Here is a 72089-nt window from a genome sequence, read left to right as displayed (position 1 = left end):
GTGGGAGTGTCTTGATACGCTTGATAGACATTGAGCAGGTGGTTCTTCACTTGGATGTTGCATGTTTGATATGCGGTGGTCCTCACAAATGTACTTGGGCTGATTTGGGCTTTGCACTCCCTGAGCATACACCTCTTTGTGCCAGGTCTTGCTAGTGTTGTATGCACTTTGCCCTATTACACAAGGGGTGTGCCGAATTACTGATAGATTCATTTGACATGCTTGGGTGTTTTCTCAATGGTTGTATGACTGTCACATGCTAATTTATGGCTGCGATGCTGGTTATGCCTTGATAGCCAGTGGTTGACTTGGTGCATTCATTTTGCCTACAGTTTGCTCTCATTGTAGCTAGCTGTAATTTATTACAACAAGTAGTTATGCATGGAATGACGTGGAATTTTCATGCTAAATCATCTTGATTTTATGTACTTTTGATGGTACTTGGTGGGCATCATCATTAGCTATTAGTTCGTGGTCATTTTGCCTTGGTTTTGGTGATATTTAGATGTTTACAACAGAAAACAACAAGCAGTTTTGAACTATCTGCATCATTTTGGACTGCAGTATGGCATCTTCTTCCATTGCTGTACTATCTTCAATGTTATTAAGCTTGATGGTACGAATTATGCATATTGGAAGAATCAAGTTTGGTAGGTATTGGAGTAGAAATCTCAGATCAAGCCACTAAGGATGCATGGCGAGCAACCTGAAACTATGACTGATGACGAATGGGATGAGCTTGATGAGTTATGCAACTCCACCCTCATCTTGTCTCTCACTGAATAGGTACATTACAATGTGGTTGAGGAAGCATAGAGTGCATTGCAGTTTGGGATAAAATTAAGAACCTCTACAACAAGAAAAGTCCAGCAAGTCAAATGTATTGGCTGAAGTAGCTTATGGACTTGAACATGAAGGAGAATATGAAAATGTCTACTTATTTGAGCCAGTTCCATGCTATTCTCAAGAACTTGACTTCGTAGGGTATTGCCTTTAATGATGAGGTTACTCCATTGTTTTTGCTTGGGACTTTGAATAAGTCATGGGATGTATTCCGCACTGCCTTATGTGCTCCTGCTACTATTTTGAAAATTCCTAATGTAGAGAGTGCTCTTCTGCAGGAAGAGATCAACCGTAAGAACTTGGATGTCTCTCATGTGTTGCATATTTTGATTGTTAAAGGTAGAGATGGTAATGGAAAGAATGATCGCGGGTATGGACGTGGTAGATTCTCGCAGAAGTCTAGGTCTATGTTGCGTGGTAAGCCGCGCAACAAGTCTCTTGGGAGAAATGCTAATATGACATGTCATCATTGTGGCAAGAAGGGTGATATACACCCATAGTGTCATGAGTTGCGCAATGAGAAGTGCAAAGAGAAGGGGAAAGATAAGGTACAAGAAAAGTTATCTGATCACAGCATTATGCATGCAAAATCCAATGTGAAAATCGAGGAGATAAATGTCATGCAGACTGATGACTTCGATGGGGAGTACATACTTGCAGCCAGTTCTTGTGATGCTACGCTGTTGACAGGGTTCACTCTATGTATGCACAGTACTGGCTTTTGGATTCTAGTGCTTCATTTCATATTACACCATGTCGTGAGTGGTTCCATTCCTACTGCATTGTCTCTGGTTCAGTTCACTTGGGTGATGATAGGTCACTTGATATTATTGGCATTGGGGATGTACGGCTGTAATTCTCTACTGGCATTACTTTTCTATTATAGGATATATGTCATATACCTATGCTTATACGCAGTCTTATGTCTGCAGGGCAGCTTGATGGTGCTGGGTTTCATGTTTCATTTGGGGACCTGGAAGATCACATGTGGCAGACTTGTGCTTGCTAGAGGTGCCAAGGCTGGCAGCCTCTATCCTCTTGTAGTTGATGGGTCCTTTCTTGACCATGTTTTGTCATTCAGTTCCATCCCACATATATCTCTTTGGCATGCCCATTTGGTCCATATGTCCTTGAAGGGAATGAAAATGCTTTTTGGTTTGCAGTAAACACCATATTGGCGAATATGGAAATTTCCCATAAGTTAGGGACACATGGTCAAATCTTTGGATTTGTCATAACTTGAACACTATAACTTCAAAATCGAGCACTCTATAGCTCAATAGATTCCATTTTTCAAGTGCTTTCCAATGATAGGTCACATCATATGGCTTTGAGAAACTTATGGGCATGTTATCTGAGTGCCACCTTTTTAGTATTCAAAAAATGGGAATTGAGAGATTCCCAAACTCACTAATATTGTGTTAGTACTTACCGCTCCTTGACTATGCATGTTGTGATTCATGTGAGCATTGTCTTTATGGTAGACAGACTTGTAAAATATTACACGGCGCAGCGAACAGAATCTGAGAAAGAGATAGAGAGTACACAACAGATAAGAGGAGAATCAGTAAAATTCTTTAACTCCAAACAACTGATACAAAGATGGCTCTGTCCACCCGTGCGCTTCCACTGTGTGAAGCTTAGATGGCGATCTAGACAGAAGATAGGTGAAGAGCTTAAGGCTAGCTGGAACAACAACTCTGACTGGGTGAAAGATAAGTGTAAGATGGCTGCGAGGGGTTTAGCTTTTATAGCCTGCGAAGGTCGTTAGGTCGGCCTATTGACCGACCTACCATATGAGCCTCCACTAGTCGGCCAGGGAATATTCCAGGGAATATTCCCTTTACCATCGGGCCGGGGGCGCTGCCCCCGGACCCCCGCCAGGGGGGCCGCTGGCCCCCCTGGGACCCCCCAGCCAGGGGCCGCTTCCGCGGCCCCCGGACCCCACAATAGGGGCCCCTTTTAACTCCCTTACCACGCAACTCAATGCAATGTGCCTCGAGTTGCTACCAGCTTAACCACTCTGTCTAACCCAAAGATTAGACCCACAACAGTCACCTTTTTGCCATCCGGTCACATAGACCTCATCTGATATACAAGTCAGGACTCAACCAATGTCCGGGCTCACATTTGGCTTCTCCTCATAATGGGGGCCTTACAACTTTGAGCACCATGGATCATTGGTAGCACCTAATGAGGGTGGGGGCATTGATCATATCTAACACCCCCCCTCAATGTCCACCCATAGATGAACTATCTCCTCGGCCCAATGCCGAGTCTCTGAAGATGAACTTGAAGCAGATCCTTCGTAAGTGCTTTGGTGAAGATATCTGCTCCATTCTCCTCTGTTGGACAGTAGACCAATTCCACTATCCCATCCTCCATCAAATCACGCACATAGTGATACTGGATCTCTATATGTTTGGTGCGTGCATGAAACACTGGATTTTTGGCAATGGCGATGCAACTCTGATTGTCACATCTCAGCACAGTTGGTTCTTCATCCTGCACTCCCATATGCCATAGAATCCTTCTCAACCATACGGCCTCACATGCAGCAAAACAAGCTGCCTTGTACTCTGCTTCGGTAGAAGACAATGCCACTGTTGGTTGCTTCTTACTAATCCAAGAGAAAATTCCTGAACCCAAAGAGAAACAATAACCAGAAACTGACTTCCTGGAATCAATGTCTCCTGCCCAATCTGAGTCACAGTTCCCCACAAGAGAAGTTCCGAAACTGTATGTGATACCATAGTCAAGAGTTTTCTTCAAGTATCTGAGCACCCGCATCCCAGCCTTCCAATGACTCTCATGAGGTTTGTTTGAGAACCTGCTCAAAACACCAACAGCAAAACTGATATCTGGTCTGGTGTTACACAAGTAGATTAGACTACCGACCAACCTCCTATACCTCCCAATGTCTGCTAGTGCTGATGTATCCTCAACGGATAACTTTACATTCACCTCCATAGGTGTAGCTATCTCCTTGCACTCGGTCATGCCAAATGCCTTCAAGATCTCCCATGCATACTTCTTCTGAGAGATGAAGATCTTTCCTGGCTCTTGCCAGACTTCAATCCCCAAACAATAGTGCAGCAAGCCCAAGTCTGTCATTTCAAACTCAGAACTCAAAGCCTTTCGAGTTTGGTTGATCATATCTTCATCGTCACCTGTAATAAGAAGGTCGTCCACATATAGGACAATCACTACAGACTTTTTACCATCCCTGTAAACATACAAGTTAGCATCTGAGGCACATCTTTTGAAGTTTAGGTTTAAAAAGAACCTATCTATCCGCTGGTACCATGCTCTGGGGGCTTGTTTCAGCCCATACAATGCCTTCTTCAGTTTACACACTTTGTTCTCAGAATGGGGGGCCTCAAACCCTGGTGGCTGAGCCACGTACACCTCCTCCTTGAGGTCACCATTTAAGAACGCTGACTTAACATCCATTTGGTACACTGGCCACTTCTTGTGGGCAGCCACTGCAAGTACCGTGCGAATAGTGGTCATTCTGGCAGTTGGGGCAAATGACTCTTGAAAATCAAACCCTTCAACTTGTGAAAATCCTTGGGCAACCAGTCTAGCTTTGTACTTTTCTAAGGTACCATCAGCCTTGTACTTTACCTTCCAGATCCACTTGGTGCCAATAATCTTCCGCTTTGCTGGCCGATCCACTAGCTCCCAAGTGTCATTCTTCATTATGCTGTCATACTCCGCCTGCATAGCAGCCTTCCATGATGGATCTGCAAGTGCTTCTTCTAAGTCAGTTGGCTCCTTTACTTCTCTCATAATCTCAACCATCAAGGCCATGTTGACTATGTGAGCAGAAGCCCTCCTTTGCTCCTCTATTCTCTGAGACCTCCTTGGTCCGTCTGCCTTCTCCTCAACAGATGCAGGCCTAGGATTATTGTGGTCATAGAGCTGCTTCACCCAGCGCGGCAATGGCTTTTCCGGTGGGGTGATGTCAGGTTGGTGAACTTTTTCCTCATCATCTGAAGATGATGCTTCCTCCTCCTTAAGGATAGGGATAGCTCTCGGGACAGGTTCATAGTGGACTACTTCTTCGCTTGATGATAAAGTGGAAGACCTTGCCTTCTCCTCCTCCACTGTATGCGGCTCCTCCTTGAACACCACATCACGGCTCGCGATGATCTTCTTTGCCTCTTGGTCATATAACTTGTAAGCCTTCTGCTCATCACTATAACCCAAGAAGATACATTTTCTGCTTTTTGGTTGTAACTTGTTTCTCTTCTCATCTGGAACATGTGCATAACATTCACATCCAAAAATTCTGAAATGTGAGACAGATGGTTTCTTACCAGTGTAAGCCTCATGAGGTGTTTTTCCCTTGAGAGCCTTTGTATAGCTCCGATTTAGAATGTAGACTGCAGTATTAACAGCTTCAGCCCAAAAATGGTTAGGTAATCCCTTGCCCTTTAGCATGCATCTTGCCATCTCCACAATGGTGCGATTCCTGCGTTCCACAACACCGTTCTGCTGAGGTGTGTGAGGCGTCGTCAATTGACGCTTGATCCCTTTGCTCTTACAAAAGCCTTCAAACTCCTTTGAGTTGAACTCACCACCACCATCTGTTCTAAATTTCTTCACATTTTTCCCTGTTTCATTCTCAACAAGTATTAGCCATTCTTTAAACTTACCAAAAGCTTGAGCCTTATCACGAAGGAAGTACACCCACATCTTCCTACTGTAGTCATCGACAATCAACATAAAATAAGAAGATCCCCCCAAGGCCTGTGTAGGCATCTTACCACACAAGTCAGCATGCACCAACTCTAGAGGAGCATGTGCTCTATTCTTGCTTTCTTGTGGAAATGCCTTTCTCTGTTGCTTGCCCATCATACAAGCTTCACATGGTTCCTTCAATTCAGTTATTGTAGGTAGGTGAGCAACCATACCTTGCTTTTGCATCTCCTTCAATACTGCAAATCCGATGTGTCCAAACCTTTCATGCCAAAGCTTACTTGTGCCCACTCCAGCGGTGGCTGTAAGAGCACTTAGCTCATACAGGTTGTTCCTTCTTTCTCCTTTGCCAACAATTGTGCCAGCACTATCAATAATTTCTGCACCTGTCTTCTTGAACCTCACTTCATGACCAAGATCAGTTATGGCAGCAACTGATAAGAGATTTCTCCTGATTTCGGGAACATACAACACATTTGAAAGCTTTTTGACTTCACCATTTGCAGCAACAAAAGAAATAGTACCTGTGCCCGCAGCAGGGCATTTAGCATCATTTCCAACCGTCACAGTGATGGATTCTTGTAGAGGCTGCATAGAACTGTATAGACCTTTCTTGTTGGTCATGTGACGGGAGGCCCCACTATCCAACACCCAAGAGTCAGTGGTAGATTCTTCTTGCGCCGAGGAGCACACTTCCTCAATGGTCGCCATGAATAATTCCAACTCTGCTTCAGCCGTATTGGCTGTCTCTTTCCCTTTAGTTTTAAGGGTACCATTCTTTTCATCTGCCTTCTTGACACGACAATCTGCAATTGCATGTCCTTTCTTCTTACAGTAGAAGCACTCTCCTTGAAACTTCTTCTTGCCGCCCTTTTTCTTTTTGTCACCATCATTTTTGGTGGAGGAAACACCTTTGCCTTTTGCATTGGCAGAGAATGCAGCATCTCCATTGTTGCTTCCTTCTCGGGCTTTCAGCCTCAACTCCTCCTCCATTAATAATGCACAAAACTCCTCAAAAGTCAAAGCTTGAGGTCTCACCTGAGTATTAAGGGCAGTTACTAGTCCATCAAACTTTTGTGGACAAATTCGAAGACACCTCCGAGCTAGCTCTTCGCTAGTCTTTTGTATCCCAGCGCCAGCCATCTGGTCGCGCAGATTCTTAATCCGAGTGATGAATGCTTCAACCGTCTCTCCTTCAGCAAACTTCTCCGCTGCTAGTTGATTCTCCAAGTTTTGAATCCTTGTTTGGTTTCGTGTTTCATACTGACTCCTTAGTACATTCCAAGCCTCTGACGCTTTGGTTGTATGCTGAATCAGAGTCAAAACACTGTCAGAACAGCTTGTAACTAAGGCACACAATGCATCTGCATTCCTTCGTTTCCAAGCTCGTAGAAGATCTGCATTCGGAGGAATCATCACACTAGGATTTGATGGGTCGGGGATAGGCTGTGGTTCTGCGTCAGTCCCCAGCACAGTCTCCAGAAGCTCATAAGAATCAAGGATAGTTGTAATTTTGAACTTCCACAAGGTGTAGTTTGTACCATCTAACTTGCCTTCGCTGAAGGTTGGTGGACGAATCCTCAGTGTTTGAATAGCCGGTACAGCAGCACCACCTCCTGCACCGCTTCCGGATGCGCCAGAACTGCTTCCCGGAGTCGACATCGTTTCTCTTTGCTGTTGAAGCCTTTGCCTCTTGCACGCTCTCCGATCTCTAGAGCCCCCTGGGCTCTGATACCATGTAAAATATTACACGGCGCAGCGAACAGAATCTGAGAAAGAGATAGAGAGTACACAACAGATAAGAGGAGAATCAGTAAAATTCTTTAACTCCAAACAACTGATACAAAGATGGCTCTGTCCACCCGTGCGCTTCCACTGTGTGAAGCTTAGATGGCGATCTAGACAGAAGATAGGTGAAGAGCTTAAGGCTAGCTGGAACAACAACTCTGACTGGGTGAAAGATAAGTGTAAGATGGCTGCGAGGGGTTTAGCTTTTATAGCCTGCGAAGGTCGTTAGGTCGGCCTATTGACCGACCTACCATATGAGCCTCCACTAGTCGGCCAGGGAATATTCCAGGGAATATTCCCTTTACCATCGGGCCGGGGGCGCTGCCCCCGGACCCCCGCCAGGGGGGCCGCTGGCCCCCCTGGGACCCCCCAGCCAGGGGCCGCTTCCGCGGCCCCCGGACCCCACAATAGGGGCCCCTTTTAACTCCCTTACCACGCAACTCAATGCAATGTGCCTCGAGTTGCTACCAGCTTAACCACTCTGTCTAACCCAAAGATTAGACCCACAACAGTCACCTTTTTGCCATCCGGTCACATAGACCTCATCTGATATACAAGTCAGGACTCAACCAATGTCCGGGCTCACATTTGGCTTCTCCTCATAATGGGGGCCTTACAACTTTGAGCACCATGGATCATTGGTAGCACCTAATGAGGGTGGGGGCATTGATCATATCTAACAAGACTAGGAATACATATAAGAAGTTTGGTAGGACACGCATGAGTGAACCCTTGGCATTGGTACATTCGGATGTCTATGGGCCCATGCTCTCTCTGGTGCAAAGTATTTTGTGACGTTCATTGATGATTTTTCGCGTAAAGTTTGGGCTTACCCTATTAAGCTTAAGTCACATGCCTTGGTTGTGTTTCAGAGATGGCTTGTATTGGTTGAGAACCAAACTAGAAATGCCTTAGGACTGACAATGGGGGAGAATATGTGTCACGTGTCTTTGAGCAGCTATGTGACAAGAGGGATGTTAAGTGTTAGTTGACCATTCCCTATACCCCACCCCAGAATGGTTTGGCTGAGGAAATGGATAAAACCATCCAAGAACGTGTATGTAGTATGCTTAGCCATGCAGGCCTACCACATAGCTTTTAGGATGAGGCAGTCATTACATCTGTGCATGCCATCAATAGATCACCTTCCAGTGGTTTGGATTTCTGTGTTGCAGAGGATAAATGGACTGGGAAACCTTCGTCTCATGTGCATCTACATGTCTTTGGATGTGAGGCATTCTGCCATGTGCCAAAGGACAAGCGGACTAAGTTGGATCCTAAGAGTGTCAAATCCATTTTCCTTGGCTATGGAGATACATGCAAGATGGATTACTGCCTTTGGGATCCGCAAGCGTAGAAAGTCATCCGCAGCCATGATGTAGTCTTCCATGAAGACAAGATGCATAGGCAACCTGAGAAGGTGGTCGAGATACGGAGGGTTATATTCTAGGAGGAGCCACATGCTCCAGTATAGCTTGCACATCCAGATGGTCAGCATGTAGTAGTAGTTGGTACACATGTCCAGGGTGTTGGACAGAGGGTGTTGGATAGATAGCAGAGCCTACCGTAAGACAGTCTACTAGAGATAGACGTCCACCTGATACATTTGAGCCTTCGATGCAATATGTCTTGGTTACAGATGCAGGAGAGCCTCTCACCTATGATGAGGCTATGAACAGGGGTGACAATCACTCTTGCGAGAGGGCTATGCAGTCTGAGATAGACTCATTGCATTAGAATATAACTTGGGATTTGGTTTCCTTGCTTGCTAGCAAGAAGAATCTACCATGCAAATGGGTGTATAAGCTAAAAAGTACCCTTGGATACCCCAAGCCGGCTCATAAGGCAAGACTTGTTACTAAGGGCTTTAAACAGGAGCATGGAGTTGACTTTGATGAAGTCTTTTCTCATATAGTCAAGATGACCACCCTAAGCTTGGTTTTAGGTTTAGTTGTGCAGCTTGACTTGGACATGTATCAAATGGATGTCAAGACTGCATTCTTGCATGGGGATTTGCATAATGAGATTTACATGGAGTAGCCTAAGGGCTTTGCAAAACCTGGTAGGGAGCACCTAGTGTGCAAGTTGAAGAAAAGTCTTTATGGCTTAAAGCAGTCACCCAAGGAGTGGTATCATATGTTTGATGTCTTTATGTAGTCACAATGCTACAGCAGGAGCGTTATGGATCCGTGTCTTTACACTACGATAGCCTGTGATGGCTCATTGCTTATTTTGGTACTTTATGTGGATGATATGCTGATAGCAGGAAAAGCTCATGATGAGTTAGATGCTCTTAAATCTCAGCTGAAGAGGAGCTTTGAGATGAAGGATTTGGAACATGCCTCTCTCACATTCTTGGTATATGCATTAAGTGCGATAGGCATCAGGGACTACTCTACTCTCACCGAGGGAGTACATTCATAAAGTCTTTGAGGGTTTTTGCATGCAGGACATGAAGCCTATTGGCTGTCCATTACCTTCTTATGTGAAGGTTTCACAGGCTGATTGTCCGCAGACAGATGAGCAGAGGGCCAAGATGGCCGAGATCCCTTATGCATCAGCTGTGGGTAGTTTGATGTATGCCATGATAGCCATTGGACCAAATATTGCCTTTGCAATTGGTGTTGTGGCACACTATATGGCTACACCTGGCAAAGAAACATTGGGATCTTGTGAAGGGTATCATGAGGTACCTGAAAGGCACAGCAGATATGTGTATTTGCTATGGCAGCTAGGATACAGGAGTTGTGGGGTACACAAACTCCGATTATGCAAGACATGCAGATAGTAGAAAGTCCACTACTTGCTATATATTCACCTATGCTGGAGGAGATGTCTCTTAGATGTCTAGGGTTCAAAAGTGTATGGCTCTCTCTACCATTGAGACCAAGTATGTTGCAGCCCCACTAAGGCTTACAAGGAGGCCATATGGTTGGGCCGTTTGATTCATGACCTTGGGATTGATTCTATGTCTATGCTACATTTGGATTCTATGAGTCCTATTCAGCTAGCCAAGAATCCAGTCTTCCATGCGAAGACGAAACACATTGAAATGAGGTATCACTTTATACGTGGGGTTGTGGAGGATAGGTCTGTTGACCTTGTCAAGATCTCCACTGATGAAAATCTTGCAAATCTACTCACAAAAAGCCTCGCTACTGAGTGCTTTGCCTTCCTTAGGAGATTGGTGGGCATTGGATGAGATGACATTTTTCCTCATCCTGTTGTACATGTGTACATTGTACTATGTTTTCTTTTTTTCTTTTCCCTCCTCACTGAGGAAAATTTGCCTTTAAAAAGTGGGAGGTTGTTGGGGGTAAATACGCCTTCGCCTAGCCGCCTGTGTATTACTACACTAACAATACCTACCACTATACACTGTAGGGGGCAGGTGCCCGTCACTGTCACTTTATTCTTTATTCTTTTAGTGACAGTTTGAATAAAGGAAGGCCTGGTCACACATTGTGACTATTGGAGTTCCCATTTGCTCTCTCTCTCTCTCTTTCTTACTCTTGCTCTCCCACCATAGCTCTTTCAAGCAAGCTTCGATCCTTCTCATCTTTCATCTTTTGCATTCCATTATTTCCATGCCTTTAATTCTTCTATAGTTGCAAGATCACTTAGCTCTAGTTCCTTTTTTTCACTTAAAACAAACTTGTAAACGCCTTTTCCAATAAGGAATTTCGTCACATGGAACTTCCATGATGGGTGGTTGTTCTTATCTAGCTTCTTAATAATAAGATTTCTATTGTTCTTGGTTATTATGGTACAACTAAGTACCAAATAATAAGTAAGTTTTCTATAATCTTTCATAAGATGTGTATAGTAATAAACTAGACAGTTTTTTCATGATTGCTAAATATTATATATAGTTTGCAACTTGTTTGTAGATAAACCTTGTGTCTGATTTCTAACAAACATATCATGATTTACAGTTTGAACTCTACAACATACACTTCAGAACGGCCATTACATTCAAAATTACAGTGTGCCATGAAATTGTTGTTTATAACCTTGTGGAGGTAATACAGTTGAGGTCTGAAACATCCTTAGATTTCCAAAACATATTGGCAATCCCTAAAGGGTTTATTTGTAGAATATATATTATTTTGATTACACATAAGATCTCATAGTAATTTGTGATTTTTGCTATGCCTTATGTCTTGTACCTTCATGGGTGCACTATCCAAGGGCAAGAGGGAGAGATTGGGAGAGCTTCTAACTAGTTGCTTGCTTGCTTGAATCCTTGCTCCTTCTCCTTCAGTTTAGTCTTCAAAACTAACCTCTCTTAGTAATGACACTCTAATACCATGTCAAAATCGCATGGTGGGGGGAGGTACTTAAGCTACTACGCCAAACACATACAATGCATACAAGAAGAAGCTCATTCAAGAACACAAGAAGAGAGATGGAAACCAAAACATATTATTATTGGTTTTTCTTTTTTTCTTATTCACACAATATAAGGTACACAAAGTATAGCTAAGCAAAAGAAGAGAACAGTGGCCTTCTAAGTCATATAGTGTATAATTTACTATATTAATCAACTACTACTGTAACAATGCCATCTACTATAGATATGTGTAACTAACCAAATATACTAAGTGATAAGTTAGTCGCCATGTGAGGATCATAATGACCACTAATGTGTTAGGGATAAATGTGTGGACCATCTAACCAAGTGGTCCATCATCAATGTTTGTACATATTGAGCTTGCTATCTCAATAGTTAATGCCTAATCTATTGAGCAAAACATAATCAAAAACTAGGTCTAAATCCAACACAAAGTGGATGCTTAGGCAATTCAAAGTTGTGGAAATGTAATTTTCCTTATGTAGACAAGGTTATATGAGCCAACTTGGAAGGTAGTTTGTTTAGGGTACTATCACACCCAAAGTCTTGAATATACTAGAAAAAGTAAATACGGCTATTTGCTTAGTAAGTAAGGAGGAAAATCCACAATAGCAAACCACTTTCACTTTACTTTCATGACACCCAAAAAGTAAAGGTGTGGCACCACTCGTAGTGTTTTTTTATGATTCTTCCATAGATGATAGTCAAAATTGGATAAAGTGATGAGAGATATAAGAGAGAAATTTGAATCTAAATGTTGATACCAAAAGAAAAGAAAAAACTAGCTAGTAGTATGAAAGTATATATCATCTCAAAAAATTTCTCACCGATTGTTGAAGCATAGTCTCAATCCCCTCCCATGTAGAGAAGAACTTGAGTGGTCTATCTTTGGCCCAAGAAATGACCTTATTTATCCTCTTCTGCATATGTCATCAACATATCTATTAAGTTCTAGGATACCTAGATCAACTAAGCTAAAATAGTCAATCAATTAATGCCCCTTGGGTAGATGTATACTGGGGCTATGTAGGGGACTCCTTGATACTCTCTTAGGTTTAGACTGAGTCTAGTTTGAGGCTATCTAAGTGCTTCTCATGAAGAAACATGAAAGTTTCTTTGGATAGTTCCTCAATAGACTAGTGCTCTATCTCTAACAATGGTCTCTCTTAGTCTATAACATACCTGTCAAAGCGTAGCCTAGGGGTAACATTTAGTAGTTGCTCAAGGTTTGATTCCAATCATCACTATCCATGCTCTACTAAAATTCTCAATGTTTGCCAAGAAGGCATCCCTAGGTCTATCTCATAACTAACTGGTTGGGCTCGACCCATGAGGATCGAGCTAAGGAAACTCATTGATCTAATAGTCTCTAAAATTTTGGCATCTGGCTACCATGATAACATTGTATAAGTTAGAATAGACTAATCACCTTACTTGGTTCAAAGAGAGTTAGAGATAAGAGGGAGCCAAGCTTGACCCTCTACCCACCATAAGGAAAAATATTGGCTCTAGCCCCCTAAAATGATAGTTAGTTGAGATCTAAAACATGACACTAGGAAGTCTTCAAATCAACCCTGATCCTATTTTCCATTAGTTGGAAAGCACCCACTAATCAAGCCATTGACCAGTCCTACCAAGGAAGGCACTCACCTGTTTTCCATGGATACACCTGATGTATTTTAGTTTTCTAAGTAGAGCATGCTATGAACACTATATGACAATGAAAATTAGCTCATTAGTTAAACCTTTCATAGGGTTTGTTACACTTTCCATTAGTAGATACATGAAAGAAAATAATACAATTCTTTTCCAATTAGTAGTTTGATTATATTTAGGATAGATACAATCCCATTCCACCCATAAGAGCCATAATTATCAAAAGATCCACCTTACTAGAGGACCATCATCCTTGTACACATGGGATCCCAATTCTCACTGCATTGTACTCATATGTATGTTTGCACTATATTAGGACTAGCTAGTGAGCATTACTAGAATTGACCAACACTTATAGGTAGGTAAAAACCAACTTGGTATAAGATGCCCAATGAGGCCCTTGGGGAGGGGCAACATTAATTAATTCTATCATGCATCTACTCATTATTCAAGATGATTGCATGCACAACTATGAGATTGATGGTCAAAGATGGACCTATTGCATTTGAAGGACTTGCCACATTCAATTGATTGCATGGATGCATTATTGAAAGGGATGAAGGTATAGAAAATATAGAGAAAAGGTCTCCTTAATGCATGCTAGCTAGAAATAGCTTCACTTCATGTGATTTGCCTTCCCCCCCCCCCCTCTCTCTCTCTCTCTCTCTCTCTCTCTCTCTCTCTCTCTCTCTCTAACAAACTCTTGGCCTTTTCTTTTGATTTTTCTTGAGAGGGGGGATCTCTATTTAAATAATGGAAATGTAAAATTTTATTAATTATTATTATATTTTTAATTATATTAGGGGGAGTTTGTGCCATGTGATTATATCACAAGGGGATGGGGAGAGGGGGGATCATATTAAGATGAAGGAGAGGGGGAGAGGATGAATTCATGGTGGGGGAAGGGGTGCCATAATGGACCCCCAATGGTGCCAGCTCATCAAGTAGGCGGGAGGTGACATGCGATGATTGGAGGGGGGAGGGCACCATTTGATTGATGGTGGTCTTTATTGGCAGCCCCCTCCTCCCTTATACCCCTTCCTTTTAACCTTAGTACTATTTTTTTTTCTTTTTAAAAATGTATTTAAATTATCATCACTTTTGCAAGCACATCTCCAAGACTCACAGCTCTCTTATTGCTTCAAGCGTTTCAAGCCGAGAGCTATGGCTACCTCTCACATAGCCAAGTGCACTCACACACACACAAGTGTAGTGAGCTTACCTTTAAATTTGATCGAGTTGCCTCCTCCCACAAAATCCACTGGTAGCTTCACAATCCAAGATGCGCTTTCAAGCAAGCTCCATCTCTAAGCTTCAAGCTTCAAGCTCCATAGCCGTGAGAAAAGAGAAGAGAAGGTGCACAAGATGAAGAGAGCAGAAGAAGAGCTTCTCCATGGTCCCTCACACTCCCTCCCTCACACTCCCTCTCATACACAATAATGAAGCAAGAACAAGAAATAAAAAGGAAGCAAGTTTGGCCAAACACTAAGAATGAGCTTCTTCATTCACTTTTTGACTTTTATATATGCCCTATCTCCTCCTTGGGCAGCCATCCCCTTTTTGGTCTGTGACCTTTGTCCTCTTTGTCCATTCCCCCACTCTTTTCCCCCCTCCTTCCTATTAGCATTGGCCTTAACATGTATCTCTCATTCTTTATAACTTACATGGGAAAGAGCCAGATGCTCTTTTACAAAATAAATTACAATGTGCCTGGCACTCTTTTTGTAGAAATGTTAAGGTGCACTTATTCTTATTGCACCTCTCTATTACATTTAGAAATTTTCTCATGCACTTGGTGTCCTCAAAATTTCCATAGTGCGCATTTATCCTTCGTCTTCCTCTTGCCTTGGGACTGTCTTTTGCTTTTGATTTTTTGGATTTTCCAACTCAGTCTTCCAAGGGTTAACATTACCCCCTCCTAGTTGAGTGGTGCTAATCCCATGGCACTTGATGGTATGGGCTGAAAATGTTGAGGGTTGGTGTGGAATGGTTCCTGGAGCCTTCGGCAACATAGGTCATGTTGAAGATGCTCTATGAAGCACATTTTAAGGTTGCCAATGTCAAAGATAGATTAGTGGTCGAAGAAGGCCTCTACAGTTGTTGGCTTTCCATGCTGCTACACAATGTACCTAAAAAGGAGAAGAGTGTACTTCTTAGAGGGGTGTGTCTATCTTACTGTGCAATTCATTGTGCAAGTGATGGTGGAAGTGGGAGATGGGTCAAACCATAAGCAAAAACCATAGGCAAGCCTAAGGTGTTGTCCCACACTTAAGGACCTAGTTCGTGTAAAGGGAGGTGCTATGTGTGACTTAGGGAGATAGGTCTATCAAAATGTCCTACCCTTGATATGCCCTAACTTGTGAAGTGGGGGAGGGACTAGGGTATTCCCTAGGTGCAGTGGATGCTCATGAAACTCATAGAGTACAAATGGAGGGATTTAAATTTCTTTCCTTTTCTTTTTCTCTTCTTTTCTTTTTTTTCTTTTTTTTAAAAATTTACAAGGGAGTATGTGAAATGGCATCTCGCTCATGGGTAAGGTCCAAACTAAGAGAAGGCTTGAGGGATTTTCTTAGGAAAGCTTTGCTTTGCATATAGCCCTTTAAGTTATTTCTTACATTGAGGGGCATAGGGAAAAAAAGGGGGCGGTTGTACCCAATGAGCATATTATCGCTCATATCTTATAATAAGCTCATACAAAATGTTGGCAAGAAGGTGGCTCTCATCATGAGGTGAGCCATTGTGCAGCTATCTATCCCTGCATTAATGTCAAAAAAGAGGGGTGGTAACCACTCTTCCTCTGCATAGGCTTTTGTTTTAGTAATATTCGCAAGAGGTGGAGATAATTACAAGTGGTAATGAAGGCGAGATATTTGGGTAAGAAGAGAATTCTCTGAGGAAGCTTGCTATGGATGGGCAAAGATCTCTCTCTATGAAGGTAGTGGCAACTCCAGCAACCTCGGGCACTCCCATATCTTTGGCAATACCCATTCCTTGACTAGTTGTAGTGGTTCCTGTGGTCCTTCCACCTCGTCACTTTGGAGCCATCGTTCGCAAGTGGATTCGAGAGATAAAGAAGGAGGAATGAATTCAAGATAGGAGAGTGTAAGAGAAGATGGCTTAGTCAAAGACCGAGATGGGGAAAATTTGACCTAACTCTCTCCCTCGCGGCCTCTCGGGGTAACTCTCTCTCTCTCTCTCTCTCTCTCTCTCTCTCTCTCTCTCTCTCTCTCTCTCTCTCTCTCTCTCTCTCTCTCTCTCTCTCTCTCTCTCTCTCTCTCTCTCTCTCTCTCTCTCTCAAGTTCATTCTCACAGCCTCTTGGAGGGGTATCCTTCTACCTCCCTCTCTCTACCTCTCTCTCACAGCCTCTTAGGGTCTCCTTGTGCTTCCCTAACTGCTCCCATGCCTCATATTTATAGCTAAACAAGAGAAGAAGGGTTGTGGCTAAGAAGAAGAGCTCTTTGTGGAGGGGATCTTGGCAAAATTAGCGATAAGAAATTTTTTAAATGCAATCTGATGCTAAAATCATAAATATGATGGTTTTGTTGGCTTTGAAAGGGGGGTAAAACTCCAAGACACTTACTTACAAATTGTCCAGATCACTCCTTCTTCTCACAGTTCTTCGAAGTGATGTTTGCTGCATATAAACTACGATCGCGACGTGCACGATTTTTCCAATCTTGAAACCACTCTCTATAAAGGGTCCCATGAAAGGAAGTTTTTGAATCTATCAACCAACACCATATATATATCCTATCAAAGCATCAATCAATAGTGAACCATCTAAAGAAGAAGTTGCCATGATAATTTCATCAAATACATCAGACTGCACCACATTAATCTCCTCAATCTTGACACTAGACTTGATAGGCACAATGCTACAATCATCATTCTTGTCCTACACTTTACCCTTTCCATTTTCCTTGCATAATCTTTGTGCATTTTATGGCATTATGGCCAAATATAACATGCTTTCCCACAATAATGACAAGTAAGACCGAACTTATGACCATGGGACTTACTGGGAGATTGTCCACATGTCCTAGACTGAGATTTGTTAGAGTCTCTACCATGGCCATGTCCATCCTACTAGCCTCTCTTATTCAATGCATGGGACATATGAGAAATATCCACATTATTTTTGTTCACCTCTTTTATTAAGAGGCCACTCTCAACATCCTACAATTTCAGCCCATCGTTAGCACAAAGAGCCGTACGAAAAGTGTCCCATTACTCAAATAGAGTACCAAGCAGAAATAAAGGATGTAAAGTATCCTTGAACTCAATCTCCTACAAAACTAAATGGCTAATGATAAAGTGAAACTCATTCAAGTGTGCAAACATAGAAGTACCTTCCTTTATGCAAAGGTCCATCAACTATTTCAACCAATACATTTGAAATGTAGGACTCTGCTTGTCAGAAAGATTATTAATCTATGTCCAAAGCTCATATGCAGTCTGATTTCTATTTACAACATTGTAGTGAACCTGATTAGAGAGTGATAAAATGATCATCGACTTGCATAGCTCATCCATTTCATCCCAATCCTCAGTCCCAATGTTTTTGAGTTTGGCACCCCCATTTTTTAGTGGTCTAGCTTGCAATTTCTGCACTAAAACCTACTATATTTGGGTCTTCCAATAGTTGTAATTGGTCCTATCCACTTTCTCAATATTGAAGATAGTATTGTTATGAGGAAACACTAGCCATAATGAGACCAAGCAAGTACATAGAGGCAAGATGGGTTGTTGTAATGCCTTGCAAATCAATCCCAAAACCACTACTAAATCAGATGGGAGATTGGAGATACTGCCAAAGTAATGATCTATCCACAAGCTATAAGCAAAAAGCTATCAAGTCTAGGTGACTGCCCTCAAATAGAATGCATAAAACTAAAATGATAGGCTTCTCTAATAAACTACATCAATATGCCAACAACCAACTATGAGCAACCAACAAGGAAGAAGCTAGGAACAACCAATAGTATTGAAGACTGTCAAAACTGTGATGTGTCAGAAACCATACATGCAATAGGCATAGACATCATGCACTGGGTACATCTCAAGGGTAAATGAATAGAAATGCCAGATGTGTGATCCACTAAGAAAAAGCTCAATACATAACCTAGAAGCATATAAATACCAATGGCAATACCCTGACAGACATAAGTACCAAGTCCAAGCCAAGAGATCAAATCACCCTACAATAGGGTAACTGCATCTAATAAATATCAAGAGAGCATGTACATGTCACAATGAGTCCCACTATCTTACTGTAATAAGCTCAAGCTCAATTGCATAACCTAAATGCTTTGCAGTACATCTAAGTAGTACCAATATGGCTCAGTACATAAAGTCGAGTACCTGAATCCACTAAACCAAAAGTTGAACTCCAAACATTAAACCCAATATGTACTTCAATCATGTAACTGCATAAGCCACTGAAGCAACCAAGGCATGTAATCACAGCCAATATCAATGTAATGGAACTCAAGTCTCAACTCAAAAGCATGCCATAGCATATCAGGAAGTATACATAACAATTGAAGTAGTGGTACATCCATTGAGTATCCCATAAAGCATTAGTGAGCATTAGGCATAAGCTTTTCATTGATAAAATGACATTCAACCCTACTATTATAGCAATGAAATATTTGAGAAAATTGAGCCAAATGTGTGCTCAAATCAGCCCAAAAGCATAACCATGTCATTTGGGCACCAAAATAGCATCCCCCCTCCCCCCCCGGCGAAGCATTAAACACATATTATGGAATTCACTCTTTGCTGTCCAAACCAAAATAGTTTTGTTTTGTGTAAAATAGAGAATTTTTTTGGCACAAAATCAACTCTACGAGTGCCTAGATTTGTAGCTCTCGTCAGGTTTTTTGTTTCCAACTGTAGAACTCCTAAATCCGATATCGTATATGCAAAAGTTATGGCCAAAATATAGCAATGCTATCAAGTTGCTATAGTTGTTTGGGACTTCTACAAGATACTCTGTATCCACTAAAAATGGATCAAATAGCTACTCCTTAGCTCAATAAGCACTCAACAAGGCTTAGCTAAGCCTTGGGAAGCTCCTCAATGAGCATGACATAAGCTGGAACAAGCCAAATGAAGGAAAGACTCAATGCATATCTCAAGAGAAAGAAATAACGGCTGCCATAAAACCTTGAGTTGAAGCTTTAAATCTGCTAAAGAAGCTCCTTGAATAGTTGGCTCTGATACCAATTGAAGGGAGTGAGCTTGGAGTGGAAGCACACAGCAGAAGCTAGAGCTATGGTGGAAGGAGCAAGAGCAAGAGAGAGAGAGAGAGAGAGAGAGAGAGAGAAATGTCACTAAAAGAATAAAGAATGAAGTGACAATGATGGGTGCTTGCCACTTGTAGTGTACAGATGTGTGGGTATAGTCAGTGTAGTAATACATGGGCGGCTGGGCGGCATAGACACATTTACCCTCATGTAGAGGCGAGCTCACGCTCAACTGCCAAGACCCACGGATCGCTTATTGTTCAAGAATTTCAAGTGAACACCTATGGCTATCTCTCACCTAGCCGACACACCTTTGATCCTACCGGGGTGTAGTGAGCTTACCTCGATGCCCAAACGAGTTGCCTCCTCCCTCAAGCACACCAATGGCTCCACAATTCAAGATGAGAGCTCAAGCAACCTCAAGCCTCCACCTTCAAGCCCCATCATCCGTAGCCACGCATGAGAGAAGAAAAGAGAAGAAGAGAGGAGATGATGGAGAGCTTCATCTCCAAGATCCCTCACCCTCACACACTCACTCCCTCACACTCCCACACTCCCTCTCTCAAGCATACACAAGCAAGCAAGAAGAGAAGAGAAGAAGAGAAGAAGACGAGTCCACTTTGCCACAAACCAAAGAATGAGCTTCTCATTCACCTTTTGAGTTTATATACAAAAGCCTAAATCCCTTTTGGGTGGTCATTTCCTTATCCCCCTTTTTACATGGCTGGCTTGTCCTCCTATCTTCCTAGCTTCCTTTCTACTGCCCATCTACCTTTACAATTTGTACAGGAGGGATCATGGCACTCTTTTACAAAATAAATCATTGTGCACCTTGTGCTCTTTTACAAAAGTATTGACTTGCACTTTTTCTTATGCACCTTTCTTATTGATTTAGGACTTTTTTGCACTTCTTGTATTTCTAGATTTTTCCTGGCACGCCTTCATCTTCCGTTTCACTTTTGCCTTCGCCTTGTCTTCTACTTTAGATTTTTTGAATTTTCCACCTTGTTCTTCTGCCAGTCCCATGGCACTCTCCGTCATAGTAGGTAGTAGGCTTGGCATGCACCGAAGTTGTGGGTGGAAGGGACTGCTGTGGTTTGTCTTGGAGGATTTCAGTGGTGGTGCGGATGAGGGTCGTTGGTGGCACTTTGTTAGCCTAATTGGCTAGCGATAGGGTTGTTGCAGTTGGTGATAGGGCTATTCTTTTTTGGGAGTTGCACTCATGGCTGGCACAAGTGTTGATGTTTGGGGGATTTGGCTCACGACGATTCTTTGGTGGGCTTGCATGATGATAAAGGACAAGAGTTCAGAGTTGAGTGTTGATGAAGAGTTGTTGTAGCTGGTGATAGGGTTGTTCTTTGTTGGGAGTTGCACTCATGGCTGGCACAAGTGTTGATGTTCGGGGGATTTGGCTCACGACGATTCTTTGGTGGGCTTGCATGATGATAAAGGACAAGAGTTTAGAGTTGAGTGTTGATGAAGCGTTGATGGTCCTTTCATTAGAGTCTTCAATACCTACAATTGAAAACCTCTCATATGGTCTCTTCCTAGGGGTTAGTGCTAGTCTTCTTATCATGCACAAGATGTAGTTTGATTAGTTTGGAACTCTAAGCAAGTTGAGAGTATTGTCCTGTACTTGAGGACCTAAACTATGTATAGATTGTGGTGTAGATATTATGTGAGTGCACGTGCATACTTAGATATTATGTAGTTGGAAGACTACTAGTCTGGTTCCTCATAACAATGTGTGGATGAAGTGAGGGTTCAATGGGATGGAAAAATTTATTGATATTGAGGAGAAGTACACTTGAAGGCTTCTTGAGACATCATTTGTGATTTTGACAATACGATGTAGCATAATTGAGCTCATTGATGCCTTAGCTTTTAGTAGCTAGTGGCTACTTGTAGTGTTTGAAGAGTATGGTGTAATTTCCATGGTCTTTCATGTCTTGCTTACCATTGTTGATTGCGATGGCATTGAGATGGAGTGCAAAAAAGAATTGTGCAAACGGTTCAGGGTGACTAGTCTAACGATAAGCAAGATGAGCTCCCTAGGTATGTCCTGCCCTTGATGTGCCCTGAACAATTGTGGGGGATATATAAAGGGCTAGGGGACTAGGTCATTGGATGTACCTAATTTGAGGACCCCTAGGTGCTGTGCTACGATTATGTGTTTCTTTTTTTTTCCTTTTCTTTTTGTTTTCTCTCTCTCTCTCTCTTTTTAGATAGAATGAACATAATCAATGCAATACATTGAGGCTATCAGCCTTATATTTGGATTGAGAAATGTCGAGATCCAAAGGTTGTGAAAAATGGATATTACAAAGATGATTGTGTTACTAGCCTCGATGCTAGAGGAACAGTTGTTGAGATGAAGAGATACACTTGAGATTTTGCAAACCTCTTTGTAACATGTGAGACATCGAACCAATTGAGGTAGCAACTGGAGTGAGCTATGCATGGACAAGGGACAGAGCATCTGGCGAATTGAATCCTGGATGATGAAGAAATGTTTGTCATTGTTGAGAGCATGGCTCCTACCCGGATGTAGAGTTTGGCCAAGAAAGAGAGAGTAGCCAATGACTATGCTTCGGGCCATGCTCAAATGCAATGTGTGCTTTCTGCAGGGGTGATTTTCTCTTCCAGCGGGGGGCTTTTGTCATCATGGCTCTCTGTTTCTTGGTATTTCTGCCACTTTCTCCATAATGTTTCTTTGTAGAGTTGGTGGTCTTGTGGTGACTTGGACATTGAACGCTTTCATACAGAGACCTGTGTTGTCGTGCATTCACTTGGTAACTCATGAGAGTGTATGCAAGTCATATGCTTCAACCATAATGAACAAGTGTAGCTCAAAGAGACATCACTTATCTAAATCCCATAGTGTTGACTTCGATGCATATCACCTGGGCTTGATTATCATTGCTTGTGTGTGTGCTAGCTTTGCTTATTTTAGTATTATTTATATGCAGTCACAAAACACATTGTTTATTTATGTACATGAATCCATGTCACTTTGTGAGGATAAAAAATAATTCTAGAACTCAAGATTGTACTGGAGTGTGGCATACATATCCAGTAATCGTGGCAGGCTACTCAATAACAATATATATTTTGCAACATTGAGTAGTATGGTGCCTTGTCCGAGTCTGTTGAGAATCAGAGTTTGCAGCAGTAGAATGTCTGCACAAGAGGGAGAGAAGAGCTCAAAGTACAAGAATGAAATCTTGCTTACTAAGTTGCTTAGAGTACAACTTGGGTACACTCTCTCACAAATGATAGTGACCCATAGGCTGTTTATATAGCCCTTTGCCAGCTAGGGTTAGGGTTTCCCCTGCCCCTAGGGCTATTTACACCCATCTACCCTTATACTCCCTTGCTTATAGTGGGTTTCTATGCCCATCTTCTAACACCCCCCCTCAATGCCAGGGTGGCATTGGATTACAAGACATGTAAAAGATCCCCCCCTTTTTGGGATGCCTTTATAAATCAGGCTTACAAGGTTGTTTTGGGTAGATGATTTAAATAGTCAAAACAATCGATCTTCAGATGAATTGGAGATATAGTTGGCCACCAATTCTTTGGGTATTTCAGGAGTGTTGGGGCATTTACTTATTATATGCCTTGTCTTCTTGCATTTGTTACATTTCATCTTCTCGAGATACTTCTTCCAGCTGTTGTTTACAAGATGTCCTTTTTTCTTACAGAAATAACATTTAGTGAGAACTGTATGAACCAATACTTGTTCACGAGAATTTGAAGTTGCTTGACTGTTGCTGCTTTCTTTGTGGTTCCTCTTTTCTTCATCCAAACAGGATTGAATGGTACTTGCCAAAGTAGGATCTGGAATGTTGGTGAGAGTGGTTACAAGAGTAGGAAACACCTGTTTTACAGCTTTTAGGAGAATAGCAATAGCATCTTCTTCAAGTATTGGAGCTTGTACAGAAGCAAGCTGTGCCATAAGTCCCTTCATATGAGAAATGAATTTTCCCAAATCTTCTCCTGAGCGATATTCCAAGCTAAAGAATTCAATTTTAAGGAAGATTTTAGTATTCTTGCCAGTGGCTCCATAGAGCTTTTCAAGCTCATCCCATTTTTCTTTAGCAGTGTTTAGTTGATCAACATGATGAATCAGGGATTCATCTAAGTGTAGCATTATGATTGCTTGAGCACGTTGGTCATCCTCTATATCAATCATATTTGTAGAGTTTACAACTCTACTGCCTTGAATAAGAGGCCAATACCCTCTCTCCATCATTTTGTATTTTATAAGTACCTGCCATGGGTGGAAATCCTTACCATCAAACTTTCGAATTTGAGGACGGGTATCAGCATATGTTGTGGTCATTGGGAAGGTCTTACCACTTGTTAGGACAAGGGCAGTGTCTAGTCCCTTACAAACCTTTCACTGAATGCGGAAGTAAATTTAGATAAAGTGAAGTCAAAGTTGCAATGAAGAGAAGGGTTGAAAATCATATAAGTGTAATATTTCTTATGTGCAAGTTTCTTCTGTGGTTTAATAGTCTTTTTAGGTTTTAATGAAGTAAACCTAGACTGGACTTCAGGCTCCTCCTTGTGATACGGCTTAGTGGATGAAGATTGTGTTGGACAAGGTTTGTCTATGATCTCAATGCTTGTTGCTGATGATTCTAAGGCTTGGGCTTCTTTTGTGGTCTTCTATGATAATTGTAAGTCCAAAGCCTATCCTTGGCATTGTCTCCTAACCTTCTTGTTTCAAGCATGGCCTTGCTCACTGGTTCTCTCTGTTCAACATGCGCTTGTGTAAACTCTTTCAACAAGTCCTTGCTCTTGTTACTAGGCTTGTCTGGTATGTCAGAATATTCCTTGTCTTTCCCTCGAGGTTTAATGAGGTCACTCTTGCTAAATGTTGTGATTATCCTCACACTCGGTAGTGTCAAGGGTATCCTTTGTGCTACATAATCGGCCTCACACTTCATTGCCCTTTTGAAGGGTCTTCCTAGGAGGGTTTCCTTTCCATAATTTGCACTATTTGGAGGAACATGCAATAGGATATGCAAACTTTCCGTTTCAATAGTTACAAGGATTCTACACTTGCCTATAAGTGCTTGTGGGTGTCCCTCGTAAGGATTAAGAGTTGCTTTAGTCAGTGTGAGCTTTGGTTGGCCTAGTAGAGTCCATGCTTCATAAATCAAGACATTAAAATATGCTCCTTCATCGATGAGAGCATCGACACTGTGCTCTCTTTTTGTGGTGAGTTTGACCCTAAGATAAGCAGGCGGTACTATGTCTTCATCTTTTGGGTCTTAGCTTATAAGTTTAAGCCTTCTGATACATGCCTTTGAGTCCTCAACTGCACAATCAGGTGTGGATTCTCTAATGATATCTTGGGTTGTCTATGCAATGCCATTCAAGGTGCATCTATCTTCAGGACTATCATGTCTAGTCATCCTTGCAGTTGTAACTTGATGTTGTTGCATTTCTCTTTGACTAAATGCAGTCTGAATGCAACATATACATGTTTTTATGGTGTGGGATTTTTGCCCTTATTAGCTAGATTGGGCCATTGAGGTTCTAGGGTCTCTGTTTGTCTTTGTTCGGGGTATGGAATTTTGGTTGCTGTTTTGCAAGTGAGAATCTATGCTTGCGCAGAGCCATTACTACACTAGGATCTAATTTGGAGGACTTATCATAGTGCGTGTTTTCTCTGTAGCCTACTTGGGGGAGGTGCAGAGGGGGCAAAGCCCCCTGTGCAGGGGTCCGAGGGGGCAGTCCCTCTCAGCCTGTAGGGCTGTTACACTAAATACCATGTGCGATTTGAAGGACCGTTTGTAGCCAAGTTTTGAACTACTTGCTCTAGATTTCAGTCAAGTAATATATCTATGATGTGCTTTCGGCTCTATATGGTCTCTAGGTCGGTTTCAGGGGTTAGATGCGCTAAATTTGTATTTTGTTCACCTTTCCAATTTTGACAGTTTTCTGCCCAATTCTCCGAGGTCCGATTCTCAGGAGTTCGATTATCAGAATCGGATGTCCGATTTTGGGTTGGTCCGATCGCCCAATTGGATGGTCCGAGTTTGAGTGGTCTGATTTTAGGTTGGTTCGATTCAGGACATCCGATTATGTGGGTTGGCCCGATTTTTATGTGTCTGATTTTCGTGCATTTGATTCTGGGAATCCGATTCTTGGGGTGTCCAAGTCTAGCGTGTTCGAGTTCGATCGGACAGGTCAAGTTGGTTCGCCGTCCGAGTCTCAAAATCGGACAGGTGTAGAGTGTCCGAGCGTCTGAATCTGGGAATCGGATGCCTACGGATCATGTCCGATTCCACCGACACGCAAACATCGACAATGAAAATCACTTCATGCTAATGAATTTTGGCCACGCCCACAAGTAAGATTCTCCAACATCCAAGGGTAGATACACAGAAAGGTTTCTACACACTTGATCCAAGAAAAAAACTCCTATGGCCGCGCTGATCAATTTGCCGGAAGCACCAAGTCTCTCACAAGCTCTCTCTCTCTCTCTCTCTCTCTCCTGCTGCAGAAACTGAAAATGAGTTCTCCCTTTGTTTCCTAGGGTGGTCTTAACTCAACCTTAATCTACTCGGTCACTCCCCATGCGATTCTAACCCCTCTAAGCACTATTTTTTCCCATTTTTCTCCCTGTTTGTGCCTTGTTTGAATGAGCTTTTGGCTTTTTCTGGTGGTTGTTAAGCAAAAACCTTCTATCCCCCCTTTGGCTAGTGCAGAAAAAATCAAGTTTAATATAAAATGAGTTCTAAAATTTCACAAAAATCCGTAAGATTCAAAGAAAATGGGTTAAAGCCTATAATGAAAGAAGATGAGAGGAGAGAGAAGAAGAGCTGGAGAGAGAGAGAGTGAGCAAGAAGAAGAAGGAAGAAGATTAGAAGAAGAGAGAGAAAGAGAGAAAAGAGGAGAGAAGGAAGGAGGAAGCCATGAAAGCTGGAGATGAAGGTGAAGAGTATGTTCTTGATAATAATTGGTTGCCCTAATCTGGGGCTCTTACACCTTAAATACCCTGGTTAGTGTGACGGGGTGTCTAAACCTACTCGATGTGTATCCCACTTGTTACAATCCATCCCCACTCGGAAGATTTTTGCCCTAAAAAACAAGGAGAAATAGAGGGGGGTGATGGGTGGGGTAAGGGAGGGTTGCAGAGTACTACTCAGAGCCCTTTGACAATGAAGATTAGGTGTGGAGAGACTAGGGATAGCATGCAGTCTGGGACCGGTCTGCTAAAGTAAACTGGTCACAACTTTTGATAGGCTGCTCTGAATAGGGTGTTCCATATGTCAAACAGAGCTTCTGATGAGTACTTTCAGCCTATGTAGAATGCACATGCATGTGATTTGAATAAGTACAAAACTATTCTAAAACAATGTGCAGTCTGCAAGCAGAGAGTGGGCAATTTGGGGCATGACTGGCTAGTCTTCCAACTGTAGGGGTTCACGGAGGTAGGGAAATTCATTGAGGATGGTTGCTGGGTGCCAAGAGGCTTCTTCCAAGGGTAGGCCTTGCCATTTGATGAGGTATTCTTTGATGGATCGGGACCATAAGTGCTTATCTCGCTGCCCAATGATTGCTTCAGGGACATATTGCGTGATGCCCTCCTCATCTATGGGGGAAAGTTCTTCCACATAGTCCACTAAGGAGCTTGCAAAGGGTTTCAGCTAGCTGACATGAAACACATTGTGGATTTTGGTGGTAGGGGGGAGTTCTAAGCGATAGGCCAAGTCGCCAACTCTCTTCAGGATCTAGTATGGGCCATAGAAGTGACGGGCTAGCTTGTTATTGCTGCCCTCTTTGAGAGTTGAGTAGCAGAACTTAGGCACTTTCAAAAGGACCAATTCCTCCTCTTGGAATTCCAAATGCCTTCGTTTTTCATCAGCATAAAGTTTCATGTGTATTTGGGCCTTTTGAAGATTCATTTTGCATTGCTGAAGTAAAGCTTGCATGTGATTCAATTTAGCTTGACTCTGAGGGTTGATCTTATCAGTAAACAAGACTGTGGGAAGGGGAACCTTATACCCATATAAGGCCTCAAAAGGGGAAACTCCAATGCTAGAGTGTGTGGAGTTATTATATGTAAACTCAGCCAAGTAAAGCCACGTATCCCAACTGTGTTGTACATCATGGCAAAAGTGCCTCAAATATGACTCAACCCATTTGTTCACTCTCTCAGTTTGGCCATCAGTCTGAGGGTGGTATGCAGTGGATGGAGCAAGCTTGGTCCCCATGGAGGTGAAAACTGTCTGCCATAATTTGCTCATAAACTTTGCATCCCGATCATGTGCTATGTCTTGTGGTAAGCCATGCAGCTTGAAGACATTTTCCATAAACTAACTGGCCACTTGAGAGGTAGTATATTGGATCTTAGTGGGGATAAAGTGGGTAGCTTTGCTGAGGCAATCAACTACCACATAGATACTGTTCCACTCTTTCTTAGTCGCAAGAAGGCCAGTGATAAAGTCCATTATGATGTGAGTCCATTTCTCTTCAGGGATGGGGAGAGGCTGCAAGAGGCCAGCGGGCCTAAGTGTACTATCCTTGTTCTGTTGGCATGGAACACATTTGGTCACAAAGTCCTTGACATCCCTCCATAAGCCTTTCCAATGAAAGCTCTTGGCAATCATGCCATATGTTTTGAAAACACCCAAGTGACCAGTAGTGAGGCAAGAATGCATCTCTTCCATAATCTTCTGCGTGAAGGGGGAAGTGTGCAGGATAATAATCTTGCCATGGGACCAAATAAGGCCATGCTTGAGCTGATATTGGGAAGTTTTAACCATAACCCCACGCTGTAATTTCTGAAATGTGTGGCTAAAGTGATCATCTAACAAGTAAGCATCTTGGAGCTCTTCAACCTAATCACTGTGCAATTCTAAGATAGAGGACACTCTGCATGACTACATTCAAGAGAGTGAATCAGCCACAATATTATCCTTGCCCCGCGTGTGTGAAATATCAAAGTCATAGTTCTGTAAGGTTGCCATCCATCACCTTTGCTTAGGAGTCAAAGCAGACTGAGTCAAGAAGTACTGGAGGACTCGCTGGTCACTTTTTACTTGGAAGTGACTGCCATACAAATAGTGGTGCCATTTCTTGATGGCATGGAGGATGGCCAACATCTCTTGGTCATATACATTCATTTACATCTCCTTCTCATCAAGCGTGCAACTTTCAAATGCAATCACACCATGCTCTTACAATAATACTGCACCAATACCCCAGCCACTGGCATCACAATGAATGGTAAATAGCTTAGAGAAGTCAAGGCAAACAAGGATGGGGGTTGAAGTAAGCATGTCCTTTAACTATTTGAAGCTATGATCCGCAGTGGCATCCCAAAAGAATGACTCTTTTTTCAAGCGATCAGTCAAAGGTGCTGCAATGGTGGCATAGTGCTTAATGAAGCGTCTGTAGAATGAAGAGAGACCAAGGAAGCTATGCAAAGAAGTGGTGCTGGAAGGAGTGGGCCAATCTCTAATACATTGCACCTTCTTCAGGTTAGCTTGTATACCATTTTTGCTCACAAAGTGTCCCAAGTACTCCACAGATGTCTACATGAATATGCATTTGCTCTCCTTAGCAAAGAGTCGATGCTCTCTCAATATGTCAAACACCCTTCGAACGTGTGTCAAGTGCTCCATAGATGACTTGCTGTAAATGAGGATGTCATCAAAGAAAACAAGCATGAACTTGAACAGAAAGGGTTGTAGGATTTTGTTCATGAGGCTTTGAAAGGTGGTAGGGGCATTAGTCAACCCAAAAGGCATCCAAGAAATGGTAAAGTCCACGATCAGTCCTACAGGCTGTTTTGACCTCATCTCCTGTCCGCATACGAATCTGATGGTAGCTAGAGCGCAAGTCAATCTTAATGAAAAAGCATGCCCCTTTTAAGTCATCCAACAAATCATCAATCTGTGGGATGGGGTAGCGGTTCTTCATTGTAATTTTGTTCAAATCTCTGTAGTCAATGCACATGAGAAAGGAGCCATCTTTCTTTTTGACTAAGAGGATAGGGGATGCATAGGTGGAAGAACTTGGTTCAATGAAACCCATCTCCAACAACTCCTTGATTTGCTTTGCAACCTCTTCACGCTCACACTTGGAGAGTCTATAGGGGGGTTTATTCACTAGCTTGGAATGGGGTTCTAGGTCAAGTGGGTGGTCCACTTGTCTCTTGGGAGGGAGGGATGTACGCACCTGAAATAAGTCATTGTATTCCTTAAGTAAGGCTTGCAAGGCTGAATCATGAGATACTGCGGAGGGCTGATCAAAATTGTTCTTATTCAATTGCAAAACAAAGATTTGTGAGCATTTCTTAAACTCCCATTTAAGTTACTTTGCTGTAATGAGCTGAAAATCAGCATGATCTTGAACTCCCTCTAGGTGGATAGGCTATCCATGCCGTATAAACTCCATGTGAAGCTGAGAGAAGTCCATAGCAATTTTTCCCAATTGTTTCAGCCAATCACAATCTAAGACAACATCAATGGGGCCCATATCTAGGGCAATCAGATCAACCACTGCCACATAATTTTTAGCCAGGCATACTGCAGGACATACATGTGTGCTGATTTCTTCTTCTCCATTTGCTACTTGGACCTTCAAGTGGTAGTAAAATGCCATAGGGGTACATTTCAACCGATCAATGGTTGATTTATTGACAAAACTGTGAGTGCTTCCACTATCCACAAGGATAAAAACATGCTTTTCATTGATACTGCCTTGAATGCGAAGGGTACTAGGGCTGCGGGAACCTGTCCAAGCATCCAAGGAGATTGAGCAAAGGGAAGTGGGAGGTGGGTGGGATGTTAAATCAAGTATTTGTGATAGAGCACCACCCGGGTCAAAGGGAAACCCATCCTCGGGGTCATAGAACTGCTCGTGATCAACATCCTTTGTGGGCTCAGCCTGGTCAATGGGCAGGTCATCCTTCTCAGTGTGCCAATCTTCTATGACATACATGCTATGAACTTTGACCTTAGCTGTCTTGTATGGACATTTGGAGGCATGATCAGCAGTGTACTTATCTCCACACTTAAAGCATAGGCCCTTTTCTTTCCGTTCCTTCACAATATCTGGGGAAATGAACCGTTGACTATTGGATCCATGGGAAGGTGATGTAGTGGACTGTTTATTTTCAGCATTAGAGCCCGGTGCTGTCCCAAAAGTTCCCATTTTTCTTTCAGCATGGAAGGCAGGGTAAGTGGGTACTTTGGGGCTGTTATTAGGCATAGAAGTGCCTCGAAAACCACCTCTGTATAGGGCTGATCGTGAAGGAATACGGGGATGTCCAACACCTTGCTGAAAATGCTCATTCTTCCAGTACTTTCTTGCATATCTCTCAACCAATTCGATTGCATCAAACAGTGTGGTAGGTTTTTGGGCCATGACATCGGCTGATAGACTCGATTCCAATCCATAGATGTACTTGTGCAATTTAGCATCATCACTAATGCTCTCCACATACATGGTCAAGTTCATGAACTAATTTGTGTATTCACGTACGGTGAGGTTACGTAGGTCAAGAGTGTACCATCATCTTGCCAACCGTTCTTTTTCCACAGGAGACACAAAAACTTGGACCATATGTATTTTAAAATCTTCTCAGTCAATGAACCGTTGATTCTCTCGATTGATATAGCACCACCATGTGTGGGCAAACCCTTCCAAGTGGAGAGAGGCAAAAAGTATTTTTTGATCATCAGTGCGGGGGTAGATATTGAAGTAGAACTCCAACGTACGTCCATTTCTCCAAGTCAGATGGTGAGGGGGATTGCCCATTGTACTTTGTTAGGATGACATTGTCACGCAGATCATAGGGGTCATGCTGCTCATGAAATCCTTACTGTCCATGCAGCCCGTGGTGGCCATACATGCCACCTTGATGTCCATACATCCCTTGTGGTGCATTAAGCCCATTTTCTTCATTATAACCATGTTGTCCATGATTGCCAGGCTGGCCACTTGTACCATATTGTCCTTGATGGGGCTGATTCATATGGGGTGCATGGGGGCTCTTAGGTAGAGCGAGCGACCCAAGGTGGGAGAAGGCCTCAAATGGATGTCGCCGGCATGGTGGACGGTGGAATTCAATAGGGGCTCATCATGCATATGAGAGGGTTCTCCGATCTCATAGGTAGAAGGGGAAATTCCCTTAGTGCTAAGTATACATTATGGACCATGCAATGGTTCCTGATGTGGAGAACGTCTAGACTCATGCCTAGAGTCATTGGTCTTCTCTTGGGATGAAGCGGTTGCTAATTGAGCAACAAGAGTAGTGAGCTGCTCCAAGGTTTGTTGAGTCTTCGAGTTTGAGATAGCCATGTGCTCGATCGCTTCATCAAACTTGGACATCATTTGACAGTGGTTGGTGACTATATCATTGTGTCTTTCCATATGACGGAGCTTATGTTGGCAAGGATGTAATTTTGAAAAATATACAGGTCCGTTTCAGGCATTTCCTCCTGTATGTATTTGTCACCTAGTATGTTGGGCGTGAAAATTTAGGACACGGGAGATCCCCCACCCAAAAGTGTCCGAGATCCATGAATTTCGCGGCCTGTTATAACGCAACTCGCCATCGGGGCCGGACGCTTTGCGGTGTAACCGGCCTCACTGCTCAGCGTGGTCGGTCGTATTGGCATGGCCATCGTATAAGACGAGAAGATTGTGACCCCGTGAAACATTTAAGAAACCTGGTGCGTTCTGTGCAGCACCTCTTCGTCTCCGGCACCATGGTAAGAGGCTACATTCCTTCTTCTTCTGCCTTGAAGCGGACATGCTTTTGCTCCATGTGTGTGTGTGTGTTTTTTTTCTCACATTCGAGCTTTGTCTTGTTTACATCTGCGTAGTCTCTCGTTGCGAATGAGGACTTCCAGCACATTCTTCGTGTCCTCAACACGAACGTGGATGGCAGGCAGAAGATCATGTTCGCTTTGACCTCCATCAAGGGAATCGGAAGGAGGCTTGCAAACCTGATATGCAAGAAGGCAGATGTCGACATGAACAAGAGGTCAGAGGATGCGTCTATTTGTACATGCATCTTACAAATGAAGCGTCAATTGAATTGTGAAAGGAGGTTGCAGAATAAGGCACAAGTCATAGGCTTTGCGTTCTAGAGCTCCGATGAAGGCGAAGTTTTAAGAGTCTCTGTGCTGAAATGCCATGCGTTAGATCTTGCAACAGAGACCTGTTATTTCTTGCACAGAGAGCTACTATGTCTTGAGAATGACTGAAGAATAGAAGCTGATTTCTTGTTGATCCGTATTCTTTGTAGACAAGTGGCAACTACAAACAGTTTCATAGTTAGGATTTCAACTCACTGTTTGAGTGATGACTCTTACATAGAAAAAACCAGGGATGCCATGGGATGTCCCGAGAGAGAGTGGGACAAAACTGCTGGACTTTAAACAGAAAGCAGTTATTCACATTATAAGCCTTTGATGAGTTTCATTTGACAAAAGAACTGGGTTTGTGGTCTGTTATGATTATCATCCTGTCGATACAGAAAGAGAAAAAGTAGAGAAGAAACATAGAGAGTTTGGAATTGGAGAAACATATTGTGTTGATTGGACCCGTCTTTCTTTCTCATTACGTAACGAGTTTATTTGCTGTGATTCTGCTCAGGGCCGGGGAACTTACAGCTGGAGAACTGGACAATTTGATGTTCATTGTCGCAAACCCAAGGCAGTTCAAGATCCCTGACTGGTTTCTTAACAGAAAGAAGGATTACAAGGATGGTCGCTATTCTCAGGTTGTGTCCAATGCCCTTGACATGAAGCTTAGGGATGACCTTGAGCGTCTGAAGAAAATCAGGTATTCATTTGTTGGTGACATATTGGTATGAAATAATTTACTGGTATACTACCAACTGATAGCAGTGTTCAGCTCTGCTCTATTCAGGAGGTTGAAGTTTGGTTGACTAATTTATGTGTCAGTGAGGCTCTGGTTTTTGTCCTACCTTCAAGTCCTTGATGCATGTTCCATTGGGGTAGATTGACGTTATTGGTATTTAACACCTGGATTTCATAAAAGATTATGAGTACGAGGCAGGAGGTTCAGGCGACAGGTTTAGGTTTAGCTGACAATGTCATTCTTCCATGGGCTATTTTCATAGACCGTGTGCCTAGGGGAGTCTCCCATGCCCGACTCGTGGTCATTGTGTGATGTTTGATCAATCAGGCAAGTTAACCAGATATGCTTGCCATTTTGTGTAGCTCAACTTGTGTCTTATTCTCTATATGGACACAAGGTGTAGAAGACGCAAGGATTCAGTACAGGGTTAAAGAGTCTTAGCTCAAAGGTCTGTACCAAAGGTTTGACAGCCCTAGCGCAAAGTTGGTGGTCTCTATATCATGAGACTCTTGGACAGATGATGCTCTTGGACATTGAAGATTGCAGGCATGAGCTGGGATGCTTGTGTGGTGTGCATGTTATTGAACTTGATTGTTTATGTGGATTATGTGTCAGTGAACTTGCTAGTACTTTTGTTTTCTCGAGTCCTTATGTTTTCTCTATGCATGGTGTGTTCAATCATGTTAATATCTTATCAGATTTGCACTGTACTAACTATATCTTTTGCAAAAAGTTTTTAGTTGATCCTAGGAAGAGTTGGTATGATCACTCTGTGTCTGTATGTGCAAATTGGTTGGGATCTCTGGAAGAATTGTTAACCCACATGTGGCCTTCTTGCAATGTGTCTTATTTTGTGCTTTCTACAGGAATCATCGTGGCCTCCGTCACTACTGGGGTCTTCGTGTTCGTGGTCAGCATACAAAGACCACAGGACGACGAGGCAGGACTGTTGGTGTTTCCAAGAAGCGCTAGAATGAAGCTGTCTTCAGCGGTTATCAACCACTCTCTTGATTACTTCACATTTTTGTATTTTTGGAGCCCCAGTGCAATGTGCATCTTCAAATCTGAAAGATGTAATGAATTTGGGACACTCTGGTTTTAGATGCATCAAATATTGTGGACATTTGAGTACAATTGAACTTCGGCACTGAAATCATTAGCTTTCTTTGGTGTGTGGCAACAAGAGACTCTTCTTCTTCTCTTCTTCTCTTCTCTGCTTGCTTGTGTGTGCTTGAGATAAATATATCACTTTTCTGCTACATCAAGTCTGCAGGCTAAGATGCCATGCGTGAAGTGCTAAATGCCTTTTGCCTTTTGTTATCAACTCAGTAATGGTTTGTTTTATACTTTCTATCACACTGAAATTGAGACTCAAACTTTTCAGTATTAGTTTCTAGCCAGTCTTTGGCACTGTAACAGTTTTCCATTATCAATGATAGCTCTTTGTTACTTATTCAGGAAGCAGGAAATCCATCTTTGGATCGAACATGATTGCATTAGAAATGGCTTTTAAACACTGTGCTTTTTGAAGTGTATGAGCTCTTATGGGAATTCCATCCTTGGATTGTACATGTTTGCATTAGAAATGGCTTAGTACGTGTTTGTCTTTGAAGTGTATGGGTTCTTACAAGGACACCTTTTACTTTTCACTCATCCATATATTTTGTAAATGGACAATTTTTACCAATACTTGTTGAGATTGCTTGCAAAATATTTGGAACAAAGTTGTGCCTTGGTATTTAGAGGCCTTTCAGCAACTGAAAATGTGATAGACTGTTGTATAATGAAATCTATATTGCAAAGGAACAACTTTGTGGGGATGATGAGGGGAATTTGCACCTTGGTATATACAGGCCCTCACAAGCAAGGAGAAAAGTGATAACACTGTTTTATAATGAAATTTATATTTCAATCTCGTAAATGAAACCTCAAACCTGTATCTTCTCTCTCTATCTCATATGAGAGAGAGAGAGAGAGAGAGAGAGAGAGAGAGAGAGAGAGGGAGGGATTAATGTCTAGCCTAGAGTTCAAAATGGTTAATGAGCTGTAAGTATTGATACATCCAAAACATAGGGAAACTAGATGTCTTGGAAAGAATGTGTTCTCTGTCTCGTATATCAGAGAGGGAGGGAGGTAATGTCCGCTAGAGTTCAAAATGGTTAATGAGCTGAAAGTATTGATACATCCAAAACATAGGGAACCTAGGTGTCCTGAAAAGAATGTGTGGACTTGAAAGGGGAAGAAAAGTGACTTAATTGCAACTTGATAGTAAGCTAGACAGATATGATATTAATGTGGAATTGGGACATTTTGATGAAGGAATTAGTCCCATGATGTTTGTATGGGTCCAATCTAAACATGGACAAATTGAAGCATTGTGTGATGTTGCATGTTGCAGCAACAAAATCACTTGGGGTCTTTGGTTTTTCCACCCAAGCGTGTGTTGGTGATTCATGGGTGTTGTGCTTTGCATAGTGCTCTCCCTTTACTTATGTTGACCCTTGTAGGGTGATTGAGTGGATCTAGTCCCCCACCCATCTTGCGCTCCCACCATCTTTTCATTTAGTCGTGTTGTGGTTACTATTGTGCTAAAGAAGTTAGCAAGGGTTTAGAAGTAACTTGGATTGCATACCTTGTCTCAATCAAGAACGTGATATTGATATCTATGTAGCTCGAGGATGAAGATTCCAAGCAATGATGATGTGAAGGGTACCTCAATCTTCATCCTCGTGTATAGTTGGATCTCCATCTTGATGATCTTGTTGAGAGCTTACTTCGACTCAACCTTTGGAAATGTTAGTCTAGGTTGCATTGTAAGGGTGAGAGATGATCCATATGCATGCCATGTAATAGTTTTGGCACACTAGCAACAAAACCATCTAAAGATGGTTGGAAAATATCCTCGTGATAGGAAACCATCTTTAGACCGAGAGAACTGTGTGAGATGTTTCAGCTCACTTGTGAAGTCATGCTTTAATATGGAAATGTAAAGCTTGGCTCGCACATGGCCAACCATGATAAGTACTAAAGTTGCAACCATATAGTCACCTATTCTCAATATTTGGTATTATATAATTAGCTAATCACTTTGTTCATAAACCTTTGCAATGCGCTTTGTTGAATAGATGGGCTAGGCAGTGCGAGCACATTTTGTCCATGTGAGTGATGCTTTATCGTTCTTGATGGACTCTTACATCATGTTGGTAGTGAAGAACATGGAGTAAAATTGAGAGGGAGGGAGGGAGGGAACATAATGAAATCGATGACAAAAATTAGAAGAATTGATGACAAAAATTAGAAGGATGTGCCCAAAAAATTATGGAGAGTTTGAATCAAGAAACTTAAAATTTTCATTATTCAAGGCTCAATATCTAAATATGTGTTTTGAGTGCAATGCACACATTTTAAATATATGACACAGACGTGTGTGCGTATGCATGTGTATGTAATAACTAATTTTCTTTCACATGCTTGTAGTTACTAAGTTCTTTCATAGTGACCTAATTTTATCTAAATAATAAAGACACTAAGCTAATACAAAATTATAATATCAAATCGTGGCGTGCAAACATAGTTGAGCCATTAACTTGTAATAAAAAAGTAATAGAAAATTATAATATCTAAAGTACATGATTGAGCAATTAACGCATTCTCCACAACATAAATGAACCATACTCTTTTTGATACCTAAATGCAAAGTTCAAATTAGAGATTTTAGTTATTAATATATAATCCATTGTGAACAATAATTCAAAAAGTTGTGCTATCCATGTATAATATATTTTACATGCTAATTATTACAAAAACGTTTGCCTCATTGTTAGTAGACTATTGAGGGGGGTCCTTTGTGAGCTCTCCAAATAACTCTCCACTCGACTCCTAGTTGTTTTTCTTTTAGTTTTTTACCACTTGCCTCAAGTAGTCTCAAGCACAATAGTTTGCCAAGATTCATCTCTTTTTTTGCAAATATTAGCACTTATACTTGATCAAGTTATGGAGCTAAGATTGATGAGTGTGTCAAATACAAAGGTAATCCTAGCACACCAAACACCTTCTAAAAGAAAATAATTATAAAAAAATATCCTCAATTGTAAGTTATGTAGTCTACTCTACTAGAATACATATATTTCACCAACACCTCCCTAATAGCTTGTATTTTTGCTTGGGCATCATTCACCATGATTGTATTGGCTACCATGACTTTTGGGTACCAAAGACTCGATCCCCATAAGCAATCAACTAATATAATGTTGTCCACACAAGTTGAGGATATGAGAATCCATGCAATCAAAACTCCATTCCAATATCCATCAAATACCAATACAATATATAAGGGCATCAAGGGATCTATGAGAACGATAAAATGGATACTAATATTTTACATATTAGGAAGCCAAAAGTCAAAAGAGAAAATTCAAGAGTGTGAATCTAAGGGTCATAGAGCAAAGCAAAAGCTACTCAAGTAGGCCCCAATTGCTAAAAATAATTGTTGCTAAATATAAAAAATATTAAGAATAATAGGTTGTTATAAACAAAAAATAGCTACATAAAATAAGGGAGCTAAAAAATGCGAGGAAAGTTTTTGAGCTATTTTAGACTTTGGCATTGCCAACATAGTGCATTAATGAAAAATCTTAATTCTTGTAAAATTAAAGTTAAAATCCAGTGATGCATAAAGATATTAAATTCGAAATTCGGGCATTGGGCTTACCCCCATGCACATTATATGTATTTGCAAGCAAAAACTCTCATTTTGTGAGTAATTTTAACCTTGCATGTAAAAGTCCATGATATTTAGAGTTCAAACCAAGGTAAAAAGCTCATTCTTGTGTGTGTGATCTTGGAGCTCTTGTTTCTTATCTTCTTCACACACACACACACACACACACACACACACACACACACACACACACACACACACACACACACACACACAGAGTGTGTGTGTGTGTGTGTTAATGTCTTTGAAAGACTAATGTGGCATGTGAGATCAAACCAATACATGCAATAAACTATATATCTCATCTAATAAAGGTAAAAGACATGCAATGATATTCTATGTAAGAATGTATCTATGGTAATATGATTGCTACTACTAAAAGGGAAGAAAAAAGAAGTAAAAATGTGCTTTTCCTAGGTGAAGCAACTCCCTTAAGTAGAAGTGTAGCTCTCTGTGTGGTTGACCTATCTTGGCATTGATCTATTGTGATGCTCAATGATTGCACTAATATGTTTATGATAAGGGTGTCTATGTCTCCTTCCAGTGGATATGGATGTCTTGCTCAATTGAGTGCTAGTGCTCTATCCAATGAGATATCTTGAGAAGATGAAGCTCCTCTACGATATAACCTTATTGACCGCCTTTCAGGAATGGTTGCCAATCCCATGTTTGAATGTGTGGTTGTGAAAAGCCAGTAATAAATTTGTTTGGTAGACTTGATTATGGGGGGCTCCTATCCTAAAGAATAGGAGGAGCTTTATATCTTTGGACTTCCAAGAGGAAGAATTCCAAACACTTCTAATCCTCAAATTGTATCACTTGTCATTGGTAGTTCATCAAGGGATGTACCTAGGTGAGTCCATCCAGAACTCTCAAGGAATATTAGAACTTCATGGCCTAGGGTCGCTTGAGTTTACCCTTGCAAGAAAAGTTCCATATCAGTCCCACAAGGATTGACTTGTAGTGAGGGTAACTATTTGAGTCTAAGGTTTTATAGTGAGGTTTCTAGTATTGGTCATGTATAGCTACTTATACAAGACAACTTGAACTAAAGGAAATCCCCATTGCACTTGGTTCAAAGAGAGTGAGAAATGAGGGGGAGGTAACATGTCCATCCCCTTCTACCCATAGGGTAAAGTCTCACTTCGGTCCCCTAAAATGATATTAGGTGGCGATACTCTAAGTCAGTCAACATTTGTTCTTAGTCTAGCACTTCTTATGAGAAACTTCTTAGCCAACCAAGATTAGCTTGTAAGATGAATCTATGGGGGACTCACCCTCCCGCTTCCCATTTGAGATGGTTTTTTCTTAGTTTTCTAATTACCTATCACATTAGTTTAACATATACAAAAACATGAATAGAAAAGCAACATTAAAAAATCATTTTTGAAAAACATAATTGTTATTTCAAGTTGGACAATCACAGTATTATTATATCAATTCAAGCCCATATATAGGACTCTACTTGAAGGCAAGAACCACCAATCTAGCCCCAACTAGCATCAGGGCCTTTTGAGAGATCTATCTTGGGCTTTTAGGGGGTTAGACTAGTCCTAGCACACCAAAGAAATTATGGCTAGAGCCCAATGGTAGAAGAGGGCCTCTTATGTATGGTATTGGTCTTAACATTTTGGAGTGGACAATAGCTCCTTTCATAAAGAGCAAGCAGCCAACCTTAGGGGAGTCTAATGCACATATACAAAAGTTCAACTTGTGTTGATATAGACTTAACTTAGAATACCTAATTTGTTAGAAAATCAAGCTCCCGTTACTCTTCAATCAGTCTATCTTTATGTGTGTGACTGATATTAATTGGATACAGTTGTACACGTGTGTGACATTCAATAAGTCGGTCTAGTCATTGACTTAACCACAGTTAGACTTGGTTAGTCATACCTATGTATGTAAGTCTCTTTCAGTTAGTATGATGGGAGAATAATGGAAGAAGACCAACGATGAGCTGAGGCTCATCTTCCGCTCCACTCTGTCTCTCTCGCTCTCTTTCAACATGGTATCAGCTTGAACGATTGAAGCGAAGGCTTGCTAGTGGCCATTTGACATCAAGACATCAAATTCGAAGAAAACGTCATTAAAGGAGACTGTGCCCGTAGCCCGTTTTTTTTGTAGAAGCTATATCTTGCCTGCAGAAATGGTTTTTGGAGAAACAACCCACTTGTTCTGATCATTTCGACGTGGTCTACAACTTTGCAGAAGAAAGTTTTTTCAAATTCCTCATGGAATTTGAGATATTCAGTACAGACCTGTGCGTGCAGACTAGCTGTTTACTGCAGTAAACAACAGGTGATTCCAGGGCACTGGCGGCTTTCATCCTAATAATGTATATGCCCTTATTATCATAAATTTGAGCATGATATTGGAGTGTTGAATGCTCAATTTTGGAGCTTATTTGCAGGCTGGAAACAGTGAACTGGTTGCTGTCCTAAATTTGGAAACAATATACCTACAGGGTTGAAGTATATGTGATGCTTATTTGCTAGTGACAAATGCTTGGATCATACCACTTGAGTGGTAGATGCTTTTTGGGATATTATGAGTGCTGAAAGTCCAAAGTTTGACCTGATTTGTTGTTAGTTATACCAGGATATTGATTGGTTATTGTCTGCATGAAGGATACCTATCATCTTCACTTAACATACATGCAATATATTCTGATCGGTTGGACATGTATCAACTCTTGCATAGAGTTGCAACTGAATGAGATGTTTTGGGGCTGTTTTCATGTCTAAATACTCTTGTTTTAACAGAGAAAGTACTACTAGTTATAGCAGTGGGTTGGCTGTATTTGGTACTGCTACTTGTATATAGTATAAACATTGATACTTGTACGGACATAGTTTGTTGTTGGGATGTTTTGCCACCACCATAGAATGTTTTGAACTGATTTGAGCTTGGTTTATGCTTAGTTGACTGTGTTTTTTCATTTTTTGAATACAGTTTATAGCAATCAGGTTGTCAGGAAAACCATCCTGAATTGCAGGAAACTGTCCTGAATAGTAAAAAACTGGTCCTGAAATGTAGGAAAATGAGTCAGATACTTATAGGTTGTATACATCACTGAATATCTAAGCTGCAACTATGGCAAATGCTCAAGGCATTGACAATATCACTCAAATTGTGGGAGAAAAGCTGGACAACAAAAATTTTGCTTTATGGAAGTTCCGTGTCAAGAATTTGATGGTTGGCAGAGGTTATTGGGACTTATGTACAGGTGATGAGGCTGAACCTGAAATACATGAAAGGAATCCGAAAAATGATCAGAAAAGGGCTCATAAGCTATGGACTGAGAGAGCATGCAAGGTGTTACATTGGTTTTCCTTATGTATATAAGATGCTATGGTTATACATATTACTGGATGCAGTTTCCCAAAGGATGCATGGGACATACTCATGAAGAATTATGGAAATATAACACATGCAAGAAAGATTCAGCTAAAGCAACAGTCCAATAACATGTCTAGGAATGGCAGAAGCATTCATGCCTACACTACAGAGATCAAGAACATAGCGGATCAGCTTGCCACCATTGGATCTTCAGTGTCTGAGGATGATATGATTGCAGTGACATTGAATGGACTTGGCAAAGAGTATAAAGCATTTTATACATCTATTTTTGTGAGAGCTGAATCCCTTGATTGGGATAAACTGATTGCTTTGCTGCTGCATGAGGAAGTTAAGCTTGGGCTGAATACAGGTTCTAGTACGTCTCAAAGTAGAGACATTGTTATTTACTCTAGCCAGTGTGCCAGAGGCGGTAGAGGCCATGGCTCTTTTTGAGGTCGAGGAGACACTCGAAACACTTATGGACAACATCAGCAGAATGCCTAGCATGGCACAAATACACAGGGCCGGCGGCAGCTTTAGAGGCAAGGGCAGATCACCCCATGGTAGAGGTGGTGGATCTGGTTCATGGCAGACAAATGATCAGTCAAACAGAGATAAGGGCTATCATTATTGCGGCAGATATGGACACATTGCAAAGGATTGTTACAAGAAGCAGGGATATATTAAGGCAAAGGGCAAACAGTATGGGCACTATGCATCTTCTAGCGGTGCTCATGATGAGCAGGTTGACAGATTGTTTGCCATGTAGCATGTGTTTAAGAATGCATCTAGGCAGAACAAAGATGAGAGATGGTACGTTGATTCACGGGCTTCAAATCATATGACACCCCATGGAGAATAGTTTGATGAGATGGTTGTAGGTTCACATGGTTATGTGTGTACTAGGGATGACATCCAACATGACATTCAACACACAAGAATTGTTATGTTGTTGACGCCTGATGGCAAGAAAAAGAGCCTGCATGATGTACTACATGTACCTACAATAACCAAGAATCTTTTGTCAGTTGGTAGAACAGAATTTGCAGGTGAGATTTAATAGAGGTGGATGCTTTGTTGAAGAATATGGTAATGGCTGCAAATTGATTGCTAGAGTCCGAAGAGATGGCAGAATGTTTACTCTTGATGTGTCAATTTCAGAATTGAAAGCAACCATGTTTGCACATGATGATGGTACTATACAGAATGTTGAGATATGGCATAAGCGGATTGGCCATGTGAATGTACAAAAGCTGAAATCTATACAGGAGAAGGAGATCGTGCTTGGACTGCCTAAGTTCAAGTATCATGACTTTGGACATGTATGTGATGCATGTCAATTTGGAAAGCAAGCAAGGTTTCCATTTATAAGACATGTACGGAATAGCTCATGACCCTTGCAGTTGGTACATTCAGATGTATGGGGTCCGTCTCATAATGTCTTGTTTGGTGGTGCTCGTTACTATGTATCCTTCATTGATGATTTCAGCAGGTATACTTGGCTTTACCTACTGAAACATAAGGATGATGTGTTTGATGCATTCAAGGACTTCAAGAAGCATGTTGAAAATGATTTGAGCTATAAAATTTCATGTCTTAGATTAGATGGAGGTGGAGAATATGCCTCTAAATACTTTGACACATACCTTGCTAAAAATCGGATAAGAAGACATTCAATTTGCAGCTCTACACGGTAGCAAAATGGTGTAGCAGAAAGGAAAAATAGGGTATTGATGGAATTGGCAAGAGCTATGCTAAATGAGAAGATTTTGCCAAATGGTTATTGGGCTGAAGCAGTAGTGACTGTTGTCTATGTGCTGAATAGAACCCCTACAGTAGGGATTCATGACGTAACTGCATATGAGAGGTTGTATGGTCATAAGCGTGACATTTCACACTTGAAGGTATTTGGTAGCATTGCATGTGTGCATGTTCCTAATTTAAAGAGGAAGAAATTGGATTCTAAAGCTGTCAAGAGTGTGTTCCTTGGTTATGCACAAGACCGGAAAGCTTACAAGTTATGTACCATCTATACATGAGAGATTGATTAGCAGAGATGTTGTTTTTGATGAGCTGGCATCGCGGTATGGTAATCCTATTGGTTACAGTGGCTACTAATGCATCATCTAGCACGAGTAATGCTAAAAATACACCTACAGTGAGTACATCTATGAGTGGTCCTACAGGTGATGGGTTACCTATAGTAAGTCCTTGGTCAGGACGCTTGCAAAGTCGTACTCCTACGTCCACTGACACGTATATTTCAGTGAGAGGAGATTGGATAAGGGAAAAGAGAAGATGCTTAAGGATGTGACAGGTCCACTTACAGGCAGCAGGTTATGAGTCATCTAACAATGAACTTTGGATAGTGAGTTGGGCATTTCGCTTATTATGACGCATGGAGCAAGGCAGAGTCGTTATGTACCACCTCATGAGAGGCAAGCTCAGAGTGAGCCACAATTACGGATATTTAAGAGAGTTAGAAAACCAGTTGACGGGTTTACATACACTGGCTATTCATCCCACCATTAAGCATATATGGCTAGTGTGACAAGTTACAAAGAACCTACAAAGTTTGATGCAGTTACAGATGATAACTAGTGTGCTGCCATGGATGAGGAGTATGCAGCCCTGGCTGAAAATGAGACATGGGAATTGGTTAAGTTGCTTGAAGGCAAAGTCCCCATTGGCTGCAGATGGGTGTACAAGGTTAAGTGCAAGTCAGATGGTTTGTTAGAACGCTATAAGACCAGGCTGGTTGTTGCAAAAGGGTATGCATAGCAATATGGCCTTGACTATGAGGAGACTTTTAGTCCGGTGGCTAAAATGGCAATAGTCAGAACTGTCATTGCTTTGCTAGCAAGCAAAGGCTAAAAATTATTGCAAATGGATGTCAAGAATGCTTTCTTGAACGGTGATTTGGTTGAGGAAGTATATATGGAACAGCCAGAAGGCTATGTTCACCCAGACTTTCCTACACATGTATGTAAGCTGAAAAAGTCTTTATATGGACTAAAACAGGCACCTAGAGCATGGAATGCTTGGATCAATAGTTATTTACAGCAACATGGATTTATATTGGGTGATGCAGATCACAGTCTGTTCACGAAGAAGATAGATCATGGATATGTGTTTTTAGTGGTTTATGTAGATGATCTTATCATCATTTGAGATGATGAAGAGGGCATTGCTGAAATTAAATCATGTTTATAGGCTAAATTCAGAGTCAAAGATCTTGGTGAACTAAAGTATTTTCTTAGGATTGAGGTAGTCTCTACACCTCAAGATATATGGCTGCTACAGAAGCAATATGCTCATGACATGGTACAAAAGTATGGTATGGTTGAATACAAGCCTATGGAGACACCTTGATTAGAATGTCAAGCTATAGATTGATGTTGGGAATGACGTAGAGAATCTGACGATGTATCGACAAATGGTGGGCAGCTTGATATACTTGACTATTACCTGTCGTGACTTATGTTATGCAGTGGGGTTGATTAGTCAATTCATGCAGAAGCCTCGCAAACCACATTTAGATGCAATTAGGAGGATCATGAGATATGTAAAGGGTACTACAGATTATGGGCTATTTTATGCATATGGAAAATCTCTTGACTTGACAGGGTTTACTGATGTTGATTGGGCTGGTTGTGCCTATGACAGGAGGTCAACTGGTGATCATGCATTTGGATTGGGCAATAGTATGATTAGTTGGCAGAGTAAGAAACAGCCTACTGTTGCATTGTCGAATATAGAAGTTGAGTACAGAGGAGATGCCTTAGCAGCTTGCAAAGTAGTTTAGTTGATGAAACTGTTGAAAGACTTGGGAATACAGTTGGAAAGCAGAGTGAGATTGCATTGTGATAACCTTAGTAGTGTTTTGTTGGCTAGCAATCCTGTCTACCATGCTAGGTCCAAACATATTGAGGTTCACTTCCATTTCATCAGAGAAATGGTTATTATAGGGCAGATTGACTTGATTTATGTGAAGACTGAAGACCAGGTTGTAGCAGGCATATTTACCAAGTCACTTGGTAAAGAAAAGTTCATATACTTCAGACAACTACTTGGAGTTTATTAGATGGTTTGAGCTTGAGGGGGAGTCTTAGAATATCAAGCTCCCGTTACTCTTCAGTCGGACTATCTTTATGTGTGTGACCAATATTAGCTGGATATAGCTTTACACGTGTGTGACATTCAATAAGTCGGTATAGTCAATGACTTAACCATAGTTAGTCTTGGTTAGTCATACCTATGTGTGTTAGAATATCAAGCTCCCCTTACTCTTTAGTCCATCTATCTTTATGTGTGTGATGGACATTAGTTGGATACAACTGTACACATGTGTGACATTCAATAAGTCAGTGTAGTCAGTGACTTAACCACAGTTAGTCTTGGTACCTATGTGTGTAAGTCTCTTTTAGTTAGTATGATGGAAGAATAATGGAAGAAGAACAACAATGAGCTGAGGTTCATCTTCCACTCCACTCTGTCTCTCTCCCCCTCTTCCAACATAATTATCTCAAACAATCCTTTCTAATATACTAAGCAATTTTTTGAATTACAACTTATACATCTATTCTAGATGTCATTTCCTCTAGCATGAGGTCCCTTTTGACTTGTCTAACTTGCCATGAACTGGTCATAGGCATAAGCCTATATCTTTGAAGGAACGATCAATCTTGGGGGTTATTGTAGCACCCTTAGTTGAGCCTAGCCTCCTTTTTGGAAGTTCCATCTTTCTTAAGTTAAAATCAGGATTGATTGAAGTTTTAGGTTCTACCCCCTAATCCTTTTCGAGAGGGACATACGGGTTCATTATTACAACTTTTTTAAGAGTTGCAAGAAAAACCATCTTAGTTGAGGATCATAAAATGATGTCCTCTAAGTGTATAGGTTCATTCTTAAGTTTGTTTTAAGTTAATCTTTATATTTAAAGCTTCATAGTAAGGATAATGCCTCAGTAGTCCAAAGGAGTGATGATTCTTTAGTTAGAAATGTATTATTCTTAGCTAATTTTTCTCAAGGACAAGGCCTTGATATTTTTTAAAGCAATGTCAAGGTTATTCAACCTTGTGAATATTAGCTATCTCTTTTATGCTCACATAGAATAGCTTATTATCACTTAATCGATTGCCTTTTATTCTCAAGAAAGGCTAAGTATTTGACGTAACATTTCCTTAAGGGAAGCCAAGTATTAATATAATGTTTCGTCAAGCATAACTTTTGGTGATATATTCAATTTTCCTATTTAATAACCATTCTCTCATTGCAAGAAAAAAAATTATTTAGCCAATTTAAATATAGATAATTATGCAAGAACTAGTCCCATTGTGAGAGGAAATGCTCCTTTTGGAAATCCCCTCCTAGTTGATTACATTATTGTTCGTCTACTTAAGTTCTAGCATACTCATAAGGATTCTTGAAACTTGTGTAGTTATCCTATACTCTATCTAACCTTTAATTTACTATTTTTTCACTTATTATCATAAATAAAATATACTTTCTAAGTACAATATGGGCACTTGGACTTAAATCAATGCAATGGGGGCCTTGTTTGCATGCGCTACTTCTTGCCTAGCTCTTAGGCTTCTTCACTTTGGGACCATAATGAACATGCAAGCTCTCCTGGTAGGTCCTTTGTCTAGCTCTTTCCTTGGGTCTTCATTAATCTTCTAAAACTTGTACATCCTTGAAATTGGAAAGGTAAAATGGATAGCAAGGGGGGAGAATATAGAGTTTTGGCTAAATACAATAATATATTGGCTTAAGAGGGGAGGGAAATAGTCCTTAGAGCTTGGTAGAGTGGAGGGAGTAATAGCATACTTTCTAAATATTGAATTGAAACTTAGTATATGTTGATTGAAGGTGGAGGGTAAAAATGAAAGGGATGTTGCAATGTGAAATTTGATGGTGATTTCAATTTAGAGTTAAGGGAAGTAGATGATCAATTTTAAGAATGGAGGGATAGTAGAGGTAAGTAAGATGGGGATAAGTAGGGAAGGAATCGATGAAGCCTCTTGAACGTGTGAACAATGATGAGCCTCTTTCTTTGAATCCTTTCTTTTTGCCTCCTCTACCTCTCTTCTTCCACACACGCACGCACGCATGCACGCACGCACGTACGCATGCACACACGCACGCTGTTTACCGCAACACAGAGGAGCGAAAAATGGAGTAGAAGTGCGGGAGAAATGGAAGAAGGAGACAACCAAGAAGGCACAGGACAAAGAAAGGAAAAGGCATCCTGGATGGAGGTCAGACTCTCAAAATCTGAATGACGGTGTCACCTCGAGAAAAGAAAAGAGTAAAAGCGCACCATTAAATATGAAGGTGCTCCCGAATCCTTGTAAAAAGAGCATCGGGCTCACTCTCGTGCCAATTGTATGGATTAGTGGAAACGGGATAAGTTAGAATGGTGGGAAATATGAAAAGAGGGCCTAGGCTAATGGCCGGCCATGTAAAAAGTGGGGATGATCGCCCAAAAAGTAGGGCATGTATATAAAGTTCAAAAGTGAATGAGAAGTTCATTCTTGGGTGTGGCTAAAGCTTCTTCTTCCTCTTCTCTTGCTTCTTACCTTCTTTCTTGTGCTTGAGTGAGGGATTGAGGGAGTGTGAGGGAGCAAGGGAGTGAGTGTGTGTGAGTGAGGGATCTTGGAGAAGAAGCTCCCCATCTTCTCTCTTCATCTTTCCTTCCCTTCTTCTCTCTCTCGTCTCGCGCGGCTATGGAGGATGGAGCTTGACGGATAGGGATTGAGGTTTCTTGAGCTTGCCACAAGGATCGTGGAGCTACTGGAGTGTGAGAGAGAGGAGGGAACTCAATCGAGCATCAAGGTAAGCTCACTACACCCACAAGGTAGGCATTGCACGTCGGCTATGTGAGAGGTAGCCATGGCCGCTCGGCTTGAAACACTTGATCAATAAGCGGTCCGTAGGTCTTGGGGTAGAGCTCCGTAGCTCCCCTACATTTTGGTTCCGTTGCCGAGACCGATGGAATCAAGCTGTGGGAGCTTTCGCTCTACCACCAAGACCCACGGACCGCTTATTGTTTCAAGCGTTCCAAGCTGAGCACTAATGGCTACCTCTCACATAGTCGACGCACAATCCATATCTACGGGTGTAGTGAGCTTATCTCCATGCCGTTCGAGTTACCTCCTCTCTCGCGCACTCCGGTGGCTCCACGATCCAAGTGCAAGCTTCAAGCAAGCTCCGTCCTCAAGCTCCACGTTCCAAGCTCCATCACCGCGAGCAAGAGAAGAGAAGAGAAGAGGAGAAGAGAGGAGAAGATGGAAAGCTTCTCCACCCCACGGTCCCTCACCCTCACACACTTACTCCCTCACACTCTCACACTCCCTCTCTCAAGCACAAGCTCAAGCAAGCAAGAGCAAGAAGAAGAAGAAGAAGAGGAGAGCTACTTTTTGCCACACACAAGAATGAGCTTTTCATTCACTTTTCAACTTTATATACAAAACCCTAAATCCCTTTTGGGCGGTCATCCCCTTTTCCCTTTATTACATGGCCGGCCACCCTTTTTCCCATTGTCCTATCTTCCTAGCTTCCTTTCCACCGCCCATCTATATTTACAAATTGCACGGGTGAGAGCCCGGCGCTCCTTGAATTAAACCATGATGCGCTTGCGCTCTTTTACAAAAGTTTTGACTTGTGTTTTTCCTTGTGCACTTTTGTCTTCCGTTTCTCTTTGCCTTGGCCTTTGTCTTTGTCTTCTGCTTTAGCTTTTGCGGATTTTCCACCGTCTGGCACTCTTTTACAAGATTTCAGGGTGCGCCTTTGTATTTTAAAATGCACCTTTCCCCTTTTGCATTTGCCTTGGACTTTTTAAGGTTGCCCCTACGCTTTTGGCCTTTTCTCCTCTTCTTTCTTCAGTCGGGCTACCTTTTTTCCACCTTCGCCCTGCATCTTTTTTATTTCATTTTTCTTTCTTCATGTTGGGTTAACATTACCCCCCTCCTAGGTGAGTGCCAGTCCCATGGCACTCACCGTTGTAGGTAGCAGGCGTTAGCATGCACCGAAGACGTGGGTGATAAGGACGTCTGTGGTTGCCATGGCGGACTGTTGGTAGTGGCGGGGAGGAAGGTCATGGGGGGCACGTTGGTGGGTTAAGTGGTAGATGGTAGGGCAATGGGAGTTGGTGGTAGGGCTGTTCTTTGGGGGGTTGTACTGATGGAGTACAAGTGGCAGTTTGTTGGGGATTCTGGACATGATGATTCTTGGCAGGCTTACAGGGTGATAAGGATAGGAATTCAGAGTTGAGTGTTGATGAAGAGCGAATGACACCTGTGTTGGAGTCTTCAATACCTGCAATTGAAAAACCTCTCGTGTGGTCTCTCCCTAAGGGGTGGTGCTAGTCTTCCTATCGTGCACAATACATATTTTGATTAGTTTGGGAGACAGGTCGAACGCTAAGCAAGCCTAGAGTATTGTCCTGCACTTGAGAACCCAAACTGTGTATAGGTTATAGTGTGAAAATTAAGTGAGTACAAGTGTGTATTTAGGTATTACTTAGTTAGAAGACTGTCGGCCTGGTTCCTTGTATAGCAATGGGTCAGTGAAGCAAGGGGCTAAGTTGATGGAAAAATTTGTCGATGAAGACAGGGAGTACACTTGAAGCGCGAGACATCATTATGGTCTTGTAAGGCAATGTAGCGTAATTGAGCTCCTTGATGTCTTAGCTTTTGGTGGCTAGTGGCTACTTGTGGTGCTTGACAAGTATGGTGTACTTTTCCATTGGCTTTCATGCCTTGCTTACCCCTGTTGATTGTAATGGCATTGAGATGGGGTGCCAAAGAATTGTGCAAGTGGTTCAGGGTGGCAGGTCTAACCATAGGCGAGGGGAGCTCCCGAGGTATGTCCTGCCCTTGATGTGAACTATTGTGGGGGGTGCTAGGGGGCTAGGGGACTAGGGGCGGAGCCAGCCGACCAAGGCACTGGACGCACCTAATGTGAGGGCCCCTAGGTGCGGTGCTGTGATCGTGGGTGCTTTTTATTTTTTATTCTTTTGTTTTCTTCTCTTTTCTTGTCGTTCAGGCTCTTTTTTTTTTTTGGCCATAGTACAACCATTGCAATATGCAGAGGCTATGAGCCTCTCAATAGGTTGGGACATGTCAAGCCTCGGAGGCTCAGGAAATGGATATGACCGTGATGATTTGGCCCTAGCCTTGTTGTTAGGGGAGCTGTTGTTGCGATATCGGTACGATTGCAGCGCCCCCCCGTCATGAGTGTAGAGTGTGACCCAAGAAGAGAGTGTAGCCCATGACTACGCGTGGGTTCATGTGATGTGGGCACTTGCGAGGGGTGTGTTATTTTTGCGAGCTTTTGATTTCATGCTTTTGCAATTGAAATTGATTTTTAGAGCTTTTTGAAACAACCTTGGATGCTTTCTACAAACAACATGTCACGCACTACTGCTCTTCTTTAACATAAACATATATTGCGCATCATGCATGCATCATCATTTGGGAGCTCCCAAGGAGAATACTAAACCATTCACAATAAAGGGAGCAATGGTGCTGAATAATCACAACAAATAATAACATTCCAAAGTTTTGCATTACCCAAAAGGAGTACAATATCTAGAAAGGTTCCAAGATTGCTACGCCTTGATCTTCATGTAACAAAAAGGACATGTCACACCCTAATGAAGTGCATGATGATGAGTTGGCCAGAACAATGAATGAGCCATGCTTACTTTGGGCTTCCTACATAACAGGACATATCTTATGTGTTTGCTCTAACACAAAGGCAAGGTCAGTGGGAGTTAGTGCAGGCTGATGTATGACCATGTGCTCCTTGGGTTGAAGGCCAAGTATGTGCATGTACACATAATACATATGTTTGCAAGCAAGAAATGCCTTTTGGGTAGATTCTCTTTTTTGAAAATCAGGACAAGTGCACCTAGGCTCTTCTTTGATGTGCACATCATAACAACTCTCTGTCAAGACTCGAAATACTGAATGTTGTCTCTCAAGTTGCACTACCTCCTCCAAGAATGTCACAACCATGCAACCGGTTGCCTCTATTCTCTTTTGTGCATCTTTGGAAATTCCACGTCTCCACTTGCGTCTTCTCCCGCTTGAACCACACTCTGTAGAAATAGGAGGTTTGCTCTTCTCGTTCCTTGGTGGTGTTGTAAAGCAGGCAAACTTGAAACCAGCCTGTCTTAAGCTGCTACACTCTTCCTTCGATATATTTGTTCCTATATCAATTGGCCACAAAGATGGAACAATTGGTGATGCTATCACTTGTTTCTGCACAGCGTTTGTATGCTTGACATCATGATTACAGAATTATATCCATTGTGCAATGGCCTTGTTCTTATAGGCTCTCTCAGACCAAAAGCATGGCGCGACTAACCCCACTTGCCGACTCTGTAATTTGCTGCTGCAATTCTTTCTACCCTCCATACCAAAACACTTTCTCACAGAGTTAGGTGGTGTCCTTCGTAAATCCCACTCCTCCTGTGCCACTTCTACCTCTTCTACGTGGGTTGATGTTCCCGCATCTCGTGCACTTACTCCACTTGCAAAGGGCTTGATTGGTATCTCCTCATCCTCCTGGATATATATCTCTTCCATCCTTCCATCGTCAAACTGTATAGTCTGCGGCCTGCCCCTGATTTTCCTTTGCCTTGACTCCATCACGTACCCCGGTCTATGAGAACTTACAGTTGCTCCACCTCTCTTATTTTTTCTTTGCACAGTCTCCCTATCACCTTGCATTATAGGCTCCTCGTACAAAGGACTTCTAGCTACAACACCTTGCAACGCACGTGCAACAGAGGTGGGATTTGGGGATTCCCTTTTGCTGGCACTAGCCAACAAAGACTCCATAGAAGGCCCAGATCCAATAAACCTCTCTGTGGTATAGCCCAACCTCTTTGCACATTGAATATATGCATTCAAAACATCACTAACACATGCATCATAAAGTGATATCTTTCGTTTTCCACCCTCACTTGCTAACCAACTAGCATGGACACTTTCTGATAAGTTTATGCTTGGAATTTGAGCACGTTACTAAGGACTTTTGTTAGCCTGCGGAGTAAAATCCAAAAATAGAATCAGTAGCTCTCCCCATTGCTACATTGTGCAACAAATCTTAATGAGCTGGAAAAAATGACACACTTACATGAGATTCAATTCCTCCCCAGTGGGCAATTCTTTGCTCCCACCATTTCAACCACCTATCCAAAGCCTTGATGTGTTCCTTGTTTACATTTCATGCCCACCAATCTCGGAAAGCAGAGGCTTGAAGTGAGGCTAGTTGAGTTGTCGTTGCTAGCCTCCATGCTTCATACAATTCAATGTGATGCATTTGTTTATCCACAGTGACTAATTTCTTGGTATGCTTTTGCAAACTTTGCTCCCAATGAAAAAGACAAGAGCGCTCCCTCCCTTCCATTATGTTATGAGGTCCTTCATTGTACACAGCCCTTATTGCCATCCAATTCGCACTTGCCTCATCGGACATAAATCTAGCAAAGTCAGGTGGATCATGGCCACATTGAACCATGACAGAATTCAAATTTCTCCAAAACAAGATTTGAGACTCTTCGTCCTCCTCTTTAAATTCACATATTCCAATTACCTGTAATGCTCTCATGCTAGTTCATGATTGATACATTAGTATAGTGTTCATTAACAACAATTTAATTTCAATACAAGCTTTAATTATGTTGCCACATACCCGTGATCATAAACTGAACAAGACATAGTTGCCCACCCATCAATCCTATGGGTATGATCAAAGTGCACCCATGCACGTCGTAAATCTCCAGTCCCCCTGTTCGCCTCATACGATTCACTAAGTCCATCCCTGATGCTGGTCCCTTGGTGGACATTTTAAACAAGTATCACTTCTCCTTGGCATCACCTTGTCCTGGAAATCTACTTCCATGGAAAAATGGGAAGACACAACATTTTTGCAAAAGAAGTATGTTGTCATACCCATCACCAACCACCTGACCTTGTTTGGCTCTCTCTTGTGAAACAATGCCTTTGAACCTATGTATTTATTAGATGGTTATTTCAAATGCAGGACATACATTGTAAGCAGAAAATAATAATGCACAAGCTTACCCTTTATTCTGCACAAGTGGCATCATTTCTTCTAGAAAATGATTAAGGTCCATCTCAGTCGCCTTTGACTCATCTTCTTTTGTTAAAGATTCAAACAACATCTGCCGAGCGACTAGCATCTGTATTTTTCGTGGGCCTCCCTTTTTGATCTTTAGGACTATGCTCACAAGCCTCCGCACCTTGTCAAGGGTTGCCCTCTTTGTGCATTGTTGAACACTGTGAGCATGCTCCCCAACATGGATCACCAAACGTGTCATTGTAGGATCTAGTGGCAACACATAATAGATCATGCATTTGCAAATGGCTGCAAAAGTAGCAACATTTTGACAATAGTGACATGTTATCTTGGAGTTTCCCTCACTTGCACGATAACCCATGCTCACGGTTCTATCCAAGTGACCATGGAAAAAAACATCATTGTATTTTCCCTCGGTTATGTAGTAAGGACAAGTGATCCTGAGACATTGAAGACTTCCAAGACAATAGCTCAAGCGCACAGTGCACTCAATTGCCATATTTGTTTGTGAGGGCCGCGACCACAGGTGACCATCATATTTTTGTTCCATGCCCATCATTCATTTCTTGCTATGTGTGGCTGGAAGCTCAAAAGCAACTGTACCATTATACTCGATTGGGAGCTCATCCATCCTTCGTGGAGGTCCATAGAGCGCTAGTAATTTTTTCAATCTACCCATTCTAGCTTTCTCCTCAATGAAGGCTGCAATGGAGTTATCATAGGAAGATAAGTCCTCGCTTTGGCTGCCCACACATAGCTCCTCCTCGACATTTGTGTCATGTAGATCCTTATGGATCCCTCCGTCATTGCATGCACCTATTGAAATTGTTACTTCATCAACATCCTTCTTGTTATCTGAGGGTATGTCAAGACACACTGGAGTTGATTTGCTACAACCAGGAGTACAATCAATGTAGTTGTCAATCTCATCTTCTATTGACTCAATACTATTAGAGATGTACACATAGTCATTTGAGTGCATGATAGAGTAGGGGAGGCAAGTGTTTGCCCTTGGTGGCTGGATTACCCTGTGGGGGTTATCCCTAAGTAAGAGAAAGATTTGCATGAGAGTAAGTACTTCAATCTATGTAAACATCTTGTCGCTTTTGTAGCAATAGTTTTTGTGCTCATGCATGGGAATCTAAGGGTGAATGATACTATGTAGGATTCAAGGAGGAAGTTGATACTCATGAACCACTTACTGCACCCACCACTATAGAGGAGCAAGCAACCAAGGATACCAAAGGTGCAGAAGGAAGTACTCAGGCTAGTGAAGCTAGCAAGGATGCTACACATGCCACCCAAGGTACTCAAGGTAATGCACATGCTATTGAAGCTACTACCAGAGCCACTACTACTCCCCTTGCTAGCATTGTTGACAAGAGAGGCAAAGGGCTTATGGGAGAACTAGACACCTCTACAGATCTAGGGAGAAAAAATGTGCCAGAGTCCTCTATGGCATCCACCACCTCCTTTGTTGCAGAGTCATCTCTTGGTCGAGAGAATTGGGAGAGGCGACCTATGACCCATTTAGTAGGTGAGAAGTCTTATATTAACTTGAAATTCATGTGCTTTATTGTTCGCCCATGAAGATAGTCGTGTATGATTATTAAAAATAAATTACTTTGAAATAATTGTTGCAGGGTTCCAGTATCAAACATATGGCGATGCTCTATTAGTGGATGTGACCCAAATTGATAGATTTGCCCTTGATAGGTAGACATGACAACTACATATTGCAAGAACATCAATTTACATGTTGCATATAGCATTGCACATCGTTTACTTTGCATTAATGACTATGTTGTTTTGTGTATAGCATCAACAAGTTTTTTGCAATACAAAAGATGCATCTTTATAGCAAAGATGGAGTTCCATGTCAAGAGGTGGCTCGATTAATATTTGCGGATTTTCCTACGAGCTTGCTTGTGGATGCTCTAGGTCCCATCCCATTGGGTAAGTTATGCTTTCTATCACACAAGGTTTACATCAAAATCACTTCTCATATATCATAACGCCAATGTTGTTTTTAGAGGGCATGACTATTCCCAAGTGGAACGCGTTCTCAAAGGGTCTAGTTATGGGTTGTATGGACCTTGCTCGTGAGTATTTGGCCGACCAGGGATTCTTAGTCACTATGTGCTTAGCAGAGCATATAGGTGAGTTTATTACGGATGTGGAAAGAGTGGGGCTTGTGCTTCACCGCACTTGGACACTCATGTGTGACTCCAAGGCTTATCTACATCCCGTTACTAGAGAGGTGGTAAGATAACAAAGTTGGATACATTGAACGTATGGTTGTATGTTCTAAATAAAGTTTGTGTTACATGCTTTAAATAAAAACATGGATCACTTAATCTATTTCCACTCGTGAATAGGTACTTGATCTTACTGTGTGTCTTTGGCATCGTGCTGGTCATGTTGTGCCTTGCTACGATAGAGAGGCTGGGGAGAAGATTTCAGAGAGATTGTTTCCAGCGTATCATAGCTACATGCTGGATGATTGTGTCTTTTCCATGGACGTTGATGGTGTCATTGTCAGAGGCGGAGCAGAGAGGTCTCATCTTTTCTATCGGTAAGTAGTCTTGCATGTTTTTGCTCTTAGGTTACCTTGTATGGTATTTTCATTGTTTCTACTTGCATGGCCGCAAAGATTCTGTATCTTGATTGGTGATATGGTTAGGTGGTTACTGGCTACATTTATGAAGTGCTACGACTATGTTTTGGATGTGTTTGCGGGGTGTGGTGGTTTGGTGCGGGCCAATGCAGAGGAGATGAGACATTGCATGTGTCTAGAAATAGATGATGTGCTCTATGGGGAGTGTTTGTCCACCATAGTGTGTGAACCGGTACCATGCTGAGAGAGTGTGTGTTTTTTTCGAGAGACTCTAGACATTTCATTTTGTTACTACTTTTATATGTTTATTATACACTTCTTCATGTGACTATGCCCGATTTTGTCTAAGAGATTACATGCATTGGGATCTTTGATTTGTTTTTAGGAGAGTGTACCTTGCGACTATTTGACATGTATATTTTACTAGTTTCCGTTGGTTTTGTTTTCTTGATGCGTGTTCATGTAAATGCAACGTGTCATACTCCTTAAGTAAGAGTGAATAATTTCTATTTTCTTTTTGTGTCACTTTATGCCCACAGGTAGTATGACTGTGAATTAGTAATCCTGCTATGAATGTATACATGCAAACCACACATAACATGAGATATTTCCATGTGGGGTATGCTGCAAAGAGATATTTATATGCAGAATGGATATATTGCATGAAAAAGCTCGAAAAAAAGGGATTGATTAGAAAAGAACAAAAATGAGAGCCTGCAAAAATAAAATCCCCACTCGCGAGGTGATTGTTCACATTCAACAGCCTGACTTTGTGGTGACTAGTGCACGGTCGTGGTTTTGCGGTGACCCAGGCATTGAACATGCTTGCAGTGGGGCTACTCATAAGAAGTAGCCACTTTACCAATTGGATGCCAAATCAACATTCATGAATGGTGACCTCAAGGAGGAGGTGTAAGGAGCTAGCTACACTTATGGAGGTTAATGCAAAGTTATCCATTGAGGATGCATCAACACTAGCAAACATTGGAACATACATGAGGTTGGTTGGCAGCCTCATCTATTTGTATAACAATAGGCCAGATATCGGTTTTTTTTTTGGTGTTTTGAGCAGGTTCTCAAACAAACCATGAGAAAGTCATTGAAAAGCTGGGATGTGGGTGCTCAAATACTCAAAGGAAACTCTTGATTATGGTATCACATACAATTTTAGAAGTGCTCTTATGGAGAACTGCAATTCAAATTGGGTAGGTGACAATGATTCCAGGAAATTAGTTTTTGGATATTGTTTCTCTTTAGATTCAAGAATTTTCTCTCGGATCAGTAAAAAGCAACCAACTATAGCAATAGAGTACAAGGCACCTTGCTTTGCTGCATGTGAAGCAGTATGGTTAAGGAGAATCCTATTGCATATGGGAGTACACAATGAAGATCCAACAATGTTAAGATGTGATAATTAGAGTTGTATCTCCATTTCCAAAAATCAAGCTTTTCATGCACGAACCAAACATATCGAGATCCAGTATCACTATGTATGTGTCTTGATCGACGATGGGATAGTAGTGATGGTCTATTGTCCCAATGGAGGAGAATGGAGCAAATATCTTCACCAAAGCTATTACAAAGGATCTCCTTTGAATTCATCTCCTTAGAGACTCAAGATTGGGCCGAGAATGTAGTTCACTTGTGGATGGACATTAAGGGGGGGTGTTAGATATGCTCAACGTCCCACCCTCGTAGGTAAGGTACCACTAATGCTCCATGGTACTCTAAGTTGTAAGGCTCTCATTATGAGAAGAAGACATATGTGAGCGCAGACATTGGGTGGGTCATCCTGACTTGTATGTTAGATGAGGTCTATGTGATCAGATGGCAAGTCACTTTTTTATGGGGGCTTCCTTGGTTTTCCTATGCTTCGTTTTGGTTGCATGGTGACATGTCGTATAAGATTACCCCCTCCTAGATGGGTGCCAGTTCCCTGACACTTGCGGTGTTGAGCTGATGAAGATTTCGTGATTGAAAAGGGCGATCGTGTGAGTTGATGATTATAGGGCCTCGTTGGGGATTGGTTTTGGGGAGAGGTTGATTAACTAGTTGAGGTGGAAGGGGCCAAGAATGTATTGCGTGGATGATGGGGCCTCCAAAGTTGGTGGGTTCAACCCTTTGTACCTGAAAAGAAAAGGAGGTGCACTACCTAGGGGTGTGTCTACCTCACCGTGTGGTGCATTGTGCTCGTGCTAGTGACACTGGGAGTTGGGTCGGAACCATAGGCAAGTCTAGGTGTTGTCCCACACTTGAGGACCCAGTTTGTGCATTGTTGGAGGTATAGTGCGCGGCTTAGGGAGGCAGGTCTAGAAGTCCAGCCCTTGAGTTACCCTAAGTGTGATGTGGGAAATCAAAATGGGGTAGGGGGTTAGGGACGGAGTGGGCCAACCAAAGCCACTAGAGGTTGCTAACTTGAGGACCCCTAGGTGCAGTGTTTGTGGCCTACATGGAGCGAGATCGTTTGGTTGCTATTTTTGTGATTTCCTTTCATGATCTCTTATTCTTTTCCTTTGCTTTTCTCTTTTCTTTATCTTTTCTCTCGTGGTCCGTTCTTTTCTCTTATTATTATTATTATTCTTCTTCTTCTTTGGATAAATAATAAATAGACGAAGATTTAGTCCTCGTCATCAAAGATATGAGAGGGAGGGGTTGGAGGCTTAATGGATTTGCTAAGAAATTGTCTACTTTGGATGTATCCTTTTAGGCCTAGTCGAGCATTAAGAGGGGTGGTGGATAGGGAGGGATGGTTGTAGCTAGTGAAACGAGTGTCACTCATATCGTCTAAGAGGGCTACGCAAAAAGAGGGTAGGAGGGCAATGCACATCATTACCCTAGCCATTGCACAACTATCTAGGTTAGCATTGAGATCAAACAAGAGGGGTGGGAGGTGGTGCTCCTGTGGCATAGGCTCCTATCTAAGTAGTACCCTAAGCAATCTCAGATAATTACAAGTAGTGATAAAGGCAGGATCTGGACAAAAAGTAAACTCATTGAGAAAATGGGCGATTGAGTCCTGTAGATCGGTCTCAAAGAAGGTTAGGACATCCTTCGTAGGACATCCTTCGGCTTGGTGGCATTTACATTATATATCTTTGGAAAATCATATTTGCCATGGATGTCAGGGTTGAAATCCACCCCTACCCTTCTTGGATATGGAATATGTATAGGGTCATCTCTCTCGAAGAGTAGTGTGTTGCAAAATGACATCTAGGCATCTATTTTGTCATCCCAGATTCTCCTTCGCCACTTTGGTTGGGACTCGTAGCCTTGGTCTGTCTAGGGGGCACCTCCATGACTTTGTCTTCCCAGTATTCGGATGCCTCCATTTTCCATCCTGTCGAGTTCTCGTCCCTCTCTTGGTGCCACGTCTTACCGAGCCTTCCTCCCATGCTTATTACTTCCTCCACCACTTTGGTCGATATCACTCTGCATAAGGTAGAGGGGATTTTGAAGATGAAGTTAAAGGGTTGGCGGCCATTTTGTTTTTGCTCCTACACTATGAGTTCCACATTCCAATCAACTAGGAAGCAATTTGCTCATGGTGGAATGGGTGCTTGAGTGGCCATTGTTGGTTAGGCTCTTAATCTTCTCCTTGCCTGCTCCAACATCGTCACCCTTGTCCTCTTGAGTTTTGCTCTTTGCTCAACGGTGGGGTCCACTTCTTGCTACATCTCTGGTTGTGGAGAGGGAGGTTGCGGTCCTAGCTCCTCTTCAAACTCCAACCTAGCATTTGGAAGTGGCCTTTGCCTTTCAGCTTCACTCCCAGGCCCTTGTGGTTCTTTTGCCTTGAAGCTTAGTAGGTCCACCTCTTTGACCATCAGCCCTGCCCTTAGCAAGTAATCCATTTGCTCTTCATGGCTTAGGCTAGTCCCTTCTTCCTGTGGTTGAGAACATAGCCCATATCTTATTGCTCTGCTGAGCAATCTCTAGCTTCTTCTTTAGGGATTCAACAGCCTCCTCCTCCTTTGACTCTATGACATCCATTATAGTGCCAAGGAAGGCACATTGTTGGGCTTCTAGTATTTTCTAAGTGGTCTTTTCCCTACTCTTCGCTAACACTCTATTTCCTCTTCTGCAAAGGCCAGGCGGCTCGCTAGGGATCTCACTCTTTCTTCACTATTGTTCACCCAATCATCTGCTTTTCCCCTCATATCTTCTAGGTTTTTGTTGTCCCTACAGTCTAATGTCCTTAGCCTTCTCTCATGTTCTTTGATTTCCTTTCCAAGAGATGTTGTTCTTCAAGCTCTGAGGCTAGCCTTTGTTCCAAATTTGCTATATGCTTTAGGTGTCGTCAACTTCTTTCATCTTCTACTGCTACTAGCTGCTATGCGACATCTCACATCTTTTCGTTTTCTTTTTGCAGCTCTTTGTACAATGCCACCAGCTCATCAAAATTGTGTTGTAGGCTCATAAGGCTATGTTCTTCCATGAGTTTTGCTTACCATCTCTCATCTTCTCCTTCCTTGGCCTTGAGCTTCTCTTTTAGCTCCTTGATCTCTCTTTGATAAAGGGCCACTTGATGGGTCCTTTCCAACAACTGAGAGGCTACCATTGTCTCCCTTTCGGCCTCGAGCTCAACTACGGTGATCTTTTTGTCTTCCTTTGCCTCGATCTCCTTTTTCCTCACTCATGGTCCTTTTGCTAGATTGCTCCTGTCCTTGCTATAGAGAGGACCTATCCAACATTCCACCGACTGTCTCGTCGTCTTGTGCTTCTCTTATGATGGTTGTCAAGATTCCTCCAAAGCCATTGGTGGAGGCCTTTGAGGATGATGATTTCTTGCCTTTTTCAAGGTCGAGGACTCTACATGGGTCTTCTGCCGATGGCTAATGTTTTTGCCGACATCTCTATCGTCTTCCTCACAAAGCCATTGAGGTTTACTTCATCGAAGTACCAAGCAACAATGCTCTCTAGCATTGGTACATTGATTATGTTCATCAATGCATTATACTACTAACTAGAGAACATAGCTTACACCATTTTGGCCTAGATTTGAACCTTGGGGTTGAGGATGTTGGCTAGGCTGATGTCATCGTTTTGGTGTGGACTATCACTTTGTCCATCCCTAGCATGCCATACACATCTATTTTTGGCTGTCGCTCCACTTTGTTTGGTAGGCCCAGTGCTTTCTGTACCAGTTGAGGGCTTAGCTCGATTTCTAATTGGTGGGCTTCATTCTCTAGGTGCACCGTCATAGTATCTCAATTTTTGTTGAAGGTCCAAAGGAACTCGGTGTTGAGATATCGAGCTCCACTCGTGATATGCCAGGGTGACCATTGTGCATTTATGTCACCGACTTGTCAGTTTGCTGATGCGGTTGGTACACCGCCCATGAATAATAGCTAGATGACAGCTATCCTTATCTACTATAGTTTGTGGCTCAGTTAGTATGCCACCTTAGTTAGTTAAGTTTGGTTTGAGACCCATATATAGGGTTCTTCTATTTCTATGTACTAGAGTTCTTTTTGGCTTACACAACTAAGAAGAGGAAAACTGTTTTCAACCTCCACCCTTGTGTGTATTTCCCCATTGTGCAAGTAAGAAAGCTACAAGTGAGACTCCTTCCTTCTCTCCCACAATCTTGACATGGTATCAGAGCCTTGTTCGTGGTAAGGAGCTCAAGAAAGCAAACCAAGTTCGGTGTTCTGGTAAGAGGACCAGTGTTGCTTTCATTTTTCTGTTTTGGGAGCAAGTCTCTGCAGGTAGCACAGCCAGAAAGTGCAAGAGTCCATTGCCTCAGATTGAGATGCCCTTCGCGGTGTGGCAAGAGGGCAGTATATGCTGCGGGTAAGGACTTTAGCCCTTAGTTGCTCTGTTTTTTTTATTTGAGACCATTTCGGGGCCTGTTTTGGAGGCGGAAGTTTTCTGCACGCACTCAGGAAAAGGCGCTGTTTTATGCTGTGCGACTACTATTCTACAGGTCGGTGAAAAATTACTGTAGTAATTGCATCGTATGCCTGTGCACAAAGACATTGGGAGTTACAGAATCATCATTGTTGCCTGTTGATGCAAAATCGTCACTAGGAAGTGGCTGTGCAGTCAAATACCACTTTTGTCAGTTTTGCAGATTTGCCCTTGTGAGGCTGAAGCTGTATTTTTTGCAGTGACAAAACTATTTGCAGTGTTCTGTAATGGCATCTGATTCTCTTTCACAGATTGTCACTGAAAAGCTTGACAAGAACAACTTCCAAGCATGGAAGTTCAGAATGACAAATTTCCTTATGGGAAAAGGATATTGGGAATTCGTTGCAGGAAATGAAGAAGAACCAATTCTTCCTGATGTTCCCAATCAACAGCAAATGCAGGCATTTAAAGCATGGCATGAGAGAGCCAGGAAAGTTATGTACTGGCTGTCTATCAGCATTTCAGACTCTATGATTGTGCATATTCAAGATGCAAGTACGCCAAAGGAGGCATGGGATACTTTGTCAAAAATGTATAGCACAAATACGCAAGCCAGGAAAATGCAGCTCAAGCAAGAGTTGCACAATGTGCAACGAGAAAGTATGAGCATCAATGACTATCACATGAAGATGAAGAAGATTGCAGATACACTTGCTTCCATTGGGTCACCAGTGGAAGATGATGATTTAGTTTCTGTGACCTTGAATGGTCTAGGAAAGGATTATGCACAGTTTCGAACATCCAATTTCCGTCCGTGAAAGATTTCCTGATTTTGAGGAGTTGATTGCTCTTCTAATTTCTGACTAGGAGGAACTTCAAAAGAAGTTATCTTCTACTCAAATGCTGGAAGAGGTAGAGGCAGAGGTAGAGGAGGCCGATCTGGAGGCCGTGGTAGAAATCAAAATATGAAGCAAACTCAAGAAAACCAGTCCTATGGAGGAGGACGTGGTAACTCTAGAGGTAGGGGGAGCCAAAGAGGTCGTGGTGGATGGCAAAGAGGCCAAAATGCAAACAGTAATGTTGAATGCTACTACTGTGGTAAAATAGGTCATATGGCTAAAGACTGCTATAAAAAGCAGAATGACATCATGAATGGAAAATTGCAACAAGGGAATTATGCATCTTCTAGTAGACATGGTGATGACAGAAATGAACATTTGTTTATGGTGCAGCACATGAACAATTCTGTGACAAGTACAGAAGAAAGCAACGATGTATGGTATGTTGACTCAGGTGCATCAAACCACATGACAGGTCATGCAGAATGGATGGAGGATGCAAGGAAAATGGAAAAACCAGGATTTGTGGAGACTGGTGATGATATTGCACATCCTATTGTGCAAATTGGAAAATTTCCTTTGTCTATGCAGGATGGGAAAAAGAAATACCTGTCCGATGTATTTCATGTCCCGAATATCACCAAGAATCTGGTTTCTGTTGGTCAAATGGTTGAGCAGGGCTTGCAGGTTAGATTTAATCCTCATGGATGCTTTGTTGAGGATATGAAAAATAAAGGTCGCTTGATAGCAAAAGGAAAGAAGAAGGGCAGAATATTTACGTTGGATGCAGACATGCCTAAATTGAGTGCAGCAATGTTTGCACATGGGACCGGTGTAGTTGCAGATATTGATATCTGGCATAAACACATTGGTCATGTTAATGTACAGCGACTTAAATCAATGCAGGCCCAAAATATTGTTGCAGGATTGCCTAAATTCAAGGTTGCAGAAATGCATAAGGTATGTGAAGCCTGTCAATTTGGAAAACAGGCAAGGAAACCATTTCCTAGACATGTTCAAGAGAGTAAGAAGCCATTGGAATTAATCCACTCTGATGTGTGGACTACTAAAGCTGCATCTCTTGGAGGTTGTCATTATTTTGTCACTTTTATTGATGACTATAGCAAAAAAGTTTGGGTGTATTTTATGAAAAAGAAAAGTGAAGTTTTTAGGCATTTCAAAACTCTTAAAGCTATGGTTGAAAAAGAAACATGCCTACAAATAAAATGCCTAAGGTTAGATGGAGGGGGAGAGTACCTCTCAAATGAGTTTACAAGGTTCCTACAGGAGCATGGCATAAAGCAGCAATATTCATGCAGTCATACCCCAAAACAAAATGGAATTGCAAAAAGGAAAAACAGGCATATTGGAGAGGTATCTCGTGCCATGCTCAATGAAAAAGACTTGCCAGATTTTTACTGGGCTGAAGCAGTTGCTACAGCAGTCTACATAATGAACAGGGCTCCCACTGCAGCAATACATGGGATGACTCTAGAGGAGAGGTATACTAGTAGGAAACCAGATATTTCTCATTTGAAGATTTTTGGTTGCATTGCCTACGTTCATGTGCCAGATGAGTTGAGATCCAAGTTGGATCCAAAAGCTGAGAAGTGCATCTTTATTGGTTACTCTCTGCAGCAAAAAGGATATATATGCTATAACCCTTCTACTCATAAGTTTACAGTGAGCAGAGATGTTGTTTTTGATGAGATGAGTAGTTGGTATAAACCAGTAAATGTGATTGATGATGTAGATGCACAAAATGGTAATGCTGCATAGAATTCACAGCAGCAATCACAAAATATTAGTGGACCTGGAGCATCCTCTCGCAGTGGTTCACATTCTTCGCCATGGACAGGCAGATTGAGATCAGGAGAATCTTCTCAAAGCAATGCAGATAGTGGTATTCAGGTATCACGAAAAGAAAAAGAGAAGGTAGATCAGCCCATGTTTGATGTGAATGCAAGTCACTCTTATGTGGAGGGTGAATCCAGTGGCTCAAAACAGAGCATTGATGATGAGTTGGGTATTTCTTCTATTGTTACACCTGGAGTAAGGAAGACCAAGGATGTTTTGAGAGCACCTGGGAGTGAACCTACTTTGCGCAGGTCTACCAGAGCTAGGTATCCTGTGGATAGGCTGAAATATGATGGATTTACAGCCATTCACTATGCCTATATGGTCAAAGTGATACAGGAACCAGAACCCACTTCTTTTGAGCAAGCCATGGGAAAAGAAAAATGGGAGAAAGTCATGGATGAAGAAATGGATGCCTTGGAAGCAAATGCTACATGGGAATTGGTACCTTTGCCTAAAGGTAAGAATGCAATTGGCTGTAAGTGGGTTTATAAGGTGAAGCACAATGCAGATGGTTCTGTGAATAGATACAAGGCAAGATTAGTAGACAAGGGGTATGCACAAACATATGGCATTGATTATGAAGAAAGATTCAGTCCGATTGCAAGGATGGCAACCGTAAGAGCAGTCATTGCTATGGCTGCATCAAAGGGATGGTCTTTACATCAGATGGATGTAAAGAATGCCTTCTTGCATGGCGATTTGCAAGAAGAGGTCTATATGGAGCAGCCACCAGGTTATGTGCATACTGTTCATCCAGAGTTTGTTTGCAGGTTGAAGAAAGCCTTGTATAGCTTGAAGCAAGCACCTAGAGCATGGTCTGACAAGATAGGACAGTATCTTGTCACTATTGGCTTTCAGATTTCCAAGGCAGATTTCTCACTTTATGTGAGAAAAACAGAGAAAGGCATTATGCTACTTGTCATTTATGTTGATGATTTGATTATGACAGGTGACAGTGATGAAGATGTCCTTCATGTGAAAATGCTATTGAAGCAAAAGTTTGAGATGAAGGATTTGGGAGAGCTGCGTTATTTCTTGGGCATTGAGGTGATTAGATCACCAAGTGGGATACAGCTCTTGCAGAGGCAGTATGGATTGGACATGCTGTCCAAATATGGGATGACAGGCTGTAAGCCTATTTCAGTTCCTTTGGAGCAGAATGTGAAGTTGAGCGCAGATGCAGGTGAGCTTCTGGAAGACCCTACTATGTACAGAAGCATAGTAGGAAGTTTGATTTATATGACTATTACCAGGCCAGATTTGAGCTATGTTGTTGGATTGGTAAGTAAGTTTATGCAGGCTCCAAGGAAACCACATTTGGATGCGGCTAGATGCATACTCAGGTATGTGAAGTCCACATTGTAGTATGGACTACTTTATGAGACTGGGGCTCAAATACAGTTGCATGGATACGCTGATGTTGTTTGGGCTGGTAGTATTTCTGATAGACGATCTACCATTGGATATGTGTTCTCTTTTGGGAGTCCTGCAATCACTTGGAGCAGCAACAAACAGCCTACAGTTGCCTTGTTGAGCACAGAGGCTGAGTACAGGGGTGCAGCAATGGCTGCATGTGAGGTAGCTTGGTTGCATAAGCTACTTTATGATATGCATCAACCTATAGATGGGCCAGTTGTCATTTATTGTGACAACATGAGCAGTATACACTTGGCAAATAACCCAGTCTATCATGCTAGAACAAAGCACATTGAGGTGCATTATCACTATGTGTGGGAGAGGGTTTTACTAGGTCTTATTGATCTAGTTTATGTCAGCACAGAGGATCAGATAGCTGACATATTTACGAAGGCATTGGGCACAGAGAAGCTGCGCAAGTTCAGAGACCTGCTTGGTGTGCAGGAATTGGGATCGAGCTCGAGGGGGAGTGTTGAGATATGAGCTCCACTCGTGATATGCCAAGGTGACCGTTGTGCATTTATGTCACCGACTTGTCAGTTGTTGCAGATGCGGTTGGTACACCGCCCATGAATAATAGCTAGATGACAGCTATCCTCATCTACTCTAGTTCGTGGCTCAGTTAGTATGCCACCTTAGTTAGTTGAGTTTGGTTTGAGACCCATATATAGGGTTCTTCTATTTCTATGTACTAGAGTTCTTTTTTGCTTACACAACTAAGAAGAGGAAAACTGTTTTCAACCTCCACCCTTGTGTGTATTCCCCCATTGTGCAAGCAAGAAAGCTACAAGTGAGACTCCTTCCTTCTCTCCCACAATCTTGACACTCGGCACACTTCTCATAGTTAATGGCTTGGCCCACCTTTTCCATGTACTTCTGCAACACTTGCACTGCTTCACCAATTGCTGGATAGCTAGTTCATCCACAACTATGTCTTCTAGATTCAGGATATACCTGAATTTGAGTTGATTATAAGCCCTCGTCTCCAACGAGAGGTTATATTTTGCTTGCTCCTCCTTTGAGAATGGAAGTTTGTTGCTTTTGTCTTGACTTGCCATAGTGGATACCTGTCATAATGCCATAGTTCACCATTAGTGTCCTCAAGGTAATTTCTTGCAGAAAGGTGAGTAGGAATTGATTATGCTTTCTAGGGAAGAATAACATGTTTAGTTACAAAGAAGAATGTTTTTTTCCTTCAAGTAGTCCATTCATTCCAAAGATTTTATGACTTTTCACCAGTCATGAGTTGATTTTTATCCACTCTCTTCCGCTCTTGGTCATCACTAATGGAGGTTTCATTTGTGCATTTCATTCACCTTACTTGTTCACATGTTTGATTCCACCTTGCCTCAGAATCCTTCCTAGCATTAAGGTTTGAGGGGTCAAGTGCATTCAATGCTGGCTTTTGTAGTGTTTCACTTTTGCATGAGCCAATCATAGAAGTTTGGATTGTATTCTAAATTTGCATGGTGGTCCATATCGAAAGGGTGGATGCCAACTTGAGTGATGTAGGTGAGAACATCCGTGAGGAGTCGATCCTACTAGCAATGTGTAACTCTTCCTTAGTCAGAATTCAATCTAAGTATGGGTGGGTCATGATGTGCTCTTCAGTTTCGAATTGGGGTCAACACCCTATAGGAAGTTGGAGCTACATGAGTGGGATCATACTCGGAGGTCTTAATGGCACGTAGTTGCTCAGCATTGGTCATGATTTGGCAACCTTCTTGTTTCCATTGGGGTCTGAGAGCATACCTCTTGCATAAGAAGGATGAGTCATTATTAGCTAGCTTGCGAAGTTCATCCAACTTTTGGCTCGTGGTAGTAACTCTGCTCTTGCTATAGGAGGTGATCAGCTATTGTTTGAGGGCTTGGTCTCGAGATATCTCGGCATTGGCGATCAATTCTTTTGTGACTGTGGGGTTTTTTACCGTCACGAATTCGCATTCCTTCCAGGTGCATGTCATGGAGCAGACTTCCAATGCTAAGGATGGATCAAGTAGACTTAGGTCTAAGTGTTCATAGCTCTTAGCAAGTAGAGTGAAAGTGGCATCTAAGTGCTTGATACATGTGACCAGGTCATCTACTGTGTTTTCAGCTAGGTCCTTAGCAAATGTGAGGATCAATCATCGTTCGTAGGATGATTTAAGACCTGTTGGCGGGTAGGATTGAGATGGGCTAGACAATTTGGTAGCTAATGGTTGTGTCTTTGGTTGCTCCTGAGAGTGTGGTTGGGCTTCTTGTGTGATGGGCTTGGTTAGAGTCGGGGATGCTGTGCTACTAGATGCTAGTGAGGTCGTAGGGGCACTAGTAGGACTGGGCTGAGGCACTTTGTGAGTAGTAGGATGCGGCTTTGATCGATAGACTTGTTTAGTCTTCGCCAACTTCTATGTTTGACTCTGTGGGTTTTGCAGTTTGAGTCGTTTGTGGCATTGGTGCCTCATTTGTCATGTGGCACTATGTGCTTAAGTTTGGGAGCGGTGTTGGAGTAGGATCGTTGGCCATTCTAGCTTTAGGTACCCAAATCTAGGTGTTACCCTCGTAGTAGCATTGCACTTGCAATAAGGTTTTGGGGACCCATCATGGCTTGACCATTCGTCGATGCATGTAGTTCCTTCTAGGTCTCATAGGCTTTGAGGGAAGGTTCCTAGCCTTGAGAGTTCATGGTTGGGTGCTTCTAGACGACGGTTGTGGCGTTTTGGCACCCATTTGAACTAATATTTGAGGGTTTTAGCTTTGTGGTCGGCTCTTTGCTGGTGCTGAGGTTTGGTGAGTGGTGACCAATCACAATCCCCTTCTTAGGCTCGATGGTGGATTTCTCTACCGGTCGCTTTGTGGAATGTGATGGAGTCGTGCAACCCTTGCTGAAAGTGGTGACTACTCGTACATTGTCGATAGCAAGGTGAATACATTGTGAGTCGTAGTCAATGTTACAAAGTGTCTACCTTTTTAAACGTATGTCCTAACAACGATTCTGTGCTTGCATCCTTCGCATCCGGTAACACATAAAAGATCATTGTCTTGCTTTCAGACTCAATAGAGACTGCGACCTTATACTTTCCCAGAAGTGCATATGATCGACCCCCAAATGGGCTGAGTTTGGTGTTAGTGGACTATAACAGTGGTTTGCCGATTTGAGTCCAATGATTGTGTATCAAGATATTAAAGTTAGCACCCTCATCAATCAATGCATCAATGGCATGTGTTTGCTTGGTAGTGACAACCATGCATAGGTAAGCGGGAGCTACAACTTCCTCATCTTCATCTTCAATTTTCGTGATAGTGGCCACTCGTACATTGACAAGGTTAGGTTGTCTATGCGAGCTCCTAGCCATCATGCAGATTGGTGCCGAGGGCATGTCAATAGGCTTACCAATTGCCTTACTGGCTGGCTCATACTCCTCATCATTCGAGAATGATAGATCGATCATGGCTAGCACCTGCATCCAATCTCGCTCATCCTTAGGACAAGGGATATACTTGGTAAGCGGCCCGCATGATAATCTAACTTGCGCATCACCCTTCAACATGGAAGAGATGGCATCCAAGTTGATTGAAGTGGTCTTCTAGGTGTCCATCTCCACTCTCACTTCTTCCATTTACCTGAGAAGATCAAACCATTGCCCCAGTCTTCTACGACCCATGGATTGCGCATCCAGGGCTGGCCTAACAAGATTCATAGTCCACTGCCTTCATGACTATAAAGTCAATAGAGAATTGGATCCCTGGGATCTTCAATGGCTAGTTCTTTAATACTCCAAATGGCTGCACTTTCATTCCATTGACTAGGGTGACATTGAACCTAGCATTCTTAAAACAGGTGGATTATCCCAATCCTGGAGTACTACGTGGTTCAGCACACTAACTCTTGCTCCTGTATCCACAATTCCCTTTCTCATGGTGTCTTCTAAAGCTGGGACTGTTAAGACTGCATGCATTTCGGTGCCTTCCTAAAAAGCATTGATGTGCAAGGACTTGGGCACTGAGTGCAGCATCAGGATGGGTATCTAAGTTACCGCGTCATGATCATGTAGATTAGCTACCCCTTGCTCCATTGGTCGTTCAACCCACTACTTCAGTTCTTGCCATAGCAGCAAATGCTGCCTAAGCAGATCTCCTAGGCTTAGAGTCATCGAGGTGGTCACTACTAGTGTGGTGAGGAGGTTTGAAGGGGAGCTACGGAGCTCTACCCCGAGACCTACGGACCGCTTATTGATCAAGCGTTTCAAGCCGAGCGGCCATGGCTACCTCTCACATAGCCGACGCACAATACCTACCTTACGGGTGTAGTGAGCTTACCTTGATGCTCAATCGAGTTCCCTCCTCTCTCTTGCACTCCGATAGCTCCATAATCCTTGTAGCAAGCTCAAGCAACCTCAAGCCCTCTCCGTCAAGCTCCATCCTCCATAGCTGCGTGAGAAAAGAGAAGAGAAGATGAAGAGAGAAGATGGGGAGCTTCTTCTCCACGATCCCTCACTCTCACTCCCTCACTCCCTTACACTCCCTCAATCCCTCACTCAAGCACAAGCAAGAAGGCAAGAAACAAGAGAAGAAGAAGAAGACGCTTTGGCCACACACAAGAATGAGCTTCTCATTCACTTTTCAACTTTATATACAAAACCCTAAATCCCTTTTGGGCGGTCATCCCTTTATCCCCTTTTTACATGGTCGGTAGTGGCCTAGGCCCTTTTTCCCATTGTCCTTCTATCTTCCTAGCTTCCTTTCCACCTCTCGTCTATATTTACAAATTGCACGGGTAAGAGCCTGACGCTCCTTAAATTAAATCACGATGCGCTTGTGCTCTTTTACAAAAGTATTGACTTGCGCTTTTCCTTGTGCGCCTTTTCCCTTATTTAGGACTTTTATGCGCTTCTTGTGTTTCTAGATTTTTCTTGCCTCACCTTCGTCTTCCATTTCACTTTGCCTTGGCCTTGTCTTCAGCTTTAGCTTTTCCATATTTTCCACCTTGTTTGTTTGACGGTTAACATTACCCCCCTCCTAGACGAGTGCCAGTCCCATGGCGCTATGGTAGGGAGTAGTGGGGTAGTTGGGGTTGTTGCTAAGTGGAACCGGTGGGTAGATGACCACAATCAAAAGGCGTTGTTGTGAATGAGAGTTGATGGAGTTTGATTAACGATGATCGGGAGAGATTCCAGCGTGCTTTAGACTTCATGAAGATGCTCAGCATTTCTCACACAATTGTAGCTCCCATTCTGCGACGCGGCTGATAAAGGTTTTGCATGGGCATCTCAAATCATGTTCATTGCCAACCGGCTGTTGAGAACCATGTGGCTGTGCATCCAGTGCTAATCCGAAAGCACTTAATCAATAAGCAATCCGCAAGTCTAGGGGTTTGAACATACATTTGGAGAATATGAGGTTCCAAAATCTATGCCAATGGTGGGTCCATCACCGATTTTTCCTTCTGCTTGATCTGGTTCAGTCATGGTAGCCATCAACAGGCAGATGGTTGGCTACATCAAGCATGTTGGTCCATCCAACCATCGGAGTATGCAAAAGCTTCTGAAGCTGATGTAGTGGTGTCCTATTCGACTCATGGAAAAATTCCTGGTCATTAGCGGATGTCGTGGATGGCCTTCTTTAGCTGGGTAGCCATTCACTGAGTCACGATCAAAGCCTGCAAGAGAAAGTTGTGCACTCCCTAAGGGGTATGTCTGTCTCACGGTGTGGTGTAAGTGCATGTGTAGTGGAACTGGGAGATGGGTCTAACCTTGGGTAAGCCCTTGGTAATGTCCCACATTTGAGGACCCAGTTCATGTGTTGTTGGAGGTGCAATGCAAAACTTAGGGTGACAGGTCTGGAAGTCCTGACGTTGATGTGCCCTAAGCGTGAAGTGGGGGAGGGGCTAGGTGTAAACCCTAG

The 72089-nt window shown here is 42.2% G+C and overlaps 2 protein-coding genes across 2 annotated transcripts; both read left to right on the top strand.

Annotated features, from left to right (window-relative positions):
* The first annotated feature begins 32130 nt into the window (after window positions 1-32130).
* Window positions 32131-34637, top strand: LOC148014680 (small ribosomal subunit protein uS13z/uS13y/uS13x-like). Its single transcript, XM_087667020.1, has 4 exons — window positions 32131-32337; window positions 32452-32612; window positions 33227-33415; window positions 34321-34637. Exons 1-4 carry the CDS (start codon window positions 32146-32148, stop codon window positions 34424-34426), a joined length of 648 nt encoding a protein of 215 aa, XP_087523146.1. The 5' UTR covers window positions 32131-32145; the 3' UTR covers window positions 34427-34637.
* A 21031-nt stretch (window positions 34638-55668) lies between these two features.
* LOC148014679 (uncharacterized) lies at window positions 55669-56491 on the top strand. Its single transcript, XM_087666163.1, has 3 exons — window positions 55669-55893; window positions 56009-56205; window positions 56314-56491. The coding sequence occupies exons 1-3, from the start codon at window positions 55669-55671 to the stop codon at window positions 56489-56491; spliced, it is 600 nt and encodes a 199-aa protein (XP_087522289.1).
* The last annotated feature ends 15598 nt before the right edge of the window (window positions 56492-72089 follow it).

This window comes from Lygodium microphyllum, chromosome 25 (assembly GCF_053477565.2).
Source record: "Lygodium microphyllum isolate KBCC chromosome 25, Lygodium_microphyllum_v1.1.10, whole genome shotgun sequence".
Lineage (NCBI taxonomy): Eukaryota > Viridiplantae > Streptophyta > Polypodiopsida > Schizaeales > Lygodiaceae > Lygodium > Lygodium microphyllum.
Note: the sequence above shows the minus strand (reverse complement) of the source record. Positions and strands in the feature narration are given on the sequence as shown.

Excerpts from the sequence above, each read along its gene's own strand:
- LOC148014680 (XM_087667020.1), top strand. The coding sequence starts at position 32,146 with ATGAATTTCGCGGCCTGTTATAACGCAACTCGCCATCGGGGCCGGACG. Across the intron at positions 32,338-32,451 it reads TCTTCGTCTCCGGCACCATG|TCTCTCGTTGCGAATGAGGA; the intron begins GTAAGAGGCTAC and ends ACATCTGCGTAG. Across the intron at positions 33,416-34,320 it reads GAGCGTCTGAAGAAAATCAG|GAATCATCGTGGCCTCCGTC; the intron begins GTATTCATTTGT and ends TGCTTTCTACAG.
- LOC148014679 (XM_087666163.1), top strand. The coding sequence starts at position 55,669 with ATGACTATTCCCAAGTGGAACGCGTTCTCAAAGGGTCTAGTTATGGGT. Across the intron at positions 55,894-56,008 it reads ATCCCGTTACTAGAGAGGTG|GTACTTGATCTTACTGTGTG; the intron begins GTAAGATAACAA and ends ACTCGTGAATAG. Across the intron at positions 56,206-56,313 it reads AGGTCTCATCTTTTCTATCG|GTGGTTACTGGCTACATTTA; the intron begins GTAAGTAGTCTT and ends TGATATGGTTAG.